This window comes from Pieris brassicae, chromosome 1, assembly GCF_905147105.1.
Source record: "Pieris brassicae chromosome 1, ilPieBrab1.1, whole genome shotgun sequence".
In the NCBI taxonomy this organism is placed as follows: domain Eukaryota; kingdom Metazoa; phylum Arthropoda; class Insecta; order Lepidoptera; family Pieridae; genus Pieris; species Pieris brassicae.
This window is the reverse complement of record NC_059665.1, coordinates 23,389,590-23,444,399: the sequence shown is the minus strand read 5'-3', so window position 1 is coordinate 23,444,399 and position 54,810 is coordinate 23,389,590. Positions and strand designations below refer to the sequence as shown.

The 54,810-nt window shown below is 33.4% G+C and overlaps 4 protein-coding genes and 1 long non-coding RNA gene across 5 annotated transcripts in view; 2 read left to right on the top strand and 3 right to left on the bottom strand.

The window, feature by feature from the left end:
• Positions 1 to 4,822, bottom strand: part of LOC123711488 (chromatin modification-related protein eaf-1-like) — a 10,257-nt gene extending 5,435 nt beyond the window's left edge. The window contains exons 1-3 of the mRNA XM_045664102.1: positions 4,795 to 4,822; positions 4,435 to 4,579; positions 4,166 to 4,239 (exon numbers count right to left, since the gene is read on the bottom strand). Coding sequence (XP_045520058.1) covers positions 4,166 to 4,239; positions 4,435 to 4,579; positions 4,795 to 4,806 — 231 coding nt within the window. The 5' untranslated portion in view covers positions 4,807 to 4,822. The remainder of the gene's footprint in view (positions 1 to 4,165; positions 4,240 to 4,434; positions 4,580 to 4,794) is intronic.
• Positions 4,823 to 18,189: 13,367 nt separating this feature from the next.
• LOC123711565 lies at positions 18,190 to 19,947 on the top strand. Its single transcript, XR_006753977.1, has 3 exons — positions 18,190 to 18,523; positions 18,687 to 18,911; positions 19,425 to 19,947. It is a non-coding gene; the product is annotated as an uncharacterized LOC123711565 (long non-coding RNA).
• Positions 19,948 to 20,203: 256 nt separating this feature from the next.
• Positions 20,204 to 24,674, bottom strand: LOC123716071 (xanthine dehydrogenase-like). Its single transcript, XM_045671599.1, has 10 exons — positions 24,307 to 24,674; positions 24,000 to 24,161; positions 23,723 to 23,851; positions 23,029 to 23,510; positions 22,747 to 22,930; positions 22,435 to 22,630; positions 21,431 to 22,197; positions 21,131 to 21,320; positions 20,837 to 20,950; positions 20,204 to 20,573 (listed from the first exon to the last, which is right to left on the bottom strand). Exons 1-10 carry the CDS (start codon positions 24,661 to 24,663, stop codon positions 20,503 to 20,505), a joined length of 2,652 nt encoding a protein of 883 aa, XP_045527555.1. The 5' UTR covers positions 24,664 to 24,674; the 3' UTR covers positions 20,204 to 20,502.
• Positions 24,675 to 24,690: 16 nt separating this feature from the next.
• Positions 24,691 to 30,305, bottom strand: LOC123706824 (probable aldehyde oxidase 4; the record flags this gene model as incomplete). Its single annotated transcript, XM_045656303.1, has 7 exons — positions 30,217 to 30,305; positions 28,100 to 28,254; positions 27,380 to 27,540; positions 25,311 to 25,675; positions 25,025 to 25,248; positions 24,850 to 24,952; positions 24,691 to 24,719 (listed from the first exon to the last, which is right to left on the bottom strand). Coding segments are annotated over exons 1-7 (1,080 nt in total), but the record flags the coding sequence as incomplete, so codon positions are not given.
• A 5,975-nt stretch (positions 30,306 to 36,280) lies between these two features.
• LOC123708957 (xanthine dehydrogenase 1-like) lies at positions 36,281 to 46,500 on the top strand. The gene is made up of 17 exons (XM_045660001.1): positions 36,281 to 36,434; positions 37,835 to 37,992; positions 38,221 to 38,381; positions 38,445 to 38,821; positions 38,926 to 39,146; positions 39,209 to 39,311; positions 39,699 to 39,829; positions 40,264 to 40,551; positions 40,784 to 40,945; positions 41,063 to 41,191; positions 41,406 to 41,890; positions 43,517 to 43,700; positions 43,872 to 44,067; positions 44,259 to 45,025; positions 45,319 to 45,508; positions 45,641 to 45,754; positions 45,828 to 46,500. Exons 1-17 carry the CDS (start codon positions 36,392 to 36,394, stop codon positions 45,896 to 45,898), a joined length of 3,780 nt encoding a protein of 1,259 aa, XP_045515957.1. The 5' UTR covers positions 36,281 to 36,391; the 3' UTR covers positions 45,899 to 46,500.
• The last annotated feature ends 8,310 nt before the right edge of the window (positions 46,501 to 54,810 follow it).

Genomic DNA, 54,810 nt, shown 5'->3' with positions numbered 1-54,810 from the left:
GTATCAAATCCTAAGATGCGACCGGACGGATGGAAGAAAACAAGGTGGCGTGCTTCTAGTGGCCACGCGTGAACTGTGGTTGCGACGTGTGAAAGAACCGAAAGATATCAACGTCGATCAGTGTTCGTTTGAATTAGTTTCCGCGTCGGTTCCCTTAATTGATAAATGTTTATTCTTATGTTGTGCGGTGTATTTACCGCGGAAAACGCGTGATCCAGAATATATTTAATTTTTCCGAATAGGTGAATTGTTGCGTGTTAAATATAAACATTATTAAGGGATTTTAACTTAAATTCAAGTAGTGTAAACGTTAAACAATATTTTGAATTTTTCTTGTCGTTCAGTGAATTCACTCAAGTATGTCGGTGTTTAATAGTGATGGGAGACGGCTGGATTTAGTTTTGTGGCTACTGAATGCTGTTTCCGACACTAGCAACATATGTATATGTTCGCAGAGTGAATTTACAGTAACGATATTGTGTATATAATATTATGTGTTTAATTTGGCAAAAATTCGCATAGTCTATACGGATAATGTATGTATTTATGTAATAAATAAATATTTAAGGGGAATTAAACGACCCGTCACACAACACCACCGCCCCAGTCATATTTGAGTAAACATGTCTAACAAAACTAAACCTAGTGCGCATGTTACGCATCTCCCTACCTCCAGGCTCAACAAGCGGTACGGGACGGACGGGGTGGTACGAGAAAACAGCACCACAACACAGCAAGTACGAAAGACTAAAAAATAATCACAAGACAGCAAGTGGTGCCGAAATATTAGGACACTACACTACACAAAACCTGTTTTAAGACAAATGTTGCAAATTAATTAGAAGTAGCCTGTCAAGCACTAGCCCCAGGCCCTTCTATCAACTAGATGTACGGTAACTTAAGCCTTTTTACACTGCTTTTCTTAAATTTATTAAAGAAAAGAATCCCTTTTCCCAAAAAATAATTACTAACTTTAGATAGTCTAGTACGCGGAAATTGCAGCCTGCGTTTGTTCCGAGTATTAACATTGTGCGTATGTTTTATTCTAGTAAACTTATCACTATTTTTGTTTACATACATAATATTTTCATAAATATATTTCGGGGGAAAGGTAAGTTATTAATTTCCTTGAATTTATCTCTCAAAGATTGCCTACATTTTAAATGATAGACTGCACGAATAGCCCTCTGCACGATGAAAATGGTTTCGACATTAGCAGCATGACCCCATAATAATAAGCCATAGATGGAAAGCTGTGAAAGTAACTAAAATAAATTAAGTGTAGCTGTATCGACATCAGTTACTGAGGGAATCTTTTTAACCCTGTAAGATGCAGAATACAGTCTCTTCGCCAATCCGTTAATATGATGGGACCACTAAACATGGTAATTTCAAGAAATACAGTTGTATCATGCAGATTAAAGCGAGCAGAGTATTGATCACATCGTCAAAATTTGTTTCTCATCGCTTGATTTTGAAAATCAAGGTTTTATCATCAGCAAGCAATATTATCTGATGTTTTTCTCTATCATGAAAGGTAGATTATTTATGTTAATAAGAAAGAGGCCAAGAATTGAACCATGTCGTACGGCTTCATCTACTGCCGACTCAAAGGACCTCTTATCATTCACTTCAACCTTCTGAGTTCTGACTCCTATCGTGTAAGTAGGAATTCAGAAGATTCAGTGCGGTATTCTTCATGCCATAGTGGGGGAGCTTCCCGATTAAGGTCTCGTGTTGGACACTATTAAAAGCTTCAGATAAGTCACAGAAAACACCTAAATATTTTCTTGACGACAATTAGAATATCGAATACAGAGTTTAATATAACGATTAGATCAATGCGTGCGAATTTACGATAAAAAATCAAAATATTCGCCCTACCGCTTATTTTCCTTCACATTCACAAGTATAAAGAGAATGGCCGATAACAGCTCTGATTACGTGTTGTATAAAAACTTGTTGTACTCATTTAGAGTTACATAATTTAATGTAAAGTAAAGTTATATCACTTATCAATGGACGCCTAAACCAGTTTTGAGGAATTAAACGGAAATTCAGAAAGTGGTCGCTGAGTTCATTCCAAATAAATGCTTCCTAAACACTTTAACCAAATCAAAGTATCTCTCTAAAGAAAGAAAAGAAGCAGGAGGCACAATTGACGTTAAGTGATGTCGCAGCCTGTCACTGAATATGATTCAGAAAACGGCATTAACACTAACGACAAAATGGAAAGTATGAAAATGCGAATTCGATAAATAGTCCGTAGTGGCAGCTGCCGACACCTCGCTTCAATTTTACTGTATTTTTAATTTAGTTCAAGCTTTCGGCATACCCAAAGTAAATTGACGTTGAAACCAATTGCTGATGGAATCCAATAAATCAAAACAATGAGTTGATGACTAGGTTTTGTTGTGGTTCTTCAGTGGAAAATGAAATTAGGTTTTGTCAGTAGTGAATAATTAAAAATTACATGAAATAAGTGTACTCAGTTTTGAATAGAATGACCAAAAAATTATAAAACGCTTGTTTTCCGTAATCATTACAATACGACTAATAACTCTTAGGAAACATTACAATTAGTGTCATTGTGCAGTGTCGTGGGACTTATCTATTGCTACTACTCTCGTGTGTTCCGAACTTTTTGCATTCTACTTCCTCTGCAATTACTGCGACGAAGAAGACGAAAAAATAATATAAAAACAAAGTTCTAACTATTATAATTAAATAAAAACTGACTTCAAAATATACTAAACAGTATTCGATCGTCCAAATCGGTCCACAGAAAGTGGGCGCAGCTTTGACGACTATGTTCAATGTGTATGTGTATACGAAAAAATAACGTCGAATTGATGTTTGAAGGACAAGGTAAGTGACATATACATTTATGTATTACTTTCAAATCTGCAATTATATTACAATATTAATTTCTCATGCAAGTTTCATAACTTAATCGCTGTTAATTAAAAGAGACAGTCGTTAGGTCTTTCCAAATGTATTCATTAAATTTACGAGTCATGTACTGGTTGGATATCCTTATCAAGACGTTAAGAATATGTTAAGTTTACGTAAGCTCCCGGCAGAAAGCAGTTATTTTAACCAGTAATTGCATCATGCACATGACATAAGTGGACAGATAAAAATGATAGTAGAGCAGGTTAATTATTACCCAATATTAATACAAACAATATTCGGCTTAATTACATAATTCATATAGAATCGTAGGCCAAATAATTCGTATTTTTAATTTAATCAATAAAAATAATGCCGTCGCAATGGCTAAGTTATACAAGTTTGTAACTCTGGGATCAAGTGTTTGATCGGAGAGTAATCGTTTCCTCTTTGGAAGCAACGCCCGATCTTTTAATAATAGTTGCATATCTATACAAATAAATCTAATATATCTAATTGTTATATTTATAACTAATCAATGAAATATATATTTTTGCATTGCATTGTCTGATTTGATCGTTGTTATATGGGTAATTAAGGCTATTTTCACAAGTTTTGGAGGTTAATTGATCGTATATATGTTAAAACCTTTCAGCATAGACCGAAAATGTGGAGAAATGATTTTTTCGGTCTCTGCGGAACATAGTCACAGGATAAACATAAATTTACAGCGAAGATATACCAGCACCAATTTAAATTGACATCTAGTCTAGTATATCTTATTTCGAGATTCATTTTGTTAGTTTAATAGGTTAACGTAAGCACTTTGTTCCTCATGCCATTATTATTTAATTCTAATTTTCGTTTTACTTTGTACTTTTGGCGAACAAGATCAGAGAGACAAGACAAGCCATCTTTCCATAATTTGATTAATTCTTATGGAAATTTCAACAGTTTAAGTAGTAGATGCCGCACTGCTGTTCGCATCCTGTGTTTCGTTGATATTGAAGGGACACAAATTAAATTTGTACCAAGTGATCCAATTCGTATCGAGATTATGAGATTGTCTAGATTTGTGAAACGTCTTTTATTTATTTTGTAAATACGTCTATAAAAGAGTACATTTTTAATAAAAACAATTTCTAATATAATAGCAGTATAAAATCGGTTCAATGATCGGTTTGACTTTTCTTTAGTAAGAATTTTTATATTTATTCTTTCAAATGTTGTTGCTTTTTATCGTAATAACAAAAAGGTAAGATGTGACACTAACCTGACTTGGTGACTGATCGGAATGTGTTTCTTTGGTACTCGCATACTCAACACCCGGAGTGGCTGAAGATGAAACTGAAAATAAGTGAAACCGAGAAATTAGGTAAGTTTGCTGAATATGTGGAAACAATAACCATTTTCTCGTTCTTTGTAGTGGATAATTTTATTTAAACTTACTCTCGATTTAAGTACTTTTAGAATACAACTTAGTACAAGAAGTTCTTACTATACTAACATTTCCTCTTATTATAATACAACACAATTTGGTACCTGAGGGCAGCAGCGGCGTTCTCTTCTCAAGTCCACTATTTCTATTCGAATCTCGTTTCTCTTTTTCAAACTCTCCTATTCTGTCCTTACTTTTAGAGCTGGTTACTTTGGTGGCTTGACTGCTTGCCACTAGCAAGATGATTAACTAAAACAGATATATTTTTTAAATTTCATAATAATTATTTGATGACTATTAAGCATATGATTCATTATGCAAAATAGTTCTGTGGAACTTTGCCTCTGTGTATAATTTTCGCGAAGGCTTTTGCAATCTATTATGAAAAAAGGATATTTTATCGTTTAATATATATTACAAAAAACATGTCATTTATTAGGATAAAACTAACACAGTACACTAACCGTAAGCTTCATATTGACACAGTACACTCGGTAGCCAAACACTTTCTAGTGTGCAGACTCCGGCACCCGCTACTTATAAACTACATTACAACCTGATCGTATAAGACTTGATTAAAAACAAAACAAGTGTGATGAAAGGCTATTTGAAGACCAATTTTAACGGATATAGATAGCTTGTTTGTTACACAAGTGCAAGAAGGTTGAACACATCGACTGACCGTCTGCAAACTACACTTTATGATATATTTTCTTTGATTACTTTTTCTGCTTGACAAACTTGATTATTGAGCTCTAACTAAAAAGTTTTCATATTCCAATAGAGTGTTATTGACTTCTTGGTGTCTTTCTATCAAATATCTTGGACAATCAAAACTCAGCAGGACGAATCATGATTCGTGATGAGTAATATGCGTATCCAGCTAGTGACAATGAAATATGGGATATGTAGGAATTATAGTTACTCCTAAAGTGCTTAAAACTTGCTAAGTAAAAAATATCGCAGTGTTGCTCATATTGCCATTTCTTAAGTTTCACATTCTGCAAACTAGATAATTCGCATAAATGTTCTAAATAACTGCCAATTATATGGTATTTATATTTGTCAACATATTTTAAGTGCTGTCAGCAGCATTTTAAATAATAATTACACATATTTTTATAATTAATGACCTTTTAGAAACATTATATTTAACCACATAATCATTGAAATCTTTAAACTGTTAATGTATTAGATAAAAGAGTTTTCTGTAAATCCTTTTAATATTTTGATATACGGTCAGAGCTCGGTATTGTAGGAGGCTTACGCTTACACAGCGCCATATCTGCAGTATCCGCAACCTGCCCAGCACATTGGTATAGTGGTTCGGTGGATGGGAGTTCGGGGCTATTGGGACCTATAGAAGTAGGTTAACAAACATAATAATTTTGGACTAGTAAAACTTATACCTACGTGTAGAGTACAGATTTTGTTCTAGTCTTGCAGAAAGACTACGCATTTAACTTTGACAAGACACGAGGATAACGACCTTACTCTGTCCGTTTTACCTTTCTTCCTCAGAATACATTATACAATGTAAGTTAAGCGGATTGTGTTTGATATAAATTAAGTAAACTTTTTGTAAAATTGTCAATCAAATCAAGGTGAAGGTGATGAAATGGTTTCATATATAAAGTTGTCTGTAATTTATTTATAAATCTATAAATGTCTATTCTATTAATCTGATCGAAAAACAAATTAGAAAGAAATAATTACTACTATTATAATTTAAATTACTATTTATAATCCTGTGATAGAATACTTATATCTAATTGTTTTCAAAATAAATAATATTTATCCAAGACCGGAGATCTATCTCCAATCCACTCTCCAAAACTACCAAAGATTTGATTTTGAATTGAAAAAAATTCATCAAGGAATGAGTCTAAAAGTAATAAGTTGTGGTAATATTCGGCATGTGTCGCGTTCTCAATAGATTAGCGTGTTCCACTCTCACGGCCGTCAAGATTCCTATTGTTATGCGTTTACACAAGTGAGACTAGATAATGTTGTTAAGTAATGTTTACAAAGGTCGCTATTTAATTAAGAAAAAAATAAACGATAATACGCCGTAGCTTCATGTTCTGCATATAACAACTGCAAAGCTTTAAGCTCTTAAAAAGTTTAACAAAGCAAAATTTAATGATACACACGTGCACCATACAGACAATTCAAACAAATTTTAGTAGCAGTTTTAAATTATTTGTTCGATAGAAACTGTCGTAAAACATTAAGAATATTTATTATTCTTACACGTTAGATGTATTTAGCATATTAAATATTATAAATTATAGTAATTATTACGTAAAATGCATCTACATAATTAAATGTACGTGAAAGTAATTCCTAGTAATAGCTGATAAAACGATGTAACATGCTAATGATGTAGAAAAAAATCAGGAAATACTAAAATATTCCTGTAAAGTATGGTTCAAACATAGGTCTTGTTAAATTATTTTATTCTTATATTCAAGTAATCTAATAAAAAAAGCAACGTTAGTACATACTTAATTTAAGTTAATGTCTACATTGTAGCTTTAAAAACAAAAACAAGAATAACTAAGCTTCTTTGCTATTAGTCGAAACAGTTTTAGGATTGACTATTACTTGTCCAAGGCAACTAGTCCTATAATAGAGGTCAACCATGGCAATGTATTAAGAGGTATCGTTAAAATAAGATCAACTTTCACTGGTACAGTTGGAACACATATCCACAAGTGTTCGTTACGTCATATCCGAAAGCATAACGTATCCGGTCATTGGTGACTCACGACCTCATAATGTGGCCAGAGGGATGGTTTCACAATTATAGTTATATCATAACACAGAATCCTGATCTAAACAGTACATGTCTGGTAGTGATGGATAATAAAGATGTTTGAATTTGAATTGAATTATCAAAATCTGAATAAGTTTCAATAACCTGTTGCTTTTACATAATACAATTTTTAGACGCGGTGTTTTTGTTATTTGGTAAAAGTAGATACAAAAAGTTTACAGAAGATCTTAAGCATAATGAATAATTTGCCTCTTCGTGAATAATTTTAGAAACATGTAAAAATTTAAACTACGGCAACACAGCGAAGGGAATTTCGTGAATAAAGCAGCCAAGTTTTTAGACGTTGCCAGCTAATTTTATATAATTGCAACATGTAATTTGGAAGCTTCGTACATGTTAAGGTAACTGGGTTAGGGACATCACATTGTTTAATTTCATTAATATATTTTTACTAACTATTACATTAAAAAACGGTTTAGAAACGCTTAGCTGTTAAGTATTTTAAACCCATAGACGGATAATGACGTCGTATTGTTGAATAACGGTATAATTATATTGAGACCTAATTGATGAGAAGTTCTATGCACTAATCCCCTTATAAAGTGTGTAGTAAGTGCTGATGTTCCATAACGTGATAAACGTTTGCTTACAATTGATATTTATCTTTAAAAAAGAACTGATTTTCACACAAATTGACAGAATGCTCAAAAATCATACTGAATGTCTGCTTCATTATTTTAATAAAACAAAATGAAATGTAATGTGTTGTTAAATTCTCATTTTTTTTGAGGTACGAACAGACAGCCCTAATGCTTAAGCCCGGATAGACTTTATAATACATAAAATTATAACGAGAAAGCGCGCGACTCAGCGTTTATTATGTGACAGCGGCTTATTTGTCTCGGAATTATACCAATTCACTCAGAGTATCTTATATACAAATAAGGGCATGTGGGAATCACCTAAGCGAACATTTACAGCTAAGTATGACTTTAGCAACTTTTAATTAAGTTTGCTTAGTTCCTTCTGAGTGTTGTCAAATATGTTGAATATATACCTAGTCCTGTTACAAATGCCAATGTGTTTTTTAAATGTAATATTATCAAATTTTATACCTACATATTTATTAAAGTATCAGCAAAAAATGGTTTTGTGGCTCCTTGATAAGACACGCCCCACGAAACCATCACTGACGCAGGATGATGACCACGTTGTACCTTTCCGACCACTTGAGCAGCTTCTTTAGAACTATGAGCATACACTATATCATTTTCCTTATTGTAGTGTTATTCAATCGTGAAACCTTTGTCATCGGTGATGAGGATATTTCTGCGCTTTTCACCTGCGTATCGCGACAAAAGGCGTTGTGATTGATTTAGGGAATGCTCTGTATATGGACGATAAGCACCAAGCTTCAGATCTTGTTATATAATACGCGACAGTCTTAGCGGGACGCTTCATTTCTCGCGATAAGATTTGTTGCTTCTTAATAGAGTTTCCACGAATTCTGGCATTAGCAGCCTTTGTAGTTCTAACGAAGTGTAGTTGTAGTCTGTTGATAGTACGATATACGAATGTACGGCTGATACCATGCTTTAGAAGTATCTAGAATATGAGTAACGGCTCCATACCCACTTTGTGCAAGGCAATCATTGTAATCCTGTTTTCTTTAACACCCCATTCCATATTGTAATTTGATAATGAACACGAAAAATGTGTGAATTGGCGCAAAATCTACAGGTTTTAAAATAATATACATGTTCCAAATTCAAAATACGTGATTAAAAAAAAGGAAAAGAAGAAAAGTTTTTATGTAACAGTATTTATGGCCAGACTAGTTAGAAACAATGTGAGGGTGCACTTCCCTGTGGGATAAATTGTATAAATTCTTATTAAAAAATTGATTACCACTTATAACTGACAAACCAATGGTATGCAAAATTATTGTAAGATTATTCGGGTAACTGTTGACATTTGAATTAAAATATACTTATGAATTTATATCATTAGTTACAGGCAATCACAATTTGAACCACTGCATGACTGGACATTAAATAATTGTATTTGCTCTATATTTATCGGACCGGTCAACTATAGAGAACTAGTAGCACGTTCTCGATTGGCTTTAGTTTCAAAGTAGTGAAAACATCTGCCCGAGGCTGCTACACAGATGTTATGCTTTGCACGAGGCGTTTAATTAGCCATGTGTAGAACAGTTTGGCTGCGATTCTCCGGTGGCTAGGTTTTAAACTGAATGTATAGCACCAACACTCTCAAAGAACATATATAGGTGAAAAATTCATTCAAAGTGTTGATGCTTTTAAAATATGTGTCTACTTAAACACCCATTTCGTACAAATAGTTTACACAGTTAGGATATTTGATGATTGCTGACTTTGGTCGATTTGACACGCAAAGCTTACCGTAGTGAATTAATCTTGTGTGTAGCCGGCCAATAGCTTTTGCGAGTGCTGAATACTTGTGATATTTTATTCAAACGTTACTGAGCTGTTGAACAAATTCCCCGGCGTTTCTTGCATAAATCATCGCTTTTAGAAGTGCCTTTCAAAATATTGCTAAAAGCTTCTAACTGAAGTTTTTATTTTAAATTCCGATTGATTTCACTAGATTTTTTATGTATTTTCTTATTAACTATGACAAACATTAATTTACAATTTGAGGCCTTTAGTATGACTCTGTGTACAAACGATAAAAAAACTCAGAGGGAGAAGTGTTTATCATTTCTTCTACTGCATATAGATGCTAAAGCTAAAAAGCACGAAATACAATTATAAAAAGCATGATAAATAAATGCCAGTGATCTAGACGAATTATAAACGTTATAATAATTCAGTCCACATAAATGTCAAGATTACAATAATATCTCGTTTCTCGTTATCAAAATATATGTCAATCAAGAACGTACACTTAATAAATGTTATCAGGCAGTCCGATCGTTGCTCTGAAGTTAGGTTTCATCAAAATTAGTTCCTTCGTAGGAAAACTTCGTAATATGCTCCAGAAACCCACTTAGGTACCAGCTTACCTACTTCAAGACACATAACAAGACAAGGAAAACAAGAGTACTTTTCAGACAAAGATATGTTATTGATTCCTACTACTGTCATAGGTAAGATGAAATATGAGACAAAAGATATTATTTATTTACAATTTTTTACTATGTAAGAAAGAATCTAGCAAAAACTGAAAAATGGCTTTAATCCTACTGAGTAATGCTAGTATACTTCGTGCATTATCTCAATAAAAAGTGTCTGAAAAATAGGATAATTACGGGAATTAAAAATATGTTTAGCTAAACGCAACACAATATTGCGCACATAAATCTCTTCGTATTTTATGAGCCTCACAAACACGTGATTCGTTATAGAATTTATCATTAACGTCTTCGCCAGTTATTCCTTACTTAGTAATGTAATGTATTTCTAACAATAGATGACGGATGGTCAAGGATATTTAAGTAATAAAAGATACAGAATTTTAAATTATACATGTAAAACAGATTTAAAAAAAAATAGAAAAAAATTTAATCAAAAAATAACACCATCACTACAGACCCATTCCGTTAAGTCAACCAGTAATTGTGTTTATTATAAGTTCACTTTTCTTTTTAATTCTCTCCGACTGGCCTAGACGTATCAGCATGATGTACAATTATCATATCTTAAATCTGGGAAAAACACTGCTAACATTCCCAAAGCATATTCATCGGGGCTCATAACATTGAATTGTATGCATCAATTAAGTTCGTGACCCATCCACGGGGGCTGTTGAAAAATGTAAAAGCATTCCAGTAATGCTTCCTCTCAATTGATAGCAGTATGAACTGACCGATAACCTCTAATTTGTCTCAAAGGAGCTTAACCGTCCAGATCTAGACCGTACAGGGATCTATCAATGTGGATTCTCGTTAATGGATATCCTTTTGAGCTATCCAGCACAAGTAACGATCCTTTATAACTGCTGGGATTTAGGTTAAAACTATATATAAGCTAGGATATGTTTTAGGAAAACGGAATCAGACAAAACATCCCGTTAAACTGTTCTAATTAATAACAATAAGAAGTAAACGTAATTTGTTGGGAAAAGACAATACATTAGTAATTAATTAATTATAATAAATTCAATAAACATATTATTATTAATTGTAGATTATCAGAAAGCGAAATTCTTTCATTTGTAGTTTCGAACTCAGTTATGAACCTTTTCAATTAAACTAGATTTTTTCAGACTGGAACTAATTAACTCGATTTACTTTAAAAACTATTTGAACCATTGAAACGTAGTTATCGATCAGTACAGGGATTAAATCTCTTTGAAAGAGATTTTCTAAAGACGATTAATCTCTAATTAGAAACGTAATACCGGTCAGTTGAAGACCAGATCTAATCTATTGGTTCATCGTTTAGAAGTGTTGACGATGGAGGAAGATACGCTACGGATAAGGTTCTTCTCTTAAGTCACTTTACAGGCAGAATTGTATCCTTTAATTGATTTTAAGTTTTATATTTATAAATTCTTTATTGGTCTCGAGGTTAGCATATTCGAATGCAGATAATGAGGTAACAGAAAAAGTTAAAAATGACATTTAGTATAAATTTAATATAACTCTCATTTTTTGGTTTTTGATCTAAACACATCCGTGCGTCGGAAGTGGTAAGTTGTCGGTCGGATTAGAATTTTAGAATCTGTGTCACGTGTATCATTGACAATATTAAAATTGTATTTTGAAGTGCCATTTCCCGAATAACAGTTACACGAGTTAAATATTAATTTTGTCCCTAAATAGATGACCTATTTAAATAGAACAAAAAGGCTTGTCGTATAGTTGTATTTCCTCTTAAATACATAGTGTAGTCCGGTATCTCCGTAACGGTAATTGTGATGCAGTAAAATTAAGTAAACTGCATCAGTGAGGAATTATTCATGTCGCGTAGACATCTCCCGAGCGTCTGAAGAAGAGATGCACGAAATAAAATATTAAAAACTTTTTAGGAACTCTTGAGTCTTAACTCGGAAGAGTGCTTGATGTATGTAAATTTTGAAAGTTAAATTCTGACGTCGTCTTTTATATGATGCTCTCACGTGTCTGTTAAGAATTTTCCCTTACTTTTTAAAACATTTACAACACGAAACTTATAAGAATTTTATAATTTTATTGTATTTTTTTATCGAAGGTATAAGATGGTTTAATTTAATATCATACACGAGATAGACATGTCATGAGAGTGTTTAATCTTTATTGGTTTTTGGGAAGCCTTAACTGTTGAACAGCGCAAAACATACAATTGTTATATTAATATAGTTTGAAGAAAATCATAGCAACAAATTTCTTATGTTCGTATTTATAAAATTTGAGCAATTTATTTTTAACCTTTCCTTATAATAAATGACAGAAGAAGATGAAAATAAAGAGCTACATACCATTGATGACTATAGATAAAGCGCCAGAGGGACATAATAAATATCGTCTAAGAAAGGATATTTTCGGAAGCGCAGAGCTGAGTGCAGACAAGATGGCTCTAATTCAGCGGTCGTCTGCACTCAGCCTTATTTATTACATGGACTTGCACTTGAGACGACCCAAGATTTTGCTAAATCAAACATTTTCCTGCACATTTCCTTCTATCCAACCCTAAAGGTCGTTTTTAATTATACCATAGCAACCGCGAAGTGGCTACTCGCGTATTTTCAAGTTGCGTTTAATATTTAAAAACCCGGAATTATCTACGTAATTATTACATTCCCATAGGATGAGGGACACCGTGCAGTAGTTGGCAGGACGTGGTGTGAGGTAGAGGCCATATCGACTACAATCTTAAGTTTCATGTCCCCAACGAAGCTTAACCGTTATAGTTGCATTATTCACGAAATTATTAAAATTTCTTCTGAACACTTGACGTATTATTCCTGTGAGAGCTCAAAAAGATCTCAAATTACACGACCATTTAGTCCTCTGGGGAGAGATTGTGTCATATTTGTCCTTCAGAAAAATCGTTTGTCGACCATTATTCTCATATTTTTTATTGTTTGTTTTCCATAGATCTATACCATAGATACCATTTTTAATAAACAAGGAAGTGTTTTACGCTACCTAAAAGAATTGGATATTTACTATGAAATTGTTATGAGAAATATAATTATGGTTATATGTATCTATAAACAGTATATCAATATGTTTTACATCTTTCAATCACAACGGCTCAATTTGTCAGAAAGAGACGAATGATTACTTTTGTTGAATCTGTCTCATTAGACAGATAGGTAGATTAATTTTTATGAACCCCGTTTCCCGCGTTAGTTTTTTTTGTTATTAAAATCCTTTTTTCAAAGAAATCCAATAAAATATAAAAATACTGAATGCATCACAGCGACTCATCGAAGAATTAATTGATATAATGAATCCCAAAACTACGCTTAAAACGCTTCTACTTATAACAAAGACGGCAGTTTTACAACGAAACGAGCACAATTTACATTCTGATTAGCACTTCATAATAACGATGTTTCAATACAAATGAGATATACAACAAAATTTATTCATATCTCATATTTTGAACTTCTTTTAAGAGACCTCAAGGTAAGCAGTCAACCTCATCCTCGACGTCGTGCGTTGGAGTCACAACTGGGCCAATAGATTTTCTTTCTATGCCTAGCCAGAATGAATGATCTGAAACCAATGCTTGTGCAAGGTCTTTATATAGCATACTATTGTATAGACATCATTAGTACTGACTTAAATCTATACATCAATAAAACTTGGTGTTATTACTTTATAATACAACACTTTCTGGGAATATTTCTGACTAAAAAATAGGCAGGTTTTTGAGTGTTACCGCAGTGAGAATTCAAAATACCCAGGGAGCGATGCAATTTAAATTGTGCCTGCCTTGATTTTCAATTCACACTACTCTGCCCTCGATGACATGTATATGTCATAGTATGTATATACTAGCTTTTGATTACAAGTTGGAATGTTTGAATAAATCCATAAAAACACCTTGTTTATCAATATTCAATTTTAAAAAATATTCAAAGTTTCTTTATTCAATTCCAAGTATAAATGAATGAGATCTTTATTGATTCTTGAGTAAACAAGTCAGAAAAACAAACGATAGTTATGGAATTATGTTTAGGAATTAGACATGTCTGTATCGTACGAGCTACTGCAGATTACTTGTCTTCGTAACATGTGATTCCCACTAAATAAAAACGCTGTCGCGACCTTTCTGAGCAGAAATCGCAATACGAGCCTCAGACGTATTACATTATTTTAAGATTATATATATATATTTTTAAGATTACCTTACATTATTTTAAGAGTAGAAACTCCATATAATATGTACGACATTATTTCGACTTAAAACAGTTAGAAACGGTATTAGCAGGTAACACCTGTAACTTTTATCTCGGAGATTATTTTTAGTGTTACAGCAGGATCTTGACATTTTAGTGAAAGTCCATTCCAAGTGGAGTGACATTAAAGCTTCAAAAAATCTCGTAACAAAATATTAAATAGCCTATTATTCTGTAAGTGGCAGCAAAATTAAATCGTGATTATTCGCGCTGGCGCGTTCTCTTCACGCTCCACGCTTTGCCTTTTTATAATACTGAATACAGCTTGACACGTTTAAAATCAAGAAAGTATATTTTTCTGTACTCTCTAACTAATTTAATAAATTCTAAATTACAAAATATTTCTTCCTAAATGTATAATTGTGTTTGATCTTGTTTTTGGCTTCAGATCCTAAAATTAAAACAATACAATTGTTTCCGGCTTATAAGATAAATAGTGAAAATGATAAAATGATAAGATAGTAGCATCTCTTGTTTTATTTGCGTATAACCCCGCCTAAAAGGTTAACCGTGGATTGAAATTATTTCGCGGTTTACATCTTGTATGTACGGTACGGTATTTAAACAATACAATTAATACCTTTCAAATCTACTGTAACCAGTCAACCGGCAGTCACGCGAAAGACGTTCACCAATTACATTTAACGTTTTTCTCTCACATGTAATAAAAAACACAAAGGCATGTACATTGCACTGCGACACAACGCTTTCATAATGTACCAACTATAGACACTGTATATAACATAGAAGTTGTTCGCTATAATATGAACTATTCCCAATTATTCGAAACGAATTACTGCCCAAGTATAAAAACATGTGCCCCCGTGCTTAAAGTTACTATATGCCCGACTCGCGCAAGTTCACTTCAAGTTACCAATCTAAAATTCCTCCAGCGAAATGGGCGAATTATTTGAGTTGCAGTTCAAAAACCGCCTTGAATACCACTTCTACTTTTCTATTACTATTTGTTCTCGATAAAAGATAAAATAATTTCCACATAGTATAATAGCTTACCTGCTGTTAGTTTGTTAGTTTTAGTTCGGCCTCATCTTCGTTTTCCATCTCTATTGTACTATGCCGTCACAATTTTTCTCAATCATTTTCATCATTTCAATTTGTTTCATCTCATCTGTCCATGGCTTTTTGGCATTGAGCTAGCATGTCCCTGTGCTGGTTAGAGAGTGCTCAAGTTTCGCAGCCATAGGTAAGGCAGGGTAGAATACATGTCTCAAAGACTTTGCTCTTTATTATTTTGCTGAAATCTGTTGTTTTCATGATCTCCGTCAGTAACAAATTTATTTTCCATCCATTTGCTATTCTTCTTTTGATATCTTTGGTCATCAATTGAGAGAGATAATGTGCCCCAGATAAATGTGCTCTTCAAAATATTTGAGAGGTTGTTTATGAAGTTTTATTTCTTATGACATTGACTAGTAGCTTTCTTTTGCTTGTCTTCATTTTCAGTCCGACTTTCTCCCTTTTTTTATTTAAGTGTTGTATCATTTCTTCAGCTTTCAGTTTCAGATGAATGATATAATTTTCTCCCGTCTATATTTAGTCCAAATTCAATACATTCTAGTTTTCGGAATATGTTTTCAAATACAGCATAAAATAGCTTAGGAGACAGTGGGTCCCTTTGTCTGACACCTCTTTCGATTTTAAATATCTTTTCATTTGTATTCTTGCATTGTATTCAATATATCTTTCATGATGTTTGTATAGGCCCCGGATCCTCCCACGTATTCTAAGCTTTCTCATATCATATTTGATGCTGTCAAAGCTTTGCTGTAATCTATAAAAGCCATATACACTGTTTTGTTACATGTACTGTACCTTTCTAGGATTTGTTTGACTATTTGTATATGATCTATGGTTGCGAAGTTTTTCTTAAATCTAACCTGTTCCATTGGTCGGTAATCGTCTAATGTGGTGCTTAATCGATCTAGTAATATCTTGGAGAAAACCTTATATTTGATTGACATCAGGATTGATTTTATTCTTCTTGAAAATGCTGTTCGCTATTGTATGATTATGTCCTGAGCGGAGATCTATTAATCGATGACCATTGATACTTCTTCTGATACCGGATTCTTCCAGTATGTATTCGTCATCATTTTATTTAGCGCCTTCTTGCGTACTGAAATCCCTCATTTAGATAATAATATGATTAGAGTTTTATGTTTTAGTTCATCAGCTTGGTCAGTTGGTGCGTGGATGATTGACCATATTTTTTTGAAGCTGGGTCTTTTCAAATGCAGTATGGCTATTCTGTCCGTCATACCGATGAAATCTTCTATAGAGTTTTTAAGTGGGCTTTAACTAAAAAACCAAGCCCAGATAGTGATTTAAGAGTTCTTAAAGTCCTAGAATAGAGCGATGCTATCTATATGTATTATGTATTTTTATTAGAGGGCGGTGGTCTGATCTCCCCGCGGCGACAAACCGTGGTGGGAAAGCTTCTTGATTAGGCTCAAACTATTAGCAGGATACAACTTTAGAAGAGTCGCAAAGGATAGAGAACAGTGAAAAGGGTTCAAGGAGGCCTTTGCCTAGAGGCACACCGAACTCCGAGATATACTGTAGTAACAATATTTATATAATAACATTAAGGTTATAATTTTATTAGTATTTAACTTAAGACACTTAAATTAAAAACTTAAAACTTATTACTCCTTATAAAACTTATAGAATAGGACAAGCGGGTTTATTTAATACTATATTATTCATTTGTTCAAACTGCTTCAATGGAATATAATGTATTGAAAATTATGTAATAGGACATTAGGTTTGTTTGCAATATAATTGACAAAACCTTAAACTGTTTCAGGTTTTGATAGATTGTGTGCTATTATAACGCGCCAATTTGTCGAGTTCTCACAGTAGAAGGTTCCATTCGTCGCGAATCTTAAATGAAGTTGGTGTTTGAGTTACCTGCCGGCGGTCTGCGGCTCGCACTCCCGCGACACGTAAAGCCTTTCTAAATTAGATCCGAACTCGCCGCGAGCTTTCAGTTTTCGGTAACAATCCTAACTCATTTGTGACTGTTTTAAAAAGTTTTACTGTAAACGAATTGGGCTCATGCTGTGTCCCAGTATGAATGGTTAAACATTCAAGTTGGATCAAGAGAAATGAATAAATATGTTTCAGGAGAAGTCGTTCACTGGTCTTTATATTACTTTAAGGCTGGAGTCTTCATTGAGCCTTTTACTCGTAGACACTGGTTAACCGTAGTAGCTTAAGCATTACTTATTTTGAACACTCTCTACTTAAAAGAAGAAATAATCTTTGCAAGCACATGTTTGTTAAATAGGTTAATGAGTGGCCTCGCGTCATATTAAGTACGGTGCGTTATCCAACCCTTCCCATTCGTTTCACGAGATTACACCGAGAGGGAGGGGGCTCATAAATTCGGGAGATTTATTGTACTTACATCGGCCTACCTGCGCCTAGACTATAATGTCACTGAATACAATTTATTAAATACCGTATTGATAAATGGAAGCGACTCATAGTAGAATAGAGAGAGATAGCAGATGCTGCAATGTATACAAACTACCTTATAACATGTTTGGGTGATGCCTGGTGGGTCCGGGATTTTGAAATAGAAGGCCGTTTACCACGTTGGTCGTGCTAGTTCACTTAAGTAAAGAATTGTTGACATCGATTTAGTGGAGCAGGTTTCATAATATTTGGATAGAAGGATAAGTAATCGATCCTTATATTGAGTTCTTAGATTTAACAACCAGTTTACCAAAAAGTTTGGTCTCCATATTTCATCCAAAAAAGAAATATGACAGCGCTATCGTTTAAGCATGTCACAAAAACATGTCCGAAAATATTTTGTTATGCTTATTGTTTGTAAATATCGTATTTTGTTATGACTATTTGGACCTGAATCCTAATGACCGTTCGAGGATGAGAAGCTATAAGATAGATGAGATGGATGATAGTGAAGTGGCTAATATCGACGTTGCTGGTTTATTTCAACCTTCGGATGACGACAGGTTAAATAATCGATTCGAAGTAGCTGATGATTCTCGGTAAGCGTAATTAGTTTTGAACTAGTTTCTTTCCAATTTGTTCGAACGATTGGCTTTTTAAGATCTATGTTACGTTGCAGTCGTGAACACAAAAAACGAGTATCTGCTTAATTTTAATTCTAGCTATCGTTATTGTTCGTTTAAAACATTGCACTTTTTACAGAGACTATCTCTCAAATAGTAATTTAGACTCACTAGTTGAGGCCAATTTAGAAGAGTATCAAGGAAATGAGGATTATTCGAACAAAGATACACATGATGATGGTTTATTTGATGAAAAGCCTCAGAGTTACCAGAACGATCGATCACTTCCTACTAAAGAGAAGGAAATTCGAAGATATGACAATTTTAATAGCCATAATAACTACAAGAATTTACAGAAGAAGTGGTAAGAATAACATCTCGTCGTTGTAGTTGATTAGCACCGGCCTTCGTGTATCATATACATACGTATATATATATAACTTAGTATTGAATCCAAGTAGTATATGTAAATTGATTCTTTCATTTGATACAACTAATAAAGTCTACCGACATTTCAAGTTATATTGTCAATTAGTATTTATAAGGCTATTAAAGCCTTGTCAGTGAATTACACACGGTAGAAGAAAAAAGTAGGTCAATATTTAAACGCCTGAATGAAAATTTGTGGCAAAATGACTAAAATAGACTATATTTCGAACAGAAACTATTCTCGAATTAAATTAATTTTTAAAAAGTTTTATAAATATTACCCGTATTTGTTTAAACTATGTTTCTTGAAAGCCCCCTAAATTGCTATCAACAACGTGTATTTAAATTATCTTGATTGCAGCTATAATACTTACCTGCTGCAAATAAGATACACAACTACACTACTTTGGCGTTTTCCAAATAATTCTAATTCACACTATTGTTACAGTGTGTTTAAAAATATGAAAATTCCTTTTTTTTCCCATGAAAAACGGAAGACGACTCGGCCAAAAAAGAACAAAAAAAGAAAATTATTTAACTTTGCATCAAAAAAACTAATCGGGAAAGCAAGTAAGGTTACTACGCCTTTGAGCTTGACGACACAGAGGTCTACAGAAAGCACTTTATTTAAATTGAATAAAAGATCTTATTTAGAAAGAGTGTGCCCTATATGTAGACGAAAATTTATAGTGAGTGGGGTGAAAAGCAATGAGCAATCTACTAGTTTAATTCACAATAGCAGACAGTTTTATAATAGAAACCCTTATAATATTGTACATCAAGGTAATTACGATAAAATAAGTAAGAGCGAAGACGAGGAGCCTGAACAAACAATGAGAGATCCAACATTATCGAGTGAACTAAATCTCTCCGGAAGATAATTATTTGAGAGATTGGTTTGTGTGTTGATATGTTTATTTTGAATAATTTTGTAAGTGATTGTGAATTAGATGTACAGTGTTTCAGTTGTCCTTTATTTGGTTCAAGTAACAAATATAGTATATTTTTTTGAGAGTTTACATTTATTTGTAAATTTAAAAATACAATTCCTATCATTTAAGGTACTTTATAATTTAATATTAAAGAGAATCCGGGAAAACGATACAAATTGCCCGTTAATGTTTCGACTTCACTGTCTCAAGAACACGATTCGATCATTTAGACATTTTAACCTTACCTTGCCATTCAGGTTTCTTTACAGTATGATCTTATAGGGTACATAATAATAGAAATATATTTTTAAAATATAACTGGTTTATTTTCTTGGTAGACACCGTTGTTATCTCTATATTTATACATTTCTCAGTACATATAGGTATTTGTATGTACCTGTACCTGTAGATTTGGAAAGTTAGGGTTTTAGGGCTCTATCGCAACTAGAGCCGTTTTAGTGCCATTTGCCGAGATCAGTAATTCAGTTACATGCACTCCTAAAACTCGTTATAAATCACTTAGATATTTAAAAATATATTTTGCATAATTCTGAACTAAAAACGAATAATTAAATTTATGAATATTAATTCATTTTAATAGAATTTGAAGTCCTTGATGTCTGTAGCTGCTGCTACACATATTTTTTCTGTTGTGTAAGGACCATCTGAAACAAATTCTATAATTAAGGAAAACTATTTGACTGAATTAAAACGATTGTTTCATTAATTCAATAGAGGATTTTCAATACAATTTGATTACATGGATTCTATTAGAAATATGCAAAATGACTATAGTAATCTTAGTTTTAAGTTTTCAATAGATAATCTTAGTTTTAATTTAATTATTGTTCGTAATATGGTCTTTGTACTTGTAGGCGAGGTTTATTCATATATTTTTTATCTATACAATCTCATTTGTATTTCTTACCTATTTGAAACCATTCATTAGACGGTATGCCAGCTTCGTTTCTAGCGGATACAATAGCTTCTCGCATCGCAAATGGTACTGATAAAGCCATCACAGTTGCCGGTTCACCAACAGCTAAAAAATTTTAAAATGCCATGTTATAATAAAATATTATTTATTTAAAATAATAGTATAATAATATATCGCTTAGTTTAATTGGTACAATAAAATTTCAATATAGTTTTATTCCAAATGAGTGCTATATTCGTACTCGTAAAATTTGCATTGTATTGTTTTGAACTAGTTGCAGGTTACCTTTAGCACCGAGTACTAGATCGTCATTGTAAGGTTTTGGCTTAAAATAAACACGAAAATCTATAGGAATGTCTAATGCTTGAGGAATCTTGTAAGACCAGGTTCGGTCAGTCAGGAGTTCTCCTGTCTTGTCATAAATTAACTCCTCCGTGGTAAAATATCCCAGACCCATAACGAAAGCACCTTCTATCTGAAACATGACAAACATGTTCACGTTTTAACACACAAAGTGCCAAGTGTAACGATTATTTTAACATCACTCCTCAATTGTTTATGCAATAAGACACCGTATTAACTTACTTGACCAATGTCAACAAGTGGATTGACACTTCTACCAACGTCTTCTAAAAGGTCTACTCTAAGTATACTCCACTCTCCTGTTAGGACGTCAATTTCGACTTCAGCCAAGGTAATACCGTAAACGTCAAAGTAGCGAAGATCTTTGGTGGTAACGAAACCATGACTTTGCAAATCAATGCCTCTTTTAAATGCTTCTTGTATTAAAGATTCCCATTTTGGATTGTTAAGTTCTATTCTTAAGGGCTTCAATTTTTCAAGAAGATTTTCACAGGCTCTTTGAACTCCAATACAAATTGCTTGCGAAGTTGTGCTTCCGATTGTAGCCATCGTATTAGGATTAAATGTGGTGTTATTGGTTTTCACTTTTATTTTGTCTACAGAAATACCAAAGTAATATGCACATACTTGAATTGCCTTAGTATTTATTCCTTGACCTATTTCAACACCGCCGTGCGTTATTATTACAGTTCCATCACCACGTAAAACAGAAACATTTACGTCAGAATAATATGAAGGTGTAGATTTCCATTTCATAAATATAAATCTCAAACCACGTTTTTTCCAGCGATTTTTGCTATTGTAATCTTCAACCTGCTTCTTTCTCTCATTGTAACTTGCATCTTTTTTGAGATTATCTACCATTTCACATAGTATGTTTTTAAATTTTGGGTCTAAGTTAGACAAACGTACAGTTACAGGGTCAATATTTAATTCATAAGAAATCCTTTCAAGAATCGTTTCAGTTGCTGTAATTGCCTCAAGTGTACCTGCAATCATTATCTACAAGTAAGAATATGAGTATTTCTGTAAATATTTTTTTCATTTATACATAGTAGTAACAAAGTGGAAGGATTCACATAACCCGAAGTTAGATGGCCTTATTATAAAACTGGACTTAATGTACCTACGGTAACGATATTTCTTTACATAATAATAAAACATATCACCTACCTTTACAACCCTTTGTCTTTATTTGTAATAAGGAAGAATAATTTCTGACTTACCTGGAGATCTGCAATAAGTATTAGAAGCTGTATCGGTTACAACATTACAAGCCTTAAAGTTAAATCTATCTTGCTGGTAACAATTATAATAGACGTCGTAAGTAAGTGCTACTATTGTTTCATTTACTAAGTAACCGTTATCCTCATAAATAGTATAGTCCATGTACTGTATAACACCTTCACTGTTTAGGCCAACCTGAGAGATTTAATTTTATATTTTTTTTTATCAACTTTGGCTCTAATTTTAATCTCAATAAAGCATCATACATAATGAAATTACTTTATCTTTCAATTAACATTAATGAATATTACCTCATAGTCAACAGAGGATGGAAACCTTTTCCCAACGATCCTCATTGTTGTTTGTAATGGTAAAATAAATCGACATGGGCGGTTTAACTTGTAGGTAACTAGAGTACATGCTGATGAAACTTGAAGGCCGCGAGTGATCTTAAGGCCAAACGCTCCACCACAACGGCGAACGTCGACGTCAATCCTTATTTATTTGAAAAGATTAGATTTCTTTAAAATTTATAATATTAATTTTATTCTGAAAGCTAAATCATTATTTAGCATATTAATTAATATGTTTACCTATTCTGATCAATGTTTAAGCATCGCGCTGCTGCTGCTTGATCTGAGTCAGAGCATTGAGTAGATGAACGAACCGATATTCCTTCTTCTGTCAGCCATGATACACAAACTACGTTTTCATAACAGAAATGATACTGTCCATAAATAGTGTTATTGCCTCGTATAACAGTGACAATGTCATTACCTTCCTTACTTGCATTTATCGTCTTCACAAGACTTACATTTTCTGTTAACGTTTTCGCTACTTTAACATCTACAATAGGTATTTTTGAGGAACTATATTTAACGTTTACCAATTTTGCCGCTCTTTGAGCTATTACATTACTTTCTGCGACAATTATTCCTATAGGCTGGTTATAAAAATTAATTTCGCCATCACTTAGTAATACTTCATCTGTGGTTGTTTCAGTTACACCGTTAGTAAAGGAATTTGCACCAGGAATATCTTTGGCTGTATAAAACGCGATGACACCCTTGGTATTCTGTAATTTTAAAAAAGTAAGTGTCAAACGTTACATTTTTAACATGTTTGTTGTGTTGTGATCTGAAAGTAGTATTGTAATTTAAAACAATTTCAGTACTACAAATAGAAATAAGTGAAAATAAATCGTAAAAGTACAGCAAAGCTACATAAAAAAATTGATATGTTACAATATAATATATGTTATATTAGTATATTTGTAATGTGACTCACTAAAGCCTCAGTTGCATCTATTTGATCTATTTGTCCTCGGCCTACAGTACTCAGTACAAATGCTGCATAAACTTCATTCGGCAATGAAATTAGGTCCTCTGCATAGGGAGCTTCTCCTGCGCATTGAATCTGAGATAATAAACCAATAAACTTTTATTTAATTCAGACCACTTGAGAAGGCTGTGTTGCTGATGAGCCCTTTGTGCCTTCGCCAGATGCATTAAAAACTACGTCAGTCAGTTTGTAAGTACTAATAAAAAAATCATATGTTTATTACCAATCCTTCCACTTTGTTAATAGGTTCATTGATTGGCCATACGCTACTGTCAGTGGTGTAGACTTGCTTTCCACTCGATACTCCTCGCGACTGATGTAGCTTTACTGCACCGGATTTATATCTGGAGTTCAGGATACTTGGTGGACACAGAGATAATAAGCCCTTAAAAGTATGAAAAACTTTGGTAAAAAGTTAAAAATAAAATTGAAGCTTCAATTATTAAAGCGTCGACGTTACACATTATTGATTGATTAATTGGGTACTAATATTTTATTACAATTATTATTGAAGTTGTCGTTATTGTCACCTTGTAAAAAAGTCCAACGGCCAGTCTCCTTCTGTATTCAACCGAGTTGTAGGGCATTTCTTCAATGATAAGTTCTTTTACTAATACCTGTATTGCCGTTTGTAAAGTGTTATTGTCGAACAAATTCTTGCCTTGTAAACACATTTCAGTTTTACAGGCTCTAGAGTATCCTGTTCGTAATCCTGAGTATATTATTCGGGATGATACTACTCGGTTCGTATTATCTAGCTTATAACAAAAACCAGCGTTAATTATAGCTTGTGAATTTTGAGCTCTTTTCATCACCTTGAAAGTTACAATGTGATTGTTTTTACTTAGCGGTGGTAAAACGACATTATATATTATCTTGCTCCTCATATTTTCTTGTAGGAAACTTGGCAAATAAATTATTTTTTTATTGCCTGAAGGCTGTACTGAAAAATAATTGTTCACTGTTTTATTAATATCCATTTTTAATAAACTCGATATAGGGTTTTCATTACTAAGTTTTGAGGGAAAATTTTCTGCTCTAAGCTCAAATTCGATAAATTTTCAACAACTTACGTATAGTTAAAGCAGCTCCTACAGTTTCTAAGATGAGGAATACATCAGAAGGGAAGTCCTTCTTTTTATGTTTGATCATTAAATTTCCAGCAATCGTACCTAACTATAAATATTAAAAAAAATAAACTACGAGATTAGAATATTAAATTAAATTATTATTGAAATAAATCCTTACATTTCGAACAGCTATATGTGCTACTTCCTTCAAATGCTCATTTAATACGTTAAGATAGTTGAATACTTCGTCCTTTTCTGATACTGTCTTAAATATGTCAATTAGCTCAGTTAATGTAGTCCCGGAACCTATCACCAAGTTCTGATCAAAATAATAACCTTTCAATTCGGAGATTTCGCTTATATCAATTAATATTCTTGGATATTCTGTAAGTGGAACAACGCCTGAAAAAAGCAAACTGTGAATAAATTATATTTTTGTACGTTTCAAGTTCATAATGATATACCTTTTCCAGTGTTTCCTGCAACCAAAATATAAGAATCATCTCCTGTTTTGTTTAATATTTCGAAAACTTCAGCAGTAGTTTGTATTTTGAACCATTCTCTATCGTCCTTTAGTTTTATATGGACCCTCTCTTCTTTTAAATTTACAAGACACCAGTCGAACTTATCGCAAGATTCTTTTGAACAAGCTTTTTCTTTACAAATGTCTAAGTCTTCTATATCTATAGTCAGCTTTTCACCAGATGGAGCATCAACAGCAAAACTTTTGGATGCATCCAGTATCGGTCTATATCCGGTACAACGGCAATTATTGCTCGCTAAAGATTTTTCGATTTGAAGCATATTCAGCTTTTTGTTTTTAAGAAGGCTAAAATAGAAAATAAATACTACAGAAAAATATTAAGAGACTAGCGGACTCGACAGACTTCGTTCTATCAAAAAGATTTAAAATGTGGGCGTTTTTTGTTCCTACCAATTTTATAGTCGGCGCAAAAAAATCTCCTGAACAGAACCGTCACCCTGATGATGATAGGGTGATGTGTGAGGTTCAGCTCGGGTGACCAAAGTATCATATCGCTTTCAACCCACTAAATAACCCCAACTGGGATATTTTCCTATTTGTAGGTATGTATTTAAATAATTTTGCACAGATAGGGATATTAAATTAATAATTCAAAAATTAAACCCTTTTTTAACGTGATTTGTTTGACAGATATAATGACGTGAAAATGACGTCGCATGCCAAAACTAAAATAAAATAAATAATATCGAGAAGCCAACCAAAATAAAAATCAGTACTAATGATCTATAGCTATTACAATTTTTGACTATTCAATTTCGTCGGGTTCGCGATATTGTCACTTTTGTTGAGTTTCGGAACGCGACAAAATCCTCCTACGCAACACGCACACTGTTTTGATAGATATGATTGAATTTGAACTTTGCGCAACGATAATAAAGTGCAAATAGACTCTTTGACGTTAGGAACACACCAACATTGCTTAGACAACAGTGAGTGCTTGTAATTTAATATGAACTTTATTGAATAGCAATGGAGTTAAAATTGACTCTAGAAAACGTTTGTATGGGAAAAGGGCTGTTTTTAGGGTTTTCCCGGAAATTATTCTCGCCTTTTAAACCTTCCCTAGACATCCACGAACATTTCAATCCGTTCAGCCGTTCTCGAGTTTTAGTGAGATTAACGAACAGCAATTAATTTTTATAAATATATATAGATATTTGTACAAAGAAATTTCGATCTGTCCTTAATTTTAAATATATGTTTCCAATTCCTTTAAAATTAAATTATACTGATTTTTCTGTGATATTTTAATTAATTCCATGAAATTTGATTTATTTATTTTAGAAGATTACAGTATGCCGCCGCAATAAACACTATTAAAATATTGTTACGAAGACAGGTTGACTTAAATGTTTCTCGATTTTTTTACAAGTTAGAGACGTTTTCAGTAAACAGAAATGTGATTTATAGCCTTATCAGGAGAGGCTCTATGACATATTAGAAAATTGTAATTTGCATAATGTTACCCTCGTTTTCAGTTTAAGCCTTTAAACATTTTTAAAGGCAAATTCAGAACATGTGTGAACAGTTTTGAGGAAATCCGTTTTCAGGCGTTTTCAGGACCAGTTATACCACTTTGATGAAGGGATATTCTAGACCGAATGTTCTAGGTGCGTGGGACAAGAACGACGTGATACGCGAGAGAGAGGGAACAATACAGGATCGGAACCTTCTTGAAGCCAGACTGAACTCTCTAGAACACACTACGACGGACTCATGTACAATATGCAAAAGAGATAAAGAGTAAAGATAATGGACATTCTAGTATAGTGCATTCTACTGCTACTGCTACTCAATACCAATCCTGCGAAGAGAGTTCTCGAACATAGTTCAAGATTATTACTAGGGGAATAAGCGAGCCGAAACGCGATCAATTAATTCAGTTTGAGTGGGATTCCGAGAGATAAAGTGCGAATAGTGAATAGAAGTGATAAGCGTAATTTGTGTCTTTTAGTGTAAACAAATTCCTCGATTTCGAATGATTATTACCTGTACAAAGCCATGACCCAGCCCGGGGTGCAATAACCACATTGGGTGCCATCCTTATTTGCAAGGGTTTTCTGTAAGATATGATAACCTTTGCCCCGGTTTCCAACACCCTCAATTGTTGTAACTTCCCAATTGTGACATGACAGTACTGAAACCAAACACTGAAAACATGATAAATATTAATATATTTAAATCTTGCCAAAAATATATTGACGTGATAACGTTTTATTAATCGTTGAACGTCGGCTGTACGCACGAAAAAAACATGACTCATTGTCACGTTCCGCCTGAGCCGAGTGTGCAAACGAGAGCGCGGATCAAGCGATTTGCACTCCATCGGCCAATGCAAATGTGTCCAAGTAAAAGAGAGACAGCGGCACAACCTGTGCGTATGAACTATTTTGTCAACTGTTTATAAAGTGAAATGAAAAGTTAATGTGAATTTTATTGAAAAAAAACTATAATTTTCAATAATTTTCTTTGTATAATAATTCTATTCAATTCACAAAAGTATGCAATTTTATATTTATGTTTTATTATGACGTTATCATGTAAAATTATCGTCCGTAAACCGAATTTACTGACAACCAAATTTTAAAGATAAAAATGTGGTCTATAAACTGCAGGTAATGTATGTTATATGGTACAGAAACATTTGTAGTGGGTAAGATTGTCAAATTGTTTTTGTTGCCAAATTCTTATAAATAATGAACGACTTACAGAGTTGACAGATTGTATATGTCCCTCGGGTGTCTTCACACTGACAATGCAGGCTCCACAACCTCCTTCCAGGCACATGTACTTGGTTCCTCGTAATTCTAGAGTCTGCCGAATGTAGTTCAAGAGCGTCGTAGTGGAGCTCACTTCTGAACCAACTGATATACGTTTTTATATATATTAATAAAAAAAGGAATACACAAATCCAAGTGACAGAGTAACACAAATTGGTTACAATTTCTCTGACAAGCGTCGACATTTATTACAGTAATAATATAATACTTAATAATAATATAAGTTTTTAAACGAAATTAACTACTAGAATTAATTACTAAAAAATAAATAATTTATTCAAGGCATGATTAATGGTTTACAATCGAATTAAGTACAAGGTTTCTTACAAAATTTACTTTATGTCTGTATAAAATAAAATAAGATCGATGTAAAAACATTATGAATACTTATATAAATTTTGTTATTCAGTTTTTCATATGATTCCGTCAACTCGTCACTTTAGGTAAAACAGGTGGACATAACCTGTTTTAGCTTTAATACCTTGAGTACAATATTTTTGTTTTATTCCTGAAATGTTTTCTGACTTTAAGTACCTTCTTAAAGTTAAGTAGGTTTCTTTCATCACAGTTAATATAACATTGTAAAATGAATTCTTGTCAAATGAATAAAAATTTTTTTCATATTTTTTATGAATTATGTAGTTCCATCGACTTTTGGCATGTTGCTAGTTCCCTATTGATCTATTGATTTGGTTCTTGAGTAGGTCAACGTTAGTTTGGGAAAAATGCACTCGACCATTACCATTTACAACCTAATCTTTGAATGTATGGAGAAATAACCCTTCACGATTTCATTTAGAGACCAATTTCCAGTAATATTTGTGTCGATTAACTTTCTATTTTATGTTTGTGTCTTTGAACAAAATTTGTTTTCCGATCTGTTTTGTGGGTTACTAGACTGTTGGTCATTAGTTTTGTTATATTTTCGTTCATTAGTGGTCCTACTTTTATTAGTCAAATATCTATTATATAATTTCACCACGGAAAAAAGTTGACAGAAGCAAAAATATTATTAATGCAGGTTTTAACCTTAACTCAACCGTAGCATAATACGATAAAATAAAATTATTATGATACAAAAAAATCTCAATTTGTTTAAACAGATGTCGTTTGTGTGATTCTCGTAAGTCAACAACGTACATAACAAGTTGTCTATGAAACTGAGTGTCTACCCAAAAATCAGTCCCTTGCCCATAAAGGAACTGAACAAATAAATAAATACATAACGTAGAGGTCAAATGTAAAATGTACATGTTAAAAATTATATTATGAAACATTTGTGCGATTTTTTTAAATAATATATTATCAGTTTCAGAAAATCAATATTTTTTTCTCCAGCTTTTATTTAGTGGTACAGCGTCACTAACCATAACAATACAACAATTTCATTAAGCCTTTGTTCTGAAAATTATCGTAACTTAATACTTGAATACTTCATTGCCGAATAATATTTTAAATTTTTGCGGAGAGATGATTCCTGTTTTAGAATACGGACTAGACGACTTCGATGTGCACAGAGCAGTTGTTTTAGGATACATTTGAAATACAGTAACAATTTTATATCTTATAATAACGATAAACTCTACTTGTTTATTTCCAACTTCATAATGCGATAATTGCAAGGTTTTTTTTTTGTACAAGCTCTTTTATCTAAAGTATGGCACCATTTTGGTAAACATAAATGTTACAAAAAAAAAAAACTATTTTGTTAAGCAGAAAAATATATTAATTAATCAAGCATCTGAATAATCTTTTACGTCATACGTTTACGACACTTTACAATCGTTTTCAAAGTGGTATGTAATATACTTTACATTAAAAAAGCCAATGGGCCGGATCGATTTGCCTTTAAGCAAAGACTTTCTTGCTTTTAAAGTACATAATATTGTGAAATAAAACTGTTCCATAACAACGTTTTTCGTAATAAAAAGATATTGTATGTCATTTAGATTCTATGAAGCACGACACGACAAGCAATACAAAAGGATTGTAAATCAAATTTGAAATGTAAAATCATTTTAACCATTAAAATTCAGATTATCTTACCAACACATGTCATGTCGTTTACTTTAAATTTAACTCTATCCATGTCTTGATTAACCGTGTACTAGTGAAAGACTAAAATAACTTAAATAATTTGATGACCTAGAAACTGTAACTAAAACTAATAGTGAACAATTCGTTGCTCGGTATTATTTCAAACTAAATGTTTTATTCAAATATTGATAAGATACAGCAAAACGCATATTTGTTTTCAGCAAATTGAATATTTTTGGTAGACATGTAAAATCAATAACAAATGTTTGTATAGCTTTTACTCTAAAAAAAATTCCAAAGATTACATAGTTCACGTTTCTTGTGTCTGAATATTACCTTACCCAAAGAGATTTAAATATTTTAAAGAACCCGATATAAAATATAGTATCACCAACCATATTATATGTCTCCTACTAATAAATAATTAAAATCAACAACAATAATGAGTTAAGCGCGCGTTGTGAAAATTTTAATGACGCGCACATAAAAACAGTACCCAAAAAATTTTTGGTCTACACGACTTATTTATAACACAAACCGTAGGTTGAAAATGGGCTAAAACAACCCAGTCAACCACAACAGAATGGCAGTAATAGTGAACGAGGAATTGAAAAAGGTGATATTTGCGAAGGGAAAAAATTTACCTGTTATTAGACGAATGAAAAGGTAATATATATTAAAAACTTCGTTAACAGTGGCCCTATCGAGATAATAACTTATTATCTAATGAAATTGCTGTATGAGCATTGTAGTTGTGTGTCATAGCGCCATCTAACGGAACTGTCGACATTGGTCGGCATCACGACTGATACTAATCGGTTGTTATTACTTCTTTGCATAGAGCTGTGTTGGCTTGAGCGTGAACCTTACAATACCAAGATTGTATGTTCAATAACTTTTGATTTTTTTAAAGTGTCGCTTATATACTATCTTTATCGATCTCTCGGTCGATAGACACTACAGCGTCGGTGCATGCATACAAATAAATCAATGGCGCTACAACCTTTTTAGGTCTGTTTCATGACCATTTGTTAAATGAATGGTGCATGCATAGCACAGAATATATTGTGCTAATGAAATCGATGATTTTATCGATTGTCTATGATAACAATTGCATAATTTAAGGATTAAATAATACACGATAATGGTTGAAATAATATTTTCTTATTGAAAGAGTGTGCTATTTACATTTTAATTTTTATCGAAACAACTAGGCCGCTAGTTTCGGGCAATTTCACGCTTTATATTTCTATAAAGTAAAATTACGACAGTATACCTACATATTTCTAATGGACGGTATTGTTTTAAACAAGAGTTTAATTTCCTATTATCAATAGACTATTTGACAAAATAAAAACCATTTCAGAGTATGTACAAGACTATGTGGTATTGTTTATTTTGTTATTGCCTTTATTTTTTTGTGGCAAAAATCTACGAAAGATATCGCCGCAGCAATTTTGATATGTTATGATAATTGCATTTTTTTGCAATAGCATCAATGTTAATTATCAATTTATGTTTATTATAACAATAATATATTTGCCACAAAATTACGTTCTTGAACATACCTACATCTGAAATTATAAATACAATGATATAAGTATAACGAAAGTCGTAATATGTAATTGGTTCGAGATAACGGGCATATATATAAATATTTAATGAAACTGTACTAGTTAAAGGTTGAGGGTTTAATGCATTTTGCTATGCAAATATCATAAACGTACATTTTATTTGGAATTAACTTTAAAAAGTAAATTAAATCAATTAAACATATTTTTTATGTCGCAGATTTGAAGCGATTCATATACCTAGTCTTGCCATAAATACTGAGACAAAGAAAAACATTTTTTGTGTATTGCAAATAACATTTATTACTTTTACAGTGTATTTGTTTAATATATAAATATAAAACAATTTAAAATATAAAAAGCTTATTCAAAGTGGTCTCCATTGGCTGCAATACAGCCTTTAAACGCTGAGGCCAGTTAATAATAGTAGCACGCTCTCTTTCCGTGGGAAAAGTCTTAACTGCCAATCGTACGGATTGATTTAGGGACTCCAAATTATCGTGGAGTTTGGAGCAAGTCGTACTCTCTAAAACTGACCATAAATCATAATCCAGCGGAATTAAATCGGGATTAGACGATGGCCAGTCTTCACCTCTGATATATTCCAAAACGTTCGTTTCCAACCAAGACTGCGTAGCCCCAGCATAATGACCCGGCGCCGAGTCTTGCTGGAAGGACCATTCTTGGGTATTGAACATGGTGTTGTTTAGGGGCTTCACTACCGTCTCAAATGGTATCTAGATATCTTCCTTAGAGCTTTGAGTGAGTAAACAAAATTTTTCTGTGATTTGCGTGCCGCTTCAGTAGTTGTTTCGGTTTTACCACCCTATGCTTTTTTAAATTATTAGTTAAGAAATTACTAGTACGTCTCTTATAGGCTACATTTTCTGAGTCAACTTTTACAATATGCGACATGGTTGGTGACTCAAATGCTGTATTTGACATCCTCACATGTGATGAAAGCTGGATATATTGCTATGAATCCGAAACCAAAAGACAATCAGCTCAGTGGGTGTTTCCTTTTTAAGATTGACCAACTAAAGTAAAGAGAGGAAGAAGTCAAGGTAAAAAGACGATTGCCTCATTCATTAGTTGGAAAGGTCTTTTCGCGATAGTTGTGCTAGAAGATGGAAGGATTAGTCACATACTGTATGTGACTATGGTAGGTGTCGAGATAATCAGCCACACGCCATACAGTCCTGACCTGGCGCCCTAAGACTTTCATTTATTCCTAAGAATTAAAGATAAAATTCGAGATATTCGCTTTTTGAGCTTTGAAGATGCGATGAAAGCCTACGAAAATGTCATAGAAGAGACCCCTAAGGAAGCATGCGCCCAGTGATTATCTCAGTGGTTCAGGCAGCTCGGCTGCAGGTCAGGTAGCTCGGCAACTATAATTAACTATCAACTTCGTCTGGCTAGGTTTTTCTTTCCAACCAGAACAAAAATGACAGTGAGTAAAGCCGCGCTTTTGCCACTCTACACTTGCCATGTGGCATTTCAATTAAGTTTATGCATTTTAACATCTTTAAATGATCACCCTCGCTATAATATCATTTCGGTCGAAGGACCGTTGATCTAGTAACACAGTAATGGTTTAATTTCATCCAATTCCGAGTTGCAAGTAAATGTGACAAATTAGTCAGGTCCCCCATAATTTCTGACGTAACGCATTCATTCGTCATTTCATCATGCGTTTTTTTAATTTAAATAACGCAGAGGACCTGTAACTGATGATAATAAGACGGTAATATTATATGTTGACCAATATTTGATGGGTCAACATTAACGTCTTGGTTTAAGGCATATCTAAGATGGTAAAAATCGTCAGGCCTCAGTTGTTGTTGATTCAGTGAAATATAATTTAATCATTCAGAAATCATTTTTGCCATAATGTCGACATAGGATTCAAATAACTTACTCTTAATTTAATCAATATGCGTAAAATAGCATAAATGTAACATTTTTGTTCCGCGCTGTACCTTGTTGTGATATGATTATATTAAAACCTTCTTCGCTTATAAAAAATAATTATGAAACTCTTCTTAGCTGCTCGTATTTATTGTGCAAAACTATATCTACCTCTGTGTGCTGTCTGTGGTGTGCGATCAGAATTAGCTTTAAATTTTCTGAAGAATGAAATTCTAAGTTTTGTTTAAAACTTTGTATATATAAATTAACTTCCTGTTCTCAAATGAAGGGCGTAAAACGGACTAGAAGAACTGGCAATAAACTCTCGGCCACTCTTTTTAGTCACCAAGTTTTTTTTGTTTTACACAATATTTGTAAGGCGCTGCAACCAATACACCATATTCCACGTGATATCTTTGAGTAATTAATAATAAAAAAATAAAAATAAGATACATAGATTTGTCCTAAATCAGCTGTAGGCATGGTGAAATAGTGGTACGCATTTAATTTAAGTCCACAAGTAGCACCCGTTCACGAGTATGACACATGGCAGCTATTTATTTATAAATAGTCGTATAATGAATATAGTAGTCCTAAAAAGTACGTTTTAACTAAAACAGGAAAATGTGCTATGAAGTAACAGAAAAAGTTAAATAAACTAATGCATAAATTAACATCAATAATCAATCTATAAGTTTTTAACCGGAACAAAAAATCTGCTACACTACACATAACTACAGTAGTTGGAGATTACGGTATGGTAGACATTTTTGTAGATATTGATACGTTATATATAATAAATAGCCACTTGTATGGGTGTAGTGATAACAATGATAGAAGCTATAGTCGAAGCCAGGAATGAGTCCGGTCTACCAACCAACAAGTGGTTTTCTATTGGTAAATGAGCCTTCCTGACCACCTGCATGGCTGGTTGGTTCACATTTCGTGTAAGTAGAAGGTGGCCTGTGTACGGCCTGGGAAATCTAACAGGTCGGAAGGCACAGAAGAATGATCATACACTTACGGATTAAGAAAAAAGAAATCGCTACTCGCGTGAAAATCCTTCCTCTATTTTTGTTCTTTAAGCAAAATAAGTTATTTTTCCAGATGGCCCCTACACTGTTGCTAAAATCTGTTTGGCTTGCGCTACTAATATTGAAGATTTTAAATTCTATTAAGGTAACTAACACATACATATTTGCAACGCTGCTTGCGCCTTGACACATGAAGAATAAAGGATAACGCAACTTTCAACTTTTACTTTTGCTTGCTTTAACTTTTGCTCAAAAACTGAAATGACATTGGACTGTCCGTGTAGCGAAAATGTCTAGCAGAAAGTGGACCAAACGAATTACCCTATGGAAAGAGCCACCAGGCAAGAGGCGGAAGGGGAGACTCTTAGACCGCTGGGAAGATGACCTGAAAAGATCCGCTGGCATAAACTGGTACACCATAGCACAAGACCGACAAAAATAGGCATCTTTGGAGGATAATAGGCATCTTGAAAATAGGCCTTTACCCAATCCGGGTAAAGGCCTCATCAAAAAAGGGTAAAGAAAATAAAATCCAATTCATAAATAAATAAATATATATATCACTAACATAATCTAAGCTAACCTACGAACAAAAATCAATATTTTTGGTTAATATAATATAGCAACTAATAACTATTGTAAAACAGGAAATAAAAAGGCTTAGTATTATTATTAACTGAACCTTAGAATCCAACTTAACCTGCATTGTATATACTTGTGCGCAGCGGTTTGTGGGTTTTCGAACAGTGGGCTCTAAAATAATGTACACTCTTTAAAAACGTATGATTACTTTGTTAGCCGTCCATGGAGGCTACGACTACATTACAAATAAGGCCCTTTGAGCGTCATTTTAGTTAATTATATTTTTATTGTAGACTACGATACCAGAATATCCAAGCGTATCATCATAGTCCTTCATAACATAATATTTTGGCTTGGGTCCGGCTGAAGATATCCGGCTGCTTTAGTCCCTGACTCTAAGGCAAGATATTTTTGGACTAATAAGCAATTTAGAACACTTTTTATAATCTACACACTTTTGCAACATAATTCGATTTACATAATTAGAAGCCTGATTAGTTATAGGATTAATAAAATATTACTATAATTGCCTTTTTTATTACTCAGAGTCACAGTTAAACGCTACGACACATAGTAATGTAATGCTTCTTTCGTGTCTAGATTGTCGAAATCGTCAATGCAATGGTATAGTGGTTGTATAGTGTATACTGATACATTTTACAAACTGACCATGTCTACAACTTAGTTTTCTGAAATGTTTTTTTCACAGTTTTTACACAGTTTTAATGTGGATCAATAACGTGAACAACCACAAAAATTCAAAGTAAAATTATGTCTATCACATATAAAGTATCCATTCCTGTATAAATAGTAACTTTAAGCATCGTGTAAGCAAGCTGAATTTAAAAATGCTTATTTAGCTAGGTTTTTATATTTTTTAGATTGTTTTACCATTTTAGATTAATAAGTTTATGAAATGCAGTTCTGAAAATTGTCTTGTGCTAGTCAAAAGAATTTAGTCGTTGTTGGATTGTTCCACATACGTTCATACATGTATATAACGTAACTTGAATTACGGTGACTACTGGTTTTGGAGATTAATACATGGATGCATGAGTTGAGTGCGTGTCGTCGAGAGCGCCGGACATGGATAGGGTTCAGTTCCAAGTAAACGGTGTTGACCATACCGGTATGTTACTTTTGAATATTTCTAAAATGTGTGAATTCATACTATTTACTTTTTGACCCGAAGCAATAAAATATTATCTACAGTCTAGCTCAAATAAAATGTATAGTAAGTTTAAGAAGATTTTTCTGGTATCTTGCATTTTTTACCGCTACAAAGCCAGTCATAATAACACTGTAATGTAGACAATTAAGAGAATGGTAAAAGCAATTACTCTTAGTATTTTTTTAATTTTACACTTTATCGAGCATAATACAATTTAATGTGAAACAAAATAAAAACGACCTAATCGCTATTAAGCGAATGCAAGCTTACGTATCGGAATAAGTCATTCATATAACCTTATATGAAACGTGTTTTTTGTGTCGGAAAGGTTTGGCCTGGCAAACAAATTAGATTGACCTTCAATTTTTTTACCTCAGAGACATCAATTGTCTGTATCAATGGTAGGTTAGTAATATTCCCGTCACTTCTTACCTGAAAATATAGTATTCCATAAGTATGCTTGTGTGTTAGACAATATTGGCCCTTTATTTGTGCGTATTGTGTACCTTGTACCTTCTGTACCTTCGTCCCGTCCCACACCGTGCCAAAGCGCAACTGAACTAGTATGTATGTGAAAGAATAGCCCACGTCTTAATATTCCCTAAATTAGTCCTAAAAATATTACAAATCCAAATTTATAAATAAAATACCTTTATGCTATTCTTAGTTTAAATTAAATAAATATTTAATTCGATAGACATACATTACCAATCTCAAAAACTATCTCTAATAACTTTTATTTTGCATAAAAGTAGATCTTGCAATGAAGTTATAACATAAATTGAAATGAAAGAGGATCACTATTTTGGTATAAACAGCTGGAATGGAGGCCAATCGTGAAAGGAACTTTTTTAATCTAACAGTACTCGCATGAGCTGAATGCCAAGCTTTTGATGCTGCAATGTATAATAAAGGCTAACTGTAATAACTAGTACAGGAAATGTCAATCATGTAGTTATCTCCAGAGAAGTTTACTTATTACGCTGTAATAACATATTTTATATCTATAAAACACAACCTACCATAATTTTGCCCCTTTACGAAGAGTGCTGGGGTGTCGTGTAAAGAGTATCTGCTTGCTTATGTTTTAATATCTTTATTATAACCTTAACTTAGTGCGCATGCTCTTACTGACATTTATACGAAGAGTTTTCAAAACACAACCTACCATAATTTTGCCTCTTTACGAAGAGTGCTGGGATGTCATGTAAAAATGAGTATCTGCTTCCTTAAGTTTTAATATGTTTATTATAACCTTAACTTAGTGCGCATGCTCTTACTGACATTTATACGAAGAGTTTTCAAAGTTATACATTAATTGATCAAATTTTCGGTAAACATGTTTAAACTTATTCTAGTTGGCTGTGAACTAAGTTCAAATGTAACATTGCTGGAGTACCTAAGGAGATGGCTGGAGCTGCGCGGTACGAAGTACATGTGTCAGGAGGCCGGTTGCGGTGCATGTATCGTCAGCGTCGTAAAGTGTCCCGGTGGACCTACAGAAAGTGTTAATGCCGTATGTAACTAAAGCTACAAAGTCTGTTTTGTTCATAATATGTACCGATATTTTATAAAATCAATTCGTTGCTTAAACCGTGACCTAAAGTCCACTACTTTAGGTCACGGTTTATACATGAGAAGAAGAGAATATGATATAAAGGCAGTGTCACAATATTTCTAGTAATATTCAAACAAATACTGAGTACCCTTAGTATTACTAATACAGATAAAATTTTGTTGACAGTGCATGATATTGATAACGTCATGTCACGGCTGGGAGATTACAACTATAGAGAAGGTGGGCAATAGGCTAGAAGGTTACCACCCACTACAGAAGTGCCTCTATGAGAGTAATGGCACTCAATGTGGCTACTGCAGCCCTGGATGGGTCATGGCGATGTATAGGTACGTTATATCAATAAAGTGTTCATTTTTAAGAACATAACTGATTTCATCCCATTTTATTAGCTTGCTTAAGAAGAAGAAAATGACGATGCTTGAAATAGAAAAGTCGCTGGCCAGCAATATTTGTAGATGTACTGGATACCGACCCATTTTGGAGGCGTTTAAGAGGTTCGCGTCCGATTCCCCGGACCCATACCTCATTGCAGACATTGAGGACCTTAGCATTTGCAACAAAACAGGGGAAGCTTGTTCTCAAACTTGCGAAGATTATGATTGGTGTGTAGTCAATAAAGAAGACGTGAAACATACCACTTTATTACATATAAAACTCAGCGATAACCGAGATTGGTACAGAGTAGAAGACATAACAGATGTATTCAAAATTCTTAATCTGTACAGAACTGATTCTTACATGTTAATAGGAGGAAATACTGCTAAAGGTTCGTTATTGTCAATACATTTTCCTTTTAAAGAGGATCAATCGTATTTAAAAGGAAGATGTTAAGTATAAAGATATGTTAATAATTTATTAAAAATTTTACAGGAGTTTATCCAATACTGGAGTATCCCCGAGTGCTGATAGACGTATCATCCGTAGCAGCACTAAAGGGCTACTATTTGCAGCAGAACTTAGTCGTGGGTGCAGGAAACACTCTCACGGAGCTCGATGAGATATTCCACCAAATGTCTCAGCACGATGACTTCCGCTACCTTACAGTGCTGCAACAGCATCTCCAACTGGTTGCGCATATCCCGGTTAAAAATGTGAGTACATTGTTGTAAAGGAAATCATTATAGGTAGCTATTAAAATGAGTATTATTTACAGATCGGTACAATTGCCGGAAATTTGATGATTAAAAATAGACACAAGGAATTTAATTCGGATATTTTTCTTCTTTTTAATACAATCGGCGCTGAGCTCGGTATTTGTAAGTATTGGAATGTTGTTAAGAATGTACTGTACGTAGTAAATAAAGTATTAACAGAAAAAAAACAATTTTAACTGAATGTTTACAACAACACTAGACAAAACGAATAAATTAAGTTATTAGGACATTAGATACGGCTGAAAACACGTATACCTACTATGCAGCTAAAATTACCCGGTTCGTTAGCTGTAATCATACAATTATAATTATTAGGTAAATTTATTTTAGCCTGTCAAAAAGGGACGGAATAATTGCATTCAAATTAAATTTTAAAACTTGTTTTTAAAAATCTTCCACATAATTAAAATTTAACTCTATATTTGATATAAGTTTAATAATATATACATATAATATCACTGATTGTGTATATTACATATTTTATCACAGTGAATGGTCATGGAAATGCTACTAGGATAAGCATGGAAGAGTTTCTAACAGCAGACATGAGAGGAAAAGTGTTGCTCAATGTTCTACTGCCACCACTTAACAGTGAATTTACAAAGATTGTTACTTATAAGGTGAGCTTTTCTTATTTAATACATTTTTTGGTTAGCCGAATTATCAAAATAAACTTCGAACATAATCTTATAATTACAGTCCGTTAATTATCTCTAAGATATTATTACACAAAATTGTTAGAGAACAACGATTTTGAGTTTGTTTTATTGTTAAATGTAACTATATTAGATAACATGTTTTAATACGCTGCCCAGACTAGCGTGACGCCTGTTTAATTTATATGCTAAGCGACAAAACGGCACATTTCTAGACTAGTAATGAATGTATGTATTGTAATTTTACTACAAATATCTGGTTATCCTTTGTATTAGTAAATATTTGTAACAGTTGGTATGTACTGGAACCCTCTCGGGTAAATGTATTGTAATACGAATATAATAATTGATGTGTGGTGGTCAATGCTCTCAAGCAAACTTTGATATATTGTTTCCAGATAATGCCTCGATCTCAAAACGCTCACGCAGTTGTTCATGCCGGCTACCTCTATAAATTCGGTCCCCACAATGGGCTTTTGGATTGTCGTATAGCTTACGGTGGTCTCTCAACTGGCTTCCACCGAGCCCGTAGAACTGAAAAATATCTAATCGGAAAAAACCTCTTTACTAATGAAACTTTGCAGGGATCTCTTAGTATCCTTAATCAGGAAATGGTTGTAGTAGCAAGCCCTCCGGAAATGTCAGTTGAATATAGACGGAAGTTGGCTCTGGGTTTGTTCTACAAGGTATTATGTTTGACTAATATTCGAAATTTAATATTATTATAACTTTTCTTATAAGTAAAAGCTTATTTGTTTTTTATGATATCTGAAGCCAAATTACGGTATGGTGAACAAAGTAATGTAAAATTTCCAAATTCGGTTTCAACCTGCCTGTGTGATATAGAACCCCTAACTTATTTATTTATTATATTAATAATCTATGTAATGACTTACGTGTTATACGGGTTTTCTCTAGGGTCTGCTGTCGTTGTGTCCTGAAAGCATTTTAGCACCTCGTTACAAATCAGGAGTGGTGAGACTACGAGATTGGAGAACACTGTCTGAAGGAAAGCAAATTTTCGAGACAAATCCCTCTTTATGGCCACTTAATAAGCCCTCACCGAAGTTTGATGGATTGGTATTCATTTTATTTCACATTTGATGTCGTTTATTACGTATCCTAAATACTTTAACAGTTAATTGTATACTTACATTGTTTCGATTTTATTTTAAGCTGCCTTTTTACATCTAATAGATCCAATGCGCCGGTGAAGCCTCCTACTCTGAAGACGTACCGTCATTGCCAAAAGAGGTGTTTGCTTCGTTTGTCCTTTCCACTGTCGCTCTCGGGACTATTCAGCATATTGACGCTGCTGAAGCATTGGTAAAGATGTAAATAATATGTTATTATGTGATCTACTATAAAAAATCTGTAAAACTATTTATGTTTACACGAGTTACACGTATTACTATAAAATATGTTTTCGTATTTTTATTACAATTAAATATTTGCTTATAAATCAGTTAATTTTGCTTTAATATACAAATATCAATAAAAGCTAAATGGCATACACTGCATTATTTAACATATTTTATAGAAAGAACCTGGTGTCGTGGCCTTTTATACGGCAAAAGATATTCCTGGTCAAAACAGTTTTACACCTGCTGGAACCCCGTTTTACATAGCAGATGAGGAAATCCTTTGTGAAAAAGACGTCAAATTCTACAACCAACCTCTTGGGATTATTGTTGCTGAAACACAATATATAGCAGAGAGAGCAGCATTACTTGTTAAAGTGACTTATACGAATGTAAGATTACCGCTCTTGGACATAAAAATAGCAAAAAATGATGCTAGTAGAATTCAAGAGTATTTCACGTCTCCGGCTACGAACAGGGGAAATAATGTAGTTAAGGTAATAAAGGGTGAAATGTCCATATATGCACAATATCACTTTTGTATGGAGACGTTAGCCTGCGTGTCCCATCCTATAGAGGAAGGCATCAAATTATATTCGACGACGCAGTGGATGGATGGCGTGCAGCGCATGGTATCCAGGGCATTGAAGATTCAGCAAAATAAGTAAGCCTTCGTTTAACCACCTTTTTTCTATTTATAATATCAAACGATATTTATTTATATGTTTTGTATAAGCCTAATACATATTCATTATCATATCACTGTAGTTTACATTTTAATTAAAAAATATATGAATATATAATATATTTAAAAGGTGATACTTTTTATAAGAAACAAGTTCAACAAACTCAAACTCATAATAAGTTTTTTCATATAGGTAATTAAGTACACTTAATTACACTTACGTCGTAAAATAAGTTAAATAAATTCTAACTTTACATTTACTACCAGTTTGCAAGTTAAGGGCGTAGCAAGGGCGAGCGTGCAAGAACCGGCACAACCTCCTCCTCCTCAACGGGAACTCTCCGCCACTCTTTTTAATCGCCAAGTTTTATGACGTACAATTTTTTTGAACTGGAGCAAATCAATCCCAAGGATTCGTATAATTTCAATATTCGTCAAATTCATAAAAAAGCTTTATTTATTATTTACGATTAACGAGAGATCGGAATGATATGTCCTATATAAGGAGTTGTGTATTTCTGGAGCCTGATTGTTCGTACGATTAAATTAGTTCTGTTTCGAGTATGATACTGGTGAAAGTCACCATTTGATTTTAAATCGGTTATATTTTTTACATACCCAAGGCTTCAAGAATATATTGACCAGATAGTATCATAATATTTAATTCCTTAAACTTATTCCACACCGACTCCCTTGGGGAACTCAACAAATACCCCCGAAGTCCGCTTCTGCAGCACAATTATGGATTGAACCTCTGCAGCAACACCCAACAGTAGAAAACCGTACGACATAAAGCTGTGAAAGTAGCTATGATACACAATTTTAGCCTTGTCCTTATCAGTAAACTGTCGGATTTTCTTTACTGCATATGCTTCAGAGCTCAGCCTATTCGAATGAGTCTCTATGTGTGGGCCCCACAGGAGTTTACTATTTATTGCATAGGTATAAGCCTAGAAATACAGTTTTGTCACCAAAGTTAGTCACTGTCCTTATCTTTCAGGTTATAAATATCTAGCTTTAAAAATAAACTTGATCTAGTATTTTTTGCTGCAGTTTGAAGGATCAGACTTGAACAATGGTGTAATCTTACTTAATTTCATTTGGCCCACACTAGTGTTATATTACTTTTCATCCGTACATTTCATATAATATTAAACTTTTACGGTGTAATTCCTCATTTGCCCAGTCACAGAAACTTGTTTTCTCAGAAACCAATAAAGTCTTATGAGTAAATACTTTCTTGATTTCATTAATAAATGGAATGAAATTTATTAATTAAATTTTTTTAAACGAATGACACTAAGTATGTTACTAATTTACACAATATGTCCTCTAATACATTTTAAACATTAACATAGACAGCTGACGGAGGAAAATATATATAGACAACAATGAATTTCTCCAATTCCACACAGGACATTTCAATAGTTTTACTATAGCTATATAGTTGATAATATCCTTTCTTACTTTGCATTTAAGTTTTTTATTGGTTAGGATTAATGAGCCACCTTGAATTGCATTTTCCCTGCAAAACACACTACCGACCCTGTGGTTACAAAAATTAAATAAAACTTCACATTTTTAACATACTTTCGTATTTTATAGAATAGATGTGTTTCTACGACGACTTGGAGGCGCCTACGGTATGAAAATATCTCGAGGAGCCCAGGTATCTATTGCTTGTGCGTTGGTAACACACAAATTGAATAGACCATGCCGATTTATTCAGTCACTCAAAAATAATATGAGCATCGTGGGAAAGAGATTTCCATGTTCTATAAATTTTGAGGTAACTATTAAATTATTTTTAAATGTTAAAAATGTGAATAAATCAACGTTCGTCAATATTTTTGACTTATTAATAACGTATATTGATTAACGTGATTAAATATTAATATATTTATACAGTATTACTACTAGAAATAAATAAGTTAAGCTTTATTTATAAATGTTCATTCAGGTTTCAGTCAATAGTGCCGGTCGTATCCAATATAACAAGTACGATCTTTTCGAAGATAACGGATATATTGTAGGAGAACCCATAGCCATTTTCAGCACAGATGCTTTCAATAATTGTTACGACAAATCATCGTGGGATTTCAAATTATACAATGCTGTAACAGATACGCCGTCTAATACGTGGTGTAGATCTCCCGGTAAGTATTTGTACAATCCATTCTAGTGCATGGTAATCAATAGGCATGGTGTCAATGGTTTCAGTGACTTCTTCTTTGTAAAAAATTGCTTATTTTTGCCCGCGCTAAGTCCTTGATTTGGGAACTCGTAGTGAATGTAAATTTAGACGTTTTTTATTATGTAAAGTTGAAAGTTGTTTTTTTTTCAATAGGAACTTTAGAATCTATAGCAATGGCGGAGTTATTAATGGAAAGAATATCGTATGAGGCCAATTTAGATCCTGTTGACGTGCGTCTCGCTAACTTAGATATCCTGAATCATAACGATATAAGAGAGCTCGTTAATACATTAAAAGAGAACTCACAGTACGAAGAACGGCGGCGAGATGTTGACAAATTTAATGCTGAAAATAGATGGAAGAAAAGAGGACTTAGACATTCATTCTTAAGGTGGAGCCCCGCCGGGTCAATATCCCTTAGTATAAATATTTCTGTATACCCAGAAGATGGGACGGTAATTGTAACACATGGCGGTGTTGAAATGGGCCAAGGTGTGAACACGAAGGCCGCTCAAATTTGCGCATATCACCTTAATATACCAGTTGAAAAAGTACAAGTTAAACCTAACGATACCACAATATCACCCAACTGTTTTATTTCCGGAGGCAGCATAACATCTCAGTTTGTTGGAGTCGGTGTACAAAAGTGTTGCCAGAAACTATTAAAAAGATTAGATCCAATAAAGAAGAAGATGGAAAATTCCAGTTGGGAGGATATTATTAAAGCCGCTTCAACTGCAGAGATTGATCTGCAGGCTCACTCTAAAACTGGAATGGCAGACGTTAGGAATTATCATATTTACGGCGTAACACTGGCCGAGGTGGAAATCGATGTTTTGACAGGAGAATGGAATATAATAAGAGTAGATTTGATAGAAGATGTTGGCCGCAGCGTAAATCCTGAAATCGATATCGGTCAGGTGGGGTAAAATAAAATATGTAGACTATATGAACTTGAAATTTCATATTTTATATATGCAACATTAATCACGGAATCGGTAAATAAACGTAGCAAAACCTCTTTCGTTGAAGTCTGTTTAAATACACACACAAAAATTATATAATGTAGTTTATATTTTATTTTCCAAAAGAATCAGAGATGGAGTTGAAATCTTCTTTTTAAGTTCATCATCGTTTATTTTTTCTTCACCATATTCAATATTCTACATATTTTATTGAGAGTAAATCTTTAGAAAGTTATTATCAATGGTAGGTGGAAGGTGCATTCGTGATGGGATGTGGGTACTGGACGACTGAAGAGCTGGTTTTCTCTCCAACCGGGGAACTGTTGACTGATCGCAGCTGGCACTACTGGGTGCCGCAGGCTCGAGACATCCCACAGGACTTTCGCATATATTTCCGAAAGAAGTCCTTTAGCATTGACTATTTACTGGGATCCAAAGGTAACATAAACAATATATGCATACAATCTTATAATTAGCTTTTATTAGTCATTTAAAATTTAAAATAGGAGGAAATGTATGTTTCGTCTTTAGAATCTATTTAAAATAATTATTCAAAAAAATATATTTCAGCAACGGGTGAGCCAGCCACGTGCATGGGTGTAGTTATCCCAATAACAATGAGGGAAGCCATCGTCGAAGCCAGGAAGGAGTCCGGTCTACCAACCAACGAGTGGTTTACAATCGGTAAATTATCGATAATTATATTTGTAAGGCAATATACCAATTCATTGATTTATATTTTATAATGGACTTTCAGATGGACCTTATACAGTGGAAAAAATTTGCTCATCATGCGCTACCAAAACAGAAGATTTCAAATTTTATTAACAATTAAAAAATATCTTTTTATCATTTATTTATTGGCAAACACGCCATCTATTGTCACAATGTCATACTATCAACAGTGCGCACGCGCACATGCTGGTTCGTAATCTTAATAGTACATTTTGTTTTTTAATATCACTACAGATGTCACTTGTACGAACGCCTTCTTTATATTGAATTTTTTTTACAGATATTGTTATTAAATGGTCGTTTAGTATTTAGGGGAATTTGTGAGTACCTCCGTTATATTTTATAACTAAAGCAAAAGCGAGATTTTATTTATTTAATGTAAAATTTTAAAGGAATTCATTTTCAACTTCAAAACAATAACAGTACTACAGAGAACAATAATAGCAAACGAAATGGCTCTATGTCAACAAAGGCAGGCACTATTTCCGGTTTTCGGTAGATACCAATTTTCGTTCATATCCGATCTCGGTATTGCGATGCTTATAAAATATTTGTCTCGTCTTTAAATGCTTACAAAGAGTTATTTATTGTATTAATTCTGAGTAAAATCACACTAAGAAAAATGACAGTCTTGAGGTACTTTACATATATATTTTTATATATTGTAACACATAAGTTTATGAGATTACTACGAGATGAAAAATAAAAACAGTTTCTGCTATACATGTTTTATTATTTTTTCGAATCGAAAACATACAATTTCTATAGATATGGCATAATGTGTAATCTTAATATTATTACCGAGTACAAGGTCAGTCAGGACGATGACCTCGGCGCACACAATCTATTTTTCATGAACCCCAACCATTTGTTAAGAAAACACACTCTGTTTGGGACATATATTGAGCCCTAACAAGATTGCGTCGAAATTAGAAACAATATCAATTGGTTTAAATTTAGTAAGGAGTTTTAACACAATGCTGCATCGCTGACTGTGGAATCTACAAACAATTCTACTAAACAACCAAATACCTTACTCGCAACGTTATTTTATCAAACATTATTTTTATTTATTAAGCTACAAAATTAGCTTTATAGTTATACACTATTTATATCAAATCATTTGTTACAAAGGTTAGTGCTAGCTAGCTCAGGCATCAACGTTAGACTCAACCCTGAGGTCGTATATTCAAACTCCAAGTAAATGAAAACTACTTAACAGAAAATTACCTTATATAATGAAAACTCACGGAGAAAATTAGAGAAAATACAATAATCTATATGGGAAAAAACTTGAGACTATCTTATTCCAAATTTAATAAACTGTCTACTAGCTGCACTTACTGATATAACAAGAATTAATATTAAATTAAAAAAAATATATATTAAAAAAACACTAAATTTATATTATTTTCATAAATAAAACAATTATACATTATGCATAAAAAATATGATAATCAGACATCGTCATTTAATTCATATTCGAATTTCGAATATAGGAATACATTCTGTATTCGAATGAGAATTATCGTCAAGAACAGGTTTCTTGCATCGGCTATCTGTGGAGCGTCAATGTTTCAATTGGTTTGTGACGTTTTGCGTGCAATGTTGCGTGTATAATGTTATAGTGTATGTCAGTGGCCTTAGTATATAACTTAATATAAATATGTTCGACGTCCTGGTGAACAGAACTGTGTCCAGTTTGTGTTTCCACCACACCAACTTCTTTTGTATTTAAGATTATGTATACAATAAACGATTTAACTAATAAAAAAATTAATAATAATTACCTATACCATTAAAGATCATACGTATCAGACGTTAAAGACCCAAAAATCGACGTCGACATGACACTCATGTGGCGATCACCTGTTTAAAAAAACAAAATCTAAGAACAGATCTGCAGCTAAGGCCGGTTTTACTAATTATCGTTAAGAGTAAATTGCTAATGTGTACTTTAAATAAATTTGTTATGTCTAATTTATAAAAATAATTTTATTGGGGATTTCCGATTGATTTAACTTTATTCAGACACAAGATGGCGCTAGTAGGTGACTAGATCGCGCTATCACAAGAGCGTAGAGTCAGTATTAATTATTTTCAGGAAGGTGAATCAATTGCCATCAGAAGGGTCTTAACTGACTCGACTGAACAGCGAGTGATGAACTGGGAAATGATCACATTGATTACACTCCGCTCGCTCTCGTCTCAACTATCGCAGAGACTTGAGTTGAATAACTGACGCTGTTTTTGGCCTATTTAGTATATAATGAATGAAAATCAAACTTACTAGTAGTAAGTTATTATTTTAGTTTGAATACAAACTTTTAACCTATTTCTTTTGTAATCAATCAAATTTGTAAAAAATCAATTAAATAATAAAATGTTCTAACAAAATAATCTTCGTATTCAAATTAAACGATAGGCCACAACTAGTGTCTTTTCCACAGACTATCAAACAAAAATTAGATAATTAAATATCGTGGATTTTTCAATGCAATGCAATCGTTATGGCATACAAGAATTGTTTTGTAGTTGTTGAAATTTTTATTAGGTACTATTTTTAATGTAACTTGTAACTTTTACTTTCGACGACTTCTTAGTTTCATGTATCCCATTCCGTCTTTACGAAAAGATGAAGGGGATTCAATACAAGAGAAGCGATATAACCTAAAAAGCAGCCTGAGGCACTTGGAGCCAATACAATCGACAAAGGGAGGAAGCTTGTTTATTAATTTAATCGTTAATTGATATTTAACACAGAGTAAACATATATAATATCTTGTGTCTTTCTGTTACACTATTCGTCACGGTTGTTAATCACTACGATAATATTATCCTCACGGAATAGGATTTCTTTAGTATCTCGGTTGAACTGAGAGAAATCAAATTTAGGGAAACCTAATTTTTTTTAATGAAAATAACAATAATTTTTTTATGAATATTACCTTGTCTATATCATGTCTTTTTAATTGGGTATATTTTATTTTGTCGCTAGTTATAAGTATCTTGGTACTGTATTAGCACATTCAATCGAATTGAAGCGACATTAGTAGTACTTAACATGCTTTAATGCGTTTCTTGTCTTAATAATAAATTAATTATGAAGTTATTAATTTAGTTGAAAATGTATGTTTGTTTTGTCTTATTTGACGATTTTGTTCATTTAATAGACTAGTAGGTGATCAGCCTTGTGTGCCTGACCGGCCGTCTTTTGGGTAGACCCAAGAGACCCTTGCCTTAGAAGGCAAGCGGGTTTCCTCACGATGTTTTCCTTCACCGTTCGTGCGAATATTAAATGTGCACATAGAATGCCCATTGGTGCACAGTCGGGGATCGAACCTACGATCGCAGGGACGAGAGTCGCACGCTAGTCACTAGGCCAACACTGCTCAACAACTTTAAAATAAAGATAATATATTAATAAAGTTCAGGCAGCTAGCAGATATAATTTTATTTAATATATACAATTAGAACTAGAACATAATAAGACTGTTACCCCTAAGACACAATACAGATTACAAATTTAAAGAAATATCATATCAATAAATATAATTAGGTAATTCATGTGTACCTTTTAAACTGTATTCATTTAAACGAAGTTAAAAATTCTATTATCTATCGAGAAAAAATCGATACTTGTTGACTGTTAAGAATCATCCTATCGCATTGATAGTATGATAAATTCTGACTGAATTATATTATATATACATAAGTATCATATCCCTTGTGTCGTTTAATGTAATTTCCAACTAATATTAAATTTAACCCGCTTGTTGTTATCCAACGTACGTGAGTGGCCTTCGCCAACGGCCTTTATTTTACCCAAAAACTATTAAAACACTCCATTGTTTTGTGTAATTAGCGTACAAGCTTATTAATTTGCGAGAAACCTCTCATAACAGGCCGCTTACTACGCGGGGTGGTTACTGGGTCAGGAGTATATTATTATTCTCGGTAAAATTATTGGTATAAAATATCTTTCGACAATACACAAATAATAATTACAAAAATCCTTATAATGATGATAATTGTAAATGTATTTTCTATAAGTAAGTTAAATAATTATCAATAATATTCTAATAAATAATGAAGAGTAGATTAAAGTGTATTTTTGAGTTACGTAGATTGAACATGAATTAACCGAAATAATTCAGTATTTTTTCTTTGGAAATCTATTCTCGTCGAGGTAGATAGCCCAGGCCTAAACTAATACACTTTGCTAAATGGGTGTTGGCCTCGGGATTGTATTAGTTTTTTTGAATTTTTTTATTTCATAGACAAGTAGGGACCAGCCTTCTGTTAAACACGTGTCGTCGATTATTGGATATACAACATACCGGACACATTATTTTCCTTCACCGTACGCAAATTAGATGAGCACATAGAAAAAAAACCATCCGTGCACTGCCGGTGCATAGAACCTATGACCTCAGGGTTGGTAATCCAAAAGTAGTCAAGGGCCTAGACTTTAGGCCAACACTACTTCTGGCCTAAATGGTTGGTACTTCAGTTTTATTACAGTAATGTAATGTAGAAATAGCGGTTTTAATATCTACACTCAATGCCAACATAACAATTTAATCTTATATCAGGTGATGGTGGTCATATAGGCCAGCATAAATTGCTGTTTGAATAAAAACAAATCTGTTATTATTGTGCGGAAAAGCGTCTGGCGTAATTGAAATAATAAGTTCTCACGTTTCCACGCTCCATTGACCAGCTATAGCCTTGACAATGTAATTGCTGTGAGTAATCGACGACTCATAACTTAGTACTACTTCAGGTTTGTTGTTTCAAATGCTTACGTACTTCAGCTTTAATTTGTTTTGTCCTATGACACAGGAGGCTCACCTGCCAAATGGAGACTCACATTGCAGAAGGCTCGCAAGTGCGTTGCGGGCCTTTTAAGAATTGGTACTTACGCACTTTTCTTGATCTTGCTCTGTAGTGAAACGATGAACGTCAAAGTCATACAGGTGGAATTTCGTATTCTGCCTCGTCGTCCGGTGGTGAAGCTCACTAATTTAAAATTTATAAAGCTAATTATATTATATTAAGTATTTTCTAAAATTACCGCAAAATTGAGCTTCTTTCGACGTGTCAACGCCCAGTACTCCGATGTTAGCTATGGCTAGAGAGAGGAGTAGCGACAAAGGGTACGCTTTAGCGGAAAATGCACACACTTGTGTCTTATTAGGGTTAAATTGACCTAGAGTAATTTGACCCCAGTCTGAGACTCCATGTAGCAATGTTTCGACTTCAGAAACAAATTTGTCCCGATACTGATTATAATTGCCCGAGAAATACCTGCACAGCCAGTGTATACTTTATACAATGCTATCTTCGGCATAGCAATGAATATTTCTAAGTTTCAACATATAATTGATATGCAGAAAATTAGGGTAAATAACACAGTCTTGTGGAACCCCATCTGTCATAAGTTTGAGGTGGGAAAATGCTCCGTGAAATGACGATCTTGATGCTTCGATCAACTAACATAATTCCTTATAAGCCAAATAGGCTGGGCGCTTCGAAAGAAGCGCTCTGTACCACACCCAATCTAGGGATTTTGCTTTGTTCAAACTTACTGCCAGTGTACCTTATCGTAAAACTTACTAATCAATTGCCTCTTCATCTTAGCGTAAGGAAAACAAGAAGATCACCGCAACGAAATCCGCACTGACATTTTTGCTTTAGATGTTTTCTGCGACTTATCCAAAGTATTTGATTGCGTCCAACACGAGAACTTAATCGGGAGCTTTGTCACTATTGAATGAAGAATACCGCACTGAATCTTCTGACTTCCTACTTACACAATAGAACTCAAAAGGTTGAAGTGAATGGTAATAGCAAAAAATGCAAGGCTTATGGATACTAGACCGATACGAGAATAATAAATGGTGAGGAATTTAATCTGGATGATACAACTGTATTTCTTGGAATCACCATGGATTCCAAACTTTAGTGGTCCCATCATATTCACGGATTGGCGAAGAGACTTAGTTCGGCAGCTTACGCGGTTAAAAAGATTCCCTCAGTAACTGATGTCGATACAGCAAGACTTGTTTATTTTAGTTACTTTCACAGCTTTCTACCTATGGCTTATTATTATGGGGTCATGCTGCTGATGTCGAAATTATTTTCACCTGTATTCGTGCAATCTATAATATAAACGTAGGGAATTTCTGAGAGATAAATTCAAGGAAATTATTATAATTACCTTCCCCTGGCAATATATTTATTAAAATATTATGTATGTATAAAAAATAGTGACAACTAGATGGCTGCAATTTCCGCGTACTAGACTATCTAAAGTTAGTAATTCTTTTTTGGGAAAAGAGATACCTACCTATAGGAATGTCTACCTATTCAATTTTAACGACGTGGAATAAGTGATACCTGTATCTTATATTCCAGGAGCTGGCCGTTAATAATGGATTCCATTATTTTGGAGAACCAGGAGATTCAGAGGAGGAGGAGGAGGATCAGAACGATCGTCTTTTTTAAGGACCGGATATATTAATGCGGTCTTTCAGGACTTCGGGATAATGCCGACCGTGTATATGTAGCGGAATAGGCGTGTTATACCCGGAGCCAAATCAGGAGCACAAGTACGCTGGAAAATTGGGGAGATACCATCAGACTCGCTCGACTTATCAACCTCCAAGGAAGATAGAGTTTTACGGACAGAACGTTTGCCGGTATATAATTTCCCTTACCAAAGACCGCAATAATCTCGGTGGTGCCTTCCCTTTGTCATCCAAAATCGAGTTCAAAGAAACAGCCCAGATGATCCAGCCCTTCGCGTTGTTGGCCAGCGAACCATACTCCATGTGCGATAGTGTGGAGAGGGCTGACGGTAATTCCTTAGTTTTAGCTTTCGATAAACTAGAACATAACCATGGCTGGCATAGCCCATTAATAAAAATGAAATAGTATTTTTATCTTAATAATGTTTTAGTCATTATGTTACACTCCTACTGATAATCTGGGAAGTGGCCAATTCTGATAATATAGGGAAGTACGTTCATGTACATTATTTGTCAATTTTTTGCCTTTTATTATGTTATAAAACTATTTTACATAAGTTGTGTTTTCGTAAATATGTGTCTAAGATCAGCCATATTTTCTGTTCAAACTTTTAAAAAAAATAGAGACATGTAGGATAAGAATAAAAACAAAATTATGAAAGTTGCTTAAAATGTTAATTCAGCCTCGTACGCAATATGTATAAAACATTTATCCTACGTCACGTGGGAAATTAAAAATAAACATTACTTAACAATGACACAATCTATCTCTCAACATCTAACATTATTTATAAAATATTTATAATGTTCAATTACAATTCCACTACTGTATGGACTTATGGTTGCCAGTTGTGGGGCTGTACCAGTAATAGCTACATCCAAATCGTTGTATTCGATTACAAAACGAAGTACTCAGAATAATAGTCAATGCTCCCTGGTACATTCGCAATAACAACCTCCATCGGAACCTCAATGTAGAGGACGTCGTCCGATGATAAAAAACACTGCAGTAGCCCACGAACATTGGCACCGCCTCGCACTCATGTTACAGAAAAATGCCCCTGAAGTTAAGTATGTCAGTTTCCTTACCGTTGACAACGAGATTTTTCAAAACCGGGCTTCGAACGTCGCACCTAAGCATGAATATAGCATGGCACGCTTAGCCTTAAAAGCCCGGGTAATTAATTTATACAAGGAATATTGAATATAAAAATAAAGGGATTCACGAGAAAACAGGCGGAAGCACATAATCATCGCAGTATCGTGTAATCCATTTCAATTAAGCTGAGTGCTGCAAGGACCTCAAATGAATATTAAGTTACTATTTAAATTGAGAAGCCATCGGGATAATGTATATGCTAATCCAGCCTGGATAAATGGATTTTTGGATGTGGCTTAATGGATTAAGGTATCCTTTAAAACCTGGGCTTCGCGATACGCACAACAATGATCTGAATAATTTGTTCACACATTTATTACTTACTAAAGACACACTGTTTCGCCTGACTAAGACGCTAGTACGTTCTTCCTGGATGTTATTTTAGTAGAACCTAGTTTCTGATAAACTTCCGTTGATATGCTAGATTAGTTTATTTTTACTAATTTATTTCTATTATTTAATATTTATTTTACACATAAGTTACTTTTAATTATAATAAGAAAATTTATTTCCAACACACAAATTTACAGTTGTTTACAATATTATTAAGCTCTAGTAGGTTAAATTTTGTTTATTTAAAAAAAAATGGTCCCTGAGATACTGTCTCACCTTCAACGGTGGCAGCATTTCCTCGTTGTACAGCGATACTTATTCGTTAAGCGAGGAAAGCACCAGCTCTGGGGTCACTATCTACAAGGCGCCAACTTAAATCTTTCAGTAGCGCCTGTGCACTTTAACCCCATAGCACAAGAGTCTCTACCCTAAAGTGAAAACGAGAAGAAAATGTTTAAATGTTATACATTAAAAATAAAATTCGATTATTTTATAAAATCCCGAATCTATTTAGTTTAATAGAAGACATGAACTACACCTCGGTATTAAGTCGCTATCTATTAATACAAAGGAATCTCGGGTCTTAAAGGTATATTCAGGTGATTTATGATGATTCAACAAAAAATAAGGGCATCCGTACTTAATTTTATCAGACACAAAAAAATTATTTCATTGTAATAAATATTTATGAGGAACGGAAAAAATAATAGTTTCATAATTAATTAGTTAATTTTAAAGTGTTTAAGGTAAATAATGAGAGGCTAAAGAATGGTGTAATTGGATTCGTATTTAACATTTTTAGATCCTTTCAGATAACCTTGAGTTAATTTTAAGGTTAATTTAACTGCGTTAACGTATTATTTCTGTAAAGTATACATTATAAATGAACATTACATTACTGCTGTGAATCATAATAATTATTAAGATAATTAGAGAGGCCAAGCTCGGGCCTTAGAAACGGAATAGTGTCATAAAAGATT

Bases quoted from the DNA above. Each gene is read 5' to 3' on its own strand.
- LOC123708957 (XM_045660001.1), top strand. From the start codon at position 36,392: ATGGATAGGGTTCAGTTCCAAGTAAACGGTGTTGACCATACCG. The intron at 39,312-39,698 runs GTAAGTATTGGA...ATTTTATCACAG, and splicing joins CGGCGCTGAGCTCGGTATTT to TGAATGGTCATGGAAATGCT. The intron at 45,509-45,640 runs GTAACATAAACA...AATATATTTCAG, and splicing joins CTATTTACTGGGATCCAAAG to CAACGGGTGAGCCAGCCACG.
- LOC123716071 (XM_045671599.1), bottom strand. From the start codon at position 24,663: ATGAGGAGCAAGATAATATATAATGTCGTTTTACCACCGCTAAGTAAA. The intron at 24,162-24,306 runs GTGACAATAACG...CATACTTTTAAG, and splicing joins CCGTTGGACTTTTTTACAAG to GGCTTATTATCTCTGTGTCC. The intron at 23,852-23,999 runs GTAATAAACATA...TTATTATCTCAG, and splicing joins TTAACAAAGTGGAAGGATTG to ATTCAATGCGCAGGAGAAGC.